The sequence below is a fragment of the Sceloporus occidentalis genome, unplaced genomic scaffold (genome assembly GCF_023333645.1).
Source record: "Sceloporus occidentalis isolate IW3139 unplaced genomic scaffold, rSceOcc1.0.p SCAF_3, whole genome shotgun sequence".
Taxonomy (NCBI): domain Eukaryota; kingdom Metazoa; phylum Chordata; class Lepidosauria; order Squamata; family Phrynosomatidae; genus Sceloporus; species Sceloporus occidentalis.
The window spans coordinates 175573560-175630100 of NW_028316983.1; the positions used below are offsets into that span (position 1 = coordinate 175573560).

General features: G+C 38.8%; 1 protein-coding gene and 1 pseudogene across 2 annotated transcripts; one reads left to right on the top strand and one right to left on the bottom strand.

The window, feature by feature from the left end:
- Window positions 1-12995: 12995 nt before the first annotated feature.
- CUNH18orf63 (chromosome unknown C18orf63 homolog) lies at window positions 12996-55014 on the bottom strand. Of its 2 annotated transcripts, XM_089516939.1 has the most exons (16): window positions 54929-55014; window positions 50593-50699; window positions 41825-41986; window positions 40285-40363; window positions 37814-37870; window positions 33223-33334; window positions 29090-29131; window positions 27794-27870; window positions 24750-24859; window positions 24255-24351; window positions 24081-24157; window positions 23391-23571; window positions 18936-19970; window positions 16834-16947; window positions 15938-16003; window positions 12996-13230 (listed from the first exon to the last, which is right to left on the bottom strand). In XM_089516939.1, the coding sequence occupies exons 3-16, from the start codon at window positions 41956-41958 to the stop codon at window positions 13222-13224; spliced, it is 2190 nt and encodes a 729-aa protein (XP_089373065.1). In that variant the 5' UTR covers window positions 41959-41986; window positions 50593-50699; window positions 54929-55014; the 3' UTR covers window positions 12996-13221. The 2 variants fall into 2 exon arrangements, with proteins under 2 accessions (XP_089373065.1, XP_089373066.1); XM_089516940.1 differs by lacking the exon at window positions 15938-16003.
- On the top strand, window positions 36406-36504 carry LOC149317149 (U6 spliceosomal RNA; annotated as a pseudogene).
- Window positions 55015-56541: the final 1527 nt, after the last annotated feature.

Consider the following 56541-nt stretch of genomic DNA (forward strand, 5'->3'; position numbering starts at 1 on the left):
GCCATTTAGACACTGTGCAGCGTGTACATCATCATGGCAGCCCCATGTGAATGGAGGCATGACATGATGGTGCCTAGACAGTGTGGTAGGCTTGGGAGCATGCAGACGCCCTGCTCTCCCTAGCCCTAAAATCAACCCCAGTCCAGCACATAGCGCCAGTCTGTACTGGGCCTAAGTAAGTATGTAAGTTGATAATTAAAATTATGCCTTTAAATTAGAATGTCATATACAAAGCCTATATGTATTTACATGTATATAGTTTCATGTGGTTAAAATGAAAATTTGGTAAGATGTGATTTTTAAAATATTTTTATTATTAAAATACACAATAGAAATTTGAAAACAGAGATAAAGAAAAGAAAACACAAAATAATAACAATACAGACATAGAAACAAACCCATATATTATTCTACTATACATGTAACTTCTAATCTTATCATTATAACTTTTATCTATTTACATGAGTCGAGAGATCCTAAGACATAGAGAGTGGTGATTGGACTATCTACCCCTACTTAACTTCATTCTCACTGTCATCTACATTCTATATCCCTGTTTTAACCTATCTTAACCCTCCCTAATCGATCTTTCTTTCTTAACCCTAACACTTGCGTCTATACCTTCTTCCTTCCACTACTTGCTCTTACCCTCTTCACTTACTTTTCCCTCTACACGTCTGTCCTATATTTCTATATTCCTAACTTTAATACTCTCTAATGACTTACTTCTCTTCTTTTCTTCATCTTGCTTGTTTCTTCACACTCACACAGTGACTTCCTTTTGCCAATCTTGACCCATTAATGTACGTATTGACTTTCTGGTCGTTTCACCCAACAATAAAACGTTCCTTTTCCCATATGTATGTCCCAACCATTTGTTTGATATTATAAAACAAATAAGAATACATATATACCTTCCCATATATAAATATATACATACAAGCAAACCTTATGTGGTTCAAATTAAAGATGTGATCGCTGTTTTACCCTGTAAGATGTGAATTTTTAAAGATAATTTTCAAATAATGTGGTTTTGTTAAAATTAAATTCTATTTTTCTTTTTAAAAACTAAGGCCTCTCTCTCCTCCTACTGAGCCTCACCCCACTTACCCAATCACTTTCACTGAGCATCACTATTTTGAATGGATGCAGGAGAATGTTATAGTCCATTTCTGACTAAAAACAGTGATATCAACCTCTCAAACTAGCGAGAAACCGGATTTAAATTAGAATTGAATTAGAGAAAACCCACAAATGCAGGAAGTTTATCACAAGATGTTTCTGCAGACCAGAAATAACGCAAAGATAAAGTGAAGGCAAAAGGTACAAAAATTGCAGCTTTTTACTTTCGGAACTACCTGAGAGAAAAAAGTTGACATTTTTGTCCCTTTCCCCTTTGCTTTATCTGTGCGTTATTTCACTTTGGCAATAATGTTGTGTGATAAATATCTCGCATTTGTGGGTTTTTCTAATTTAATTCTAATTTAAATCCTGTTTCTGTTCAGGATTCCATGTGTATGATAAGGTCCTTAGGGTGTCCCCTGGTGTGGTCCACTTCCCTTGCACCCCCCTAGTGATACCCCTGAGCATATGGTACACTCCATTCATTATCTCAACATCTGCAAGAGAGGATGGGACCATGGCACAAGTCAGCATTTGAACCATGTGCTATTCGCCTTCTCTCTCACTGAGTGAGATCACTATAACTCGGGCCCGGTACATACGGGCCCTTTGTGACGGCCTCATCATATGCTAGGGTTGCCTGGGGGTGGAGCATCCACACGCCCCGCAACCCTAGCACGTGACAAGGGCGTAACACTTATGGTGCCCAGTATACATGGTGCCACCATTGTTATGTAAGCGCCGCACGGTGTCTGAATGATGCCACATGGTGCTTACATAACCAGTGGGCCAGTAACGCACTCGTTACACCACCACCGCAGCTATAAAAGAACCCACTTTTTGTGGGTTCTTTTTCCATTGGCAGGAAGCCGTGCGGTTTGGCGGCTGCGTCTTCCCTCCGGCAGAAAAACAGGCGCCAGGAGTCCGCCCTTTTTGGGCGGTCTGTCCTGCACCTACAAAACATTTAAAATTATGGAACACTCCAAAAGGACTTCCTACTAACGAAACATTGCAGAAACTATTGAATAGGTTTTTCTTAAGTCCCCTTCAGGCTGAAACGCCTGAAGCCTCCAATTCTAGCCTTTCTCTTTTGTCTTTCATATTTCCAGGTTATCAATAAAATTTCATTATTTTTCCTAATCACATTTTCTCTCCTGTCCTCTGAGAATCTGCCAAGATCTCACTTTTTTCTTGCTACTCAAGGTAGAAATATAATACTTACCAGCTCCTGTTCCAGAAAGTCTAGTAAGATTTTGGGGGAGGGTCCCTTTCAGGGCATACTTTTTCAGTTTTCTCCATCTATTCCTTCTTTATTATGTATGTAGCTTAAGGGAAGATCTTTATTGCTTTCACTTTTAAACCTCTCTTCCTTCCTTCTCTTATCAACTCTTGAGTCTCAGCTTGCTTGGATTGAAATCCGGCTTCTTTTTGTACTCCTTACCTTGCAATCATGTATGAATTTTTTTTAAAAAGCCTTGGCACCATGTGAATTTACTTATTTGAGTTTCTATCTTTCTGTTGAAGGAACTGTGATTAATTAGTTATTTGTATTATCTAGTTGACAGCCAGCACAGTGTAGTAGTTTCAGCATTGGACTATGCCTCTGTAAACCAGAGTTGGAATCCCCACTCAGCCATGAAAACTCATTGAGTGGCTTTGGTTGAGTCACATACTCTCAGCCCCAGAAAACACTTTAGGTTCTCTGTAAGTCAGAAATCAGCTTGAAGGCACATTGCAACAATATCAATTATGAATCCGAGGAAGTAGAGTCAAGTCTACAAAAGCTCATGTCACCAACTTCTCTCTTTCAGTTAGTCTCATAGGTGCTACAGTAACAATTTGCATAACAATTATTTAGTTATTGTTTACCATTTTTGAAGCTTTATTGTAGTATGTTTTATTCAGCACATACATTTTGATTTTTACACATTCACTAGACTGCCCTTTTGAATTAGGTAGATCTATGTGGATGTTGGTTATTGAATGTAAACTGCCTGGGATGCATTACTTCCAAAGCTGAATCATGGCCTGCAAGTGAGTATACTAACAATGTATACAAGTATTTACCTGGTTTTTCATAGAGTATGTATAATTTCCTGGTGTTCTTCCTTCCTCCTGCAAATTCTGAAAAGTGGTTGCTGGTACACCTATTTCTTATAATGACTGAAGGAGGGCTGCCTTCATTTTCACGGACTTTGATGTCCCAGGAGTCTTCTCAGGATGCCGAAGTATCTGAGTTGTGATCCTACAGTAGGTCATAACTTGTGGTGATGGAGAGATGCTAGAGGGAAGATTCGGAACCTCCTACTACGCAGTGCTTTTCTGCTTCTTTTTATATTAGTGCATGCTAAAATAGCTGCAGTGGTCAGGGACAAAAACGAGGGTATAGACAAGGAGTAAACAGAAGCTTCTGTAGCTATATCTCTTCTCATTCCTACACAAGCATTAGAAAGAGAAGGCAACATTTCAAGGTTAATACCTGGCAATCCTTGGTGAATATTAAAGGGGGGGAAAACAACCCAGATTTTAACGAGTCAAAGGGAGAAAAGTAATTTGTATGCTTATTAAGGGACTGTACTTCTTTTTGAGACTCCACTTGCTTGTTGGCATGACTATCTTGGATAATAAAATTAGCTCTTTAGAGTCTATGCAAATATATGCTGACCCTACTTTCACTCCCTTTCACAGAAAGCTGGTTCCATTAATTACTTGTGATAGCAGATTTCTCCTGTGTACATGATGCAGGGGAGATTCAGAGAAGAAGGTAAAACAGATGGTGCTGTGTGAAACAAAGGGGGAAAGGAGCACTGGTTAGATTTGTGCTCATTTGTGCTTTTATGGGAACGTTACCGAACAGCATGAATAATGAGCCTTGCTCATTAACACAGTTCACAAACCAGTTGTACAGGAGAGGGGAAAGTACTGGGTTTCGGTCTAAAACAAGCCATTTCGAGACTGAAGTGTTGAGAAATTAAATAATAAGAGATCTCAAAGCGATACACAAATTTCCTTTGAAGTGATCATAGAAATCAAGTCCATGCAAGCTATCTCAAAAAGAGCATCCCATATGGCAGCACAACTTCACAGACTCAGCAAATGCCCCTGAAAAGAAAACGGCAAATGGCTGTCAGAGAATCAATACGCCTGTGAACAACATAGAAATCTAGTGGCCCTTATTCTTGACTACTATTGAAACAGGCATATGATTGTGCAGGGAATTACAGTCATATATATCTGACCCAGATTTAGAAAAAAGTTCATTTTTTTTACTGCAAATCCCACTGTCCCTCCCATAATTTCCACTGGCTATGCTGGCTGAGGAATTCTGGGAATTTCAGTCAAAATAGTAACTTTTTCCAAGCTCTGATAACACCTATTAATCTGTGTGACCCATCAAAGATGTCTTGTTGTTTTGTAAGACATCAACCACCGCAAGTGTAAACGAGACAAGGTGTGCTTCTACCATATAGGGCAGATCATTATAGCAATAGCAATAGGAATAGCATTTACATTTCTATACCACTTATCCATGAACTCAGCACTCTCTAAGCAGTTCACAATATGTAAGCCAATTGCCCCTGCAAGCTGGGTACTCATTTTACCAACCTACGAAAGGATGGAAAGCTGAGTTAACCTTGGAGCCCTGGGACCAAACTCACTGTGGCTGCAGTATCGGCATTTCACCACTGCGTTAGCTGGGCTCCTTATAAAATATGGTATGCTGCTAAAAGTTATTCCTAGACACTTTTGCTACCTGCACCTTGATAAATAGTGCCAGGGCAAGGAGAACTCCCAGACTGTGTACCTATTTGGGGGGGGGGGGGTGTTGGTGCAACCTCATCCAGAACCGACTGTAGGTTTTCATCCACCAAATGCTGTGAAATAACACAGCACCTTGCTTCACTGTTTTCACTGAGCTACCAAGCTCGCAGGACCATTTTAATTAAGAAAATAAACAACATTAATAATTTAAATGGTTATTACATAAATATTTTATTATGTATTTATTTATTTCTGCAATAGGAAATGATGGTTTGTGAGTTCTTCATCCCAGCAAATACAGCGTGGCAGTTAGTGGAGAAGGCTTGCACAAATTATTAAAAAGGAAGCTGGGTTGTTGCACAGAGAATTCACTTCTATAATATGCAGTATTAAAAATGTGCAACAGTTCCAGATGAGACAGACTTTTATCACCTTCCCTATAGAAAACATTTGGAACAGCATAGTTAAGTGAAGATTCTCAGGTCTTATAAAGAGGCTAACTTTCCAGAGACTCTGGTATACAAATTTAATGTTCTTAATGTTTTATTTTTACCTTGAAAGCTCTGTTTGGTAGTATCAAAGGTCAGCTACTTTCCTCTGGCATGACTGGTCTTAAAATTAATAGTAACTGTTTCTAATGCCAGTTTTTCCCCCCTAGCAGAATGATTAAAATGAACAGTAAGTGAACCTAGCAGAACCTTGAAAAGAAGAAGTATAGAATATAATGTTTAAGCAGGAAGGTAGAGATCACAGTCACTTCAGAGAAAGAGTAAATCTGTGTCCCAAGAGAGTCTCTCTTTTTGCATTCCATTAGAACTACAAGGATTTAGTTACTTGCTAGATCATATTTTGAATGTGTTTTACTTCATTGGTACGGTTTCCATGTCCACTGTGAAATTTCATTGCGAGATGGAAGATTGAAATTATGTTCTTTCAACAAGAATTTTAAAGAGGGTATTATACTTTGTGAAATATAAGAAGCAGGAGAAAAAGACCCTTCTTGACCCTTGAAATGTTAACCAAGTTATAGAGGCCAACTACCTTGATATTACGTTCCAGGCAGAAAACCACGTTTCCTATTCCTTTTGGCCTCTTCCATTTCATGCTCTTGATCTACATGGGATGGTGGCTCCCCTCCAATATTTCATAGACTGAATGCTCTTTAAATGGCTCACAGCCATCAAGAGACTGTGTTAACAACAACTCAGTAGCAGATGTTTGATAGCCACTTTTGCCCTGTTGAGGGACTTCATAGTGAAACTGTGGATTAGTGTACAAATGTGCTGCTTTGTCAGGACAAGATGTGGAAAAAGCATACTGTTACACACTGATATTGATGATGAAGAGGGAAAGAAGGGGAAGTAATTCTGTTTAATAATTCCTTAAGTACATTTAGTAATGTAAGCCTACAAACGTCCCCTAATATATTTATTAATCCAGTTATAATTTGCTGTCACAATAGGCACCAACTTGAGCAGATGTGTCTGTGTTGGCATATATAGCACCAGAATAGGCAGTGTGAAGGACACATAGACTCAACCATGTGGAAAGTTGTGAGGATGGAGGAACTTGCAGGAGGAACACTGCCTCTCCCCCCGCCCTGCATTTCTCTCAAAAATTGAAAGCCAAATGAGTTCTACCAGACCAAACAAGAGTGGGATCCCCCTTTCATCTCTGATGTATTCCCAAACAATGCTTCCTGCAATCTTGTTCCTGGGGACTCCAGATCTTGTCTAAGTGTTGTAAAGTCCATGAAGCATCATTGATCAAAATCAGCCCCTCTCATCTCCTTTATATCACTTTGGACACATTCTCAGGTTCCATTGAGGGGCAATCAAGTTTTTAGTCCCCATGGAACCTCTATGGATTTGGGATGGCTTGAAGGTATAAATAGCACCCCAAATTTTTGCTGCATCCCCCCCCTCACCACCACCACCACCACTACTTGTATGGTGACTGTTGCCCTCAGACTTCAGTCTATGTGACTATCCCTTTTTCTGGTCCTGTCTGTACCCCTGAACCTGCATCCTCCAGCCATATGGTTTAAACCACTCCTGCTTTCCTGCTTTCTGTGGACCATCTCTTCAGAATAGGTAGCTATACCCCCTTATCAAGCCTGCAAACTCTGCTGTCCCTTTTCACTTTTCTTTTTTTTAGCTCTGTATGCTGTGTGAGAGAATGAGTTACTCTAGTATGCGTGTTCTTTTATATTTCTTCTAATAAAAGTTCATGTAGTCTCCCATGTCTTGAGTCTCTATCAGTTATTATCAGTAGTTGGTGCTTGGTTCCTGCATATGTTACCCACTCTTGCAGAGCCATCCCCTAAACCAATTAAAGATAGATTGCAGCTGTCAGTGGAGGCTCTACAAGCTCTATTACATTTTGGGTAACGGTAAGTACCCATTATCAACATGATTGTTTTACAATTCCTTATTTAAATAGTGATCGATGTAATGTTGCTAGATCCCTAACCTAAAGAAAGTCAAATGTATTGCATTTGAAATATCTTGGAGAAGTGGACACATCATAGACCGCATATTTCCCATTATTGTTGTGCATTCACATGAAAATAAAGAAAAGAAAAGCATGTAGACTCCAAAGATTGTTGTTCCTTTTTCTTATTTTAAAACACCTTAGAGGCAGACTATCTCATTAGTCCTGCAAACCCAAAATTCAATCAGCTGACGTTTAATCAATAGGATAAACTAAGGTGTATTTCTGCCAGTAAAGGCAACAATTCCCTCAAGAAACTCTGAGGCTTAATACAAATAATATCATTAGTCTATAAGAGTTTCCCCCCACCATGAACTTGTATATTTATTAAATTACAGCTACCTTACATGTATTTTACAAAGATGAAACCAGAATTACTAGCTAAAAATGACCTGACATTAGGCAAATTGTATGACTAAATCAATAGTGATACAGATGAGCCCACAACTGCATTAAAGTTACAAAAATTGCTCTAATTTCCTTATGTAAATGTGTTTTCCACATAGAGGTCAAGGAGGCTGTCCAATATATCAGTCATTGAGGAGTGCAGTCTCTGATTATGTACAACCACAGTCAGAAGAAATGGAATATTTGCTTAATGCACCAGTTGTATCACAGTTTGTTACACACACTGAAGATCTAGAATTGGACTTCAGGATCCTGTTGCATTTCTGCAAGTAGGAACAGTAGCATCTCTGACTAATCCAGTAGCCATGACATGGATCTTTTCAGTTCTACATAGCACTGATGTGCATGGATGAGGTGCAGAGAACACTTCTTTGTGCTCTGAACTACTCAATGGATCATTTGGGTAATAAAGATGGTGGGGGTTGGCACATTTCCTTTGCTTGGGAATATTTTGCTTTTGAAATCATGCCCAATAGTATATGAAGGAATTCTATGCACATACAAAGTATATATAGAAGTCCTAGAAGGAGTCAGCTATATATCAAAAGTAAAGTATGGCATACTTCTCTATGCTTATGCCAGTTGAGACTACAGGTGATTACAAAAGAAAGATTTCAAGGATTCTGGTTTTCAGTATGATTTCTTCAGAGCCTATGTAATTAAGAAAAGAAAATCACATCTCCAGGAACTTATCCTTAGACTATAGGGATGCATGAACAAGTTTGACATATGTCATTTACTAAATGAAGAAAGTCTCCCCGCCCCCCTTGAAGATTTAGCTTTTTTTTAAAAGGCAAAAACAGCTGGAGATCTAATCTAATTTCATCGTGTTGCAACATGGAGGTTAGCAGTTGTTACCAATGAGAGATTAATTCCATCTATATGCAAAGAACATTTAAAATGCTGGTGTCTAGCAATACTGCTTTGGGTCTAAGAACAGACTATCTCATTACTAATTTGATGTATTAAAGAGGTGTAATGGAAAAGGGAAGATTTTAAGAGATGACCAAAAGCAGTGGTTGCAGAAGTCAAACAACTGCCCATATTTATTCCAACACAGGTGGGAGTATTCTAATCAATATGATGGGGACCAGAGAGCCAGTATACTATAGTGGTTTACATGTTGGACTATGACTCTGGGGACCAGGGTTTGATTGCCATGAAACCCACTGGGTGCCCTTGGGCAAGTCCCACTCTCTCAGCCTCAGGGGAAGGCAATGGCAAACCTCTTTTGAACAAATCTTGTCAAGAAAGCCCCATGGCCTTAGCAGAACATTAATTAGAAACTACTTGAAGGCCCACAACAACAGGAACAACATAAGAGGAAGGGGACAACACAATCTGGCAAACATCTCAAAAGCCACCAGTTTGATATTGTGAAAAAGAGGGAAAGGGATTAGGAATCCATATATTTGACCATAATTTTAGATTCAAATTCATCACAATTTATTTGCCCATATTTCTTAGATCAGTGGTGGGGAACCTATGGCACGCATGCCAGAGGTGGCACTCAGAGCCTTCTCTGTGGGCACGCATGCTGTCGTCTTAGCACAGAGTTTGCCAGAGTTCATTACTAGAAAGCCAGAGGGACGTGGCACTTTGTAATAAATAAGTGGGGTTTGGGTTGCACTTTGGGCATTCGGTCTGCAAACGGTTCACCAACACTGTCTTAGATCAACATTCCAATATCACAAACATCTTCTTTAAACATTGCAGCCTTAAAGTATTGGGAAACAAAATAAGCTAGCAGCATATCTGATGACCTGATTATAAACATGAAGAATAAAGAAGATGGAAGTTGCCGGGGTTATTTTCTTTCTCACAGAAGAGGGCCTTTGGCACCCCATCATAATCTACCCTAGACAGCTGTCTGAAAGGGTTAGGGCTATCCATATCTTATCTCGCATTAATACTGTCATTTAATTCAGTGGAGCTATTTACACAAAAGTTTTAAAACAGAGCGTAAAGTTTCATTAAAACTGTTGAAGTGCTTTCCTGTTACATTTACAACATTTTGCTTTTCTCTTCAGACTTCATAATGCTAATTGCAGTGAAAACTTGCAAGACAGGGTTGCTATCCTTTTAAAACAAAAGGCAATTGTTTAATTAGTAGAATAGTCAGTTCTTAATTGCTGAAGCACAATTAAAGCCAATTAGACTTTGGCAGCCTTTTCTAATGAATGGAAATGCATTTTTGTGTGTGATATATTATGACATGGGGACTGAAGATACAAAATGGAAATTATAGATCATACATCAGCAAGTTGCAATTTGGCAACAAAGACTGACTCAAAAGTTTCTAGCCAGTATGAACCCTCTCTTTCACCCTTTGTACATGCTCTGCATATTTCAGAAACCATCTTTAATTTAAATATTCAGTATGTGCTGTCATCTCTCTGTGTGTGGCAGCGTGTGTATCCTTTGAATGCAATGTGGATGGAATAAAAATAAAATTGTTCAAGGTTAATGCTCAGACTAGAATAAGAAATCTTATTGAGTCAAGTAAAGGCTATATAACATTTGTTCTGAAGTAACAAAGCTTTGTCTTAATAAAAATAATGAAATACATGAAATGTTAGTACGTAACCTTTTATTCGGTTAAGAAGACAATGAAATATAAGGCAGCTCTCTAAGCTGTTGAAAATAATTGATTGCATTGCTACAAAGGAACGAAATCATTTCAGACAATGGTTTATTTGTAAGCAGAGATAAGTCTACTGGCACTGGGCCAGTACTGGAGAGGCACTATTGTACCATCCCTTGTGCTTAAAAATACTTGTGAGTGACTTTGCATGATAAAGAAATGAGGATCCCAAGAACCAACACCACTTTGCATTTCCTCTGATCTCTCAATTTTCCCATGTCAGTACTATGTTTACAGTATTGCTGCCAATTTAGCATTACACTTCATAAACACCCACACAGACGTTTTATGACTGGCACTTCTATTTTATTAAAAAAAAAAGGGGGGGGAATCTCATAGAATTTATAATATACACTACAAGAAAAGACAATACAGAACATCCAATGAAATGGATTTTGGTCCACAGTATCTTATGACACAGTAAATTCAATAGATTTTAAAGTGTTGCAAGATCCTGTGTTCCATTTACTGCACACTATCCAACATGACCAACCTGGCCCTGCCTTTGGAAGTGCTGGGTTTGAGAACTTGGTCAGATTTAAAGATTTTCTAAAAGGCAAATGTGATCAGAAAAGAAAATGCACCATGGTAAGAAATTACATCCAAAACGATTTTGACATCTGTACCAATTGTTTTGAGGAAACTTCCATGCACAGTCTAATTTTCTTTTAAATAATAGTACAGAAAGGAAGAAATCAAGCGAGACCTGACAGTCTCAGGAGAAACTGTTTGTAGTTGGCACGTATTACTTCCAGCATGGTGGATTTGTCTCTTTTGTGTGTGTCTGTGTTCACACGCACATCTCAGAATAACCTTCCCAGAATTTACAAATAACTAGTTGATTAACATGCTAAGTTATCGACTTGTTGGATTTTTTTTATCACAATAGGGCCAACTCACTAGGTTTCCTATAACTATATGTAACTACATGTTATATATAACTATAACATGACAAAAAGAGCACTCTTGAATAAGTCCCAATAATAAAATGTGCCCCTAGGGTCAATAATAACAACTTTGTAAATCCCTTGGTCTGCCCTGAAAGCCAAGGGTCTTAATAATGATAATCAAATCAGTTCAATGATTGTACTCATTAGTGTTGGTCTCACAAAACTACAGTTCCCAGAATTCCCTAACCAGGGCAGTTAAAGTTGTCTCAAACTGGATTATTTCTGCAACATGTTTTGGACCCCAGTTTCCAGAGCTGTAGTCCACTACACCATACTGGCTCTCTGGTGATAAATGACTTTCTCATTTTCAAGCATTCAACATTATCAAATTAATTTTTACATCAAATGTTCCAAGCTCTGAACCCTCCAGGTAGGGGAGATGATGTCACATATTAAAACTCATGTTACATCCTACCTTTAGGAGAAAGCTAATGTTATAAGGTAAAACTAACAAGGAGGAAAACCCTAATTCAGATTTCTGCTAGATGCACTGATTTTATGTGCAGTTGTAGAGCTGCAATCTTGTACCTACTTCCCTGAAACAGAGTCCCTTTTAACTTTCTTTGCAGCAAGCTTTCATAAGGTTGTTCTGCAAATCTTTGACAGATGTTTTTCCTTACTTAATACATACAGTAACTTTCATATGAGATTGTTATATGAATTTTGATTTGTTCAATTATTGCTTTAAAATATTACAATCAATCACATTTTCATTAGGTCATCTGTCAAAAGGACAACTTGTTGAACCAATTAGCATAAGTTAGACTTTACATTAGTAAGATTAATACATCAGAGTGTTTGGCATATCTCAAATATCAGTCTGTACTAGACATACTATTCAGTGTCACAGTAAGCAAAAGAATGACCACACTATACACATAACATATGAGATTATCGCACACATTTTCCTCCTGAGCTGGCGTAAACTGCTTAAAAATGGATGTTATTGCACACCTCCATGCCCAGCTCAGAGGCATCGTGTACCCGATCGAGACTTTGCAAAAAGTGGGACTTCCCCATTTTTTGAGAAGTCTGAGAGAAGTCCAGATTGGGTTTGCAATGCCTCCTACCTGGGCATGGTGGTTTGCGATAACATCCATTTTGTCCAGCTCAGGAAAAAAATCTCCACAGTGATACAGTATTACCTATTTCTGAACCTGCTCTTTACTTCTGTTCTGTGAATTAATCAGCAATTGCCTCCATCTAGAAAACAGATACTGTGAGTTAGTATGCTAAATTGGCTGATTGTGGACACTGTCTATGGGGATTATTACTCAGAGGATATGGATGGGAGTAAAGTGTATTGCTCCCTTCCTTACCCCATTTCATTTGCGCGATCGGGGAAAGATTATCACACCCCACACTTATTCCGTTCTTCTCCCATCCATGAGCTGTAATGGACCCACCATTTGGTATTAACAGGAGTTTCTATTAATACCAAATGACAGGTCCATTACACTTCACAAACGGGAGAACGGAAAATGCACTTTTCATTTATCACTTCATGTATTGATAAAAATTAGTCACACGCAAAAAGAAAGGCATTTGCTGGAGCAAACAAACTTTATTAAATGAAAGGTTAAACAAAATAGATAAATTATTCAAAATCTTCTAAGTAAAATAACATTTTGATTTATACCACAGAAATGTGTATTTGCTCTCAATGGTGGAAAAGAAGCCTAATACATGTTTTGTCCTAGTCTTTTGCAATTTTGCAATGGCATAAAGGTACAATGACAATGTTTATCATTTATAGAAAAGTGTATCTTTAGAAGCAGATTAAAACAAGCAAAATAACAACTACTGCTCTGGGGCAGATGCCAAAATGTTCTTCTGTGTTTTCTACAGCTCCTACAATAACAAAAGATTATTTCAAAACAAATTCTCACATAAGCAGAAAATACTTTACAATATATAATACAAATACAAAAAGTACAGCTTTCAAATACAAAAGAAAGAGAGATTCTGTCATAGAAGAGAGACAAACCGATGATAACAGTACTCATTAGACTGAAGGTTATGAGTCAGAAAAAAAGTAGAGCTGTCTTATTCTTGTGTGTCTTGTCTGAGACAGACAATTTTTAAAGGACTGAAAAGTATTTGAGACAAGCTTTGTTTCTTATAAGTATACAAATACTTCCTTTGTCCTATTGCCACCTTATGTCAAACATGATTTACTGCTCTATGAAATCTATATAAACATACATATTAGAAGTATTTGTTGTTGCAACTCTTAACTTTTAGATTGTACGCCATTGGCAGGCTTTTATATCCTTGATTTTACTTGGTTTTGTACAACGCCGTGTAGATTTACGGCGCTTTATAAATAAAGTTAATAATAATAATAATAATAATAATAATAATAATAATAATAATCTCACTTTTAAATCAGTATGCTAATGAGTACCAACATTTCCCTTTTTTCTCAATCTAAAAAAAGCTGTTCTAGTCTAAAAGTCAAGGTGTTAGTACTGGACTGGATGAGGGAGAACACAATGAAACTTAATTCATCTTCAAAAGATATGCACTCAGATAGTCTAGAGACAGATCACAGATTTGAGACTCAAACTATGATGTATAAGATTACTCTGCTCATGAAAACTCAGTTTGGGTGTACTCGTGGATTCAGCCCTGAACCTGAATGCCTAGGTTTTGATGATTTCTAGGAGTGCCTCTGCACATCTCATTTACAGCTAATGCAGAATTACATTCATTGCTGCAAGTATCTGATCTGACCATAGCAATGCATGTCTTATTTAGTCCTGTTTGGATTATTATACTGTGCTTTATATGCAGCTGCCTTTGAGAAGTGTTTTGGATACTTCAACTGGTCCTGAATACTGAAGCCAGACTGTTGATTAGGACCAGTTACTGGTAGCATGCAATCCCCTTGTTACAATGGTTTTACTAGCTACCTGACTTATTCCAAGTTCATTCAAAGTGCTGGTAACTTTGGTCCATGACATCTGAAGGGCCATATTTTCCTATATGAGCCTACCTGAATCTTGAGATCTCAGAGAACCCCTCCTCTTGGACTCACGGCTCTCTGAGCCATTTTTGGTGGGAACAAGAGAGAAGGCTTTTTAATGGCTATTCTTAGGCTCTGGAACTCTCTAGCCCTACCCTGCTGTCCTATTGCTAGCAAGCAAAGACCTTTTTATTCTGGAAGTGTTTTGCTGACTGACTGGTTGGTGAGGAAGGAATGTTTAATGCATAGATCCTTTTTTGTCTTTATTTGTGTGTTTTAAAATGTTAAAAGTTGCTTTAATCTTTGTGTTTTGATAAATGAATTTGAATTATTGTTGTTCCCAATCTTGTTGTGAGCCATTTTCAGTCTTATTTTGTGGAGAAAGGCAAGAGTTTTGCATCTAGATTAAGTTTGTTGAACAGATCCTGAATCCAGAGCATAGCAGCTCTAGAAATGAAGGAGACTGTGGAAGAAGCATGGACAGACATGGCCACTGAAGTCGTTATAATCACAGAAGTGCTTAGTCATTGATTTGGAACTACAAAAGAGGATACTGACTTTTCCCAATGTCCCAGAAACCTTCCCCATATCTTACAAGCAACAAAAGGAGGGGTAAAGAAAAACACAATTTAAGGGATCGCAATTTAATGCAAGCTAAGAGAATGAAACACACATTTTAAGAGAAAGGGAGAAAGAACTGATGGTTTCTTTTTTCTAAGGTAGAAACCAAAGTAAGGCAGAAAGAAAGAAAACATGAAAGAGAATATAAAATTTAAGACTCCAAGAAACAGCAGAGGAGCCTAGGTGTGATCTGGGTGAAGGGGTGGCTAAAGAACTGGGGGTGGGGGGCAGACCTGGAGGTTCAATTAAAAAAAAACTTTAATTTAGATCACTTAATAATAATAATAATAATAATAATAATAAAGTATTTATTTATATCCCGCCTCTTCCCTTTGGGGGATTGAGGCAGGTAACAACAGATCTCTTGCCTTGCCTGACTGGCACTAGAGGATAACCCATTCTTGTAAGGTTCCTTTTTTATTGACAGAGAATAACCAAGGACCAGTTTTCATGGAAAAACAAACAATGGTTTATAGTTTTGAATACTTGTCAACTTGTCAAGTCTAAAACTGGCATGTTTCCTTATAAGCCACAAGACAGTATCAAACCATGGTCTGAACATTGGGAATGAAAATTTTAAATTTCATCTTTTTCCAAGTTAAGGTGCTTTGTAGCTTTATAACAAAGAAATAGAAGTCTTGGCTTTCAAAATGGACATACAGTCGACCCTCAGTATCTATGGATTTTTAATGCATGCATTCAAGCATCCATCCATAGCTTGAAAATATATATAAAAATGTAAATTCCCAAAGCAAACTTTATTTTTGCCATTTCATATAAGGGACATCATTTCACTATGCCATTGCATTTAATGGGACTTGAGCATCCACAGATACTGGTATCCACTGGGGTGCCTGGAACCAAACCACAGCAGATATCAAGGGCCTACTGTAGATGAGATACAATGTCTGAATTTAAATTATTCTCATACTAACTGGGAGGGAAAAACACTTTCTAGTGTTCACATACCTTTTTTGAGTTTGGTGGTTTACTGCTTCTTAGTTTCTTGGACTTTGAATAACTTATGCTGTCTTCCTGCCAGCATGTTAAAGCATTAAAGCAAATTGCATTTACATTTAAGAAAATCAAACCACTTTGTGCTGTGTAGCACTGAGCCAACAGCTATGTTACCAAATGTTATACAAATCTATTACATATTTTTATGTTATAATGTTGAGGCACTATGTTATATAAAGTATCAAAAATTCATCATCCAAATATTTGAAATGTCCTTCTAAATATAGTAGTGATAGTACTAGTAGTACTAAAGGGTAAAGATAAAAGTTTCCCCTTTGACAAGTTTGTCAAGTCATGTCCGACTGTAGCAGGCAGTGCTCACCTTTGTTACTAAGCCAAAGAGCCAGAGTTGTCAAAGTAGACTCTGTGATCATTTGGCCAGCATGACTGCACAGAACACTGTTACCTTCCCACTAAAGAGGTACCTGTTTATCTATTTGCACTTTTACATGCTTTCAAATTGCTAGGTTGGCAGAAGCTGGGACTAGTGACAGGAGCTCACTTTGTCACGTGGCATTTGGGCCTCAAACTGCTGACCTGCTTATCTTGCAGTTGTCAGAGTCAGCATCTTAACAGCTGAACCACCATGTCCTACTACTACTACTACTACTACTACTATTAATATTTGAGACCACAAAACTGAAGGACTTGAGCCAACCAAATATTTCAGTCAAAATTAAAATTTCAAAGGGAAAAGAATATGGGGAAAAGAATGGAAGTATAATATTCAATGAATAAATACTCAATTTTTAGATTAACTTCTGTTCTTAATGAGTTTTATTTTATTTTCTACTATGCAGAATTTTACTGTCACATACTCATTCAAATGTCTTATATACAACCTTTACCTGGTGTCTTTTGCCACTTTTATTTGGTAGAGATATCAAGCACCTTTCTGACTTTGAGTAAATCTGGCATGAATTCATATCTTCACAATGGAGAGACTCATTTGACATTAGTATCTTAAAATAAAAATTTAAAAGGTTATTCTGACATTCATTTATAATAAATAGCATGATAATTGAACTATAGAATTTTAACTTTCTTGTACTTGGAGAGGAACGATTTACACTTGCCTCTATAAGTTACCTATTTGCATTATAAACATTAGAAAAGCTGTTGTAAGTCTATCCCTAAATAATAAAGCACTACACCTCAATAAAGAATCTGGATGTATACAGAACAGGAGAGATTGAATCCAAAATAGTTAAGGTGATATCTCCTCCTATTGGACCACTTTTAATAAAAGTTTCTCTAGGACTAGTCCTCTGATTTAACAGATAGCTCAGTTGCTAAAGGTACTGGTTTTGGTATGATACGGAATATTCTGGACCATCAGAAAAAGCCAAAACACATGGGAGCTATTTGAGATGCCATCCTTCAACTGCTCACATCATTCAATTCTCATACTTCTAAGCTAGCAGAAGTTGGTTATAATAATACTTTTTCATTTGTCATTAATCAGAAGATATTCCTATCTTACCTTTGCTTGGCTCCTGGAACCAACTGGGGGACAATGAAAAAAATGCAGTACAACAGTATAGGTTTTAGATAAGGAGTGGGAATGCTACAGTTCACTGGAAACTCTGGGCAGTCTTTGGGAATGCCAGGGTCTGCCAATCCCACTTCCATAAACTTTTTTTGGCTGAAGAAAAAAGCCTCTGAAATATAACCGTAATCTAGTTTTATGCTCTAGCTACAGAGGCAGAAGAAGAAATAGAAAGATTCTGTGCTGGAGTAAATTGATCAAACACCAAAAAAGGACTTATTGTTAATCACAGGCAACTGCAATGCAAAAGTAGGAAACAGAGCAGAATCAACTGTTGTATGAAAATTTCCAGATATGAAGCAGAAGAGCAATTGAATTTTGTCAAGCCAACAGTTTATCACAAACACATTTTTAATCAGTCAAAGAGGTGATTATATACATGGATATCACTGATGGCCAATATAGAAGTCAAATAGACTAAATAAATGGAAGAAGAATATGGAAAATTCCATTCTGTCTGCAAAAACAGGACCAGGAACATATTGTGGCACACACCATGAAATGCTGCTATCAAAAATTTGAGTAAAGCTAAAGAAGAACCTTAAACCAACCATTGTGCCAAAATAAAAACTGAAGAACAGACCTGTAGAATTTAAAGATAATGTAAAAAAAAAAAGATAATGTTAAAGATAATGTAAAAAAAATAGATTTGCACTTTTAAGCGTAATTGACTGGGAACTAGAAGAATTTAGGGTCGTCTATGTCATTGTATTTCCAATTTCTATGTATGGTTGTGAAAGATAGGCAGTGAAAAAACTGATTAATAGAAAATCAACTAATTTGAAATGTGGTACCAGAAAAGAGTTCTACAGATATTCTGGACTGCTAAAAACACAAATAAATGGGTCTCAGAACAAGACAAGCCTGAGTTCTCCCTAGAAGCCAAGACAACTAAACTGACTGCCATACTTTGGTCACAAGACAAGACTCACGTGAAAAAACAATAATGTTTAGTACATTTGAAGTCAGTAGGAAAAGAGGAAGACTGTGTTATGGATAAATAGACGCAAGGAAGTTACAGCCAGAGTCTGCAAGACTTGAGTAGGGCTGTTGATGATAGGGTGATTTTAAAGTGTCTCATTCATAGTCAAAATTGACTTGATGACAGTTAACAGCAAATATCAGCATGTGTATTCAGACCATTCTCTGGGGGATGGGGCTCAGCTGCATTAGTTAAACACATTTGATTCCTATAGACCACAAAGCAGCCAGCCACAGTCTAAACTAATCCCCAGTGGCAGTTGGGGGTGGCACAATTGGAATGGCACAATTAGTACTTATGAAATAGGCTTGGAAACTCACACAACAAAATGCTTTCTCATGATTTCTAACCTTTTGCCTGAATCAACATGAGAAACTTTTGTAAAGATCTGTCCTAAATACCTCTATTGTTTATTATACCTGTTTATAGTTGAATTGCAAATGATGACTGGATGTCTTGGTGGTATCTTGATTTAATGGTCTTACTGATTCTTTTTGTTCTCCACCTTTTTGTGCCCTCTTGCGCACTGAACTGCTTAATCTGTACACATTCATTTTTGCTTCTTCAGCTGAACTTTGTATTTGATTCTGAAATATTGTGGAATTATTTTCATCCACATCTGAGTGAGATATGCAGAGACGGAGTTTTTTGGAGCCAGTGATCAGGGCAGTATGGTTTATGCTGAGATTTGCAGGTTTATTCAAATGCTGATGGGAAGCTGATGCATGGTGTGTTGACTGATCACTAGCAGATGTCAAAGATAAATTTAATCTTCTGGGTTTGATTTTACTTGAATTACTACCCAAAATGTCTGTATTAGTTAAAGCACCATTTGACAGGTATCCTCCATTCTGATTTTTCTCTTTTGAGGTCAGTTTAGTAGGTTTTACATTATTTTTTCCAATCTGGATCTGAACAATACTTCTGTTTGTAATATTACTTAATGAAGCATCATGTAGTGATTTGTCAAGCTGGACTGGACTCGGCTGGAATACAGGTAATTTAGCAGCCATGTTCGCTTTCATTACTTTTGGTGAATATTGTGAAATATTCTGCTTTTTCTTTCCATTGGTGCCTTTTGTAGTATGCCTATCCATCTGCAACAGCTTTGCTTTGAAAATAGGTATGATTCTGGTGGAATTTTTTCTTGTAGAATTGTTTGAGAGTTTAAAAGATTCTTTTGAGTTCAGCATCAGTGCAGATCCTTTTGAAGTTTTCAATTGTTCCTTGCTATAAACTTCCCTTTCCATTGCCCCAGGGTTTGCATCTTTTTTTAGTAAATTAAGATTAGAGAAAATACCTGCATTTGGCTGCTTGGCTTCAAGCTCCATCTTGTGGCTGCTTTTTATAGTACAGGCTGATGGACTGAACAAACCTTTTTGGGGAATGTCTTGAGTCAAAGTAACCTTGCAATTTCTGTTTCCAGTCAGATTAGCTGGTTTAGAGCTTGCTTTCTAAAATACAAGATACCAAGCAATAATTTCAGTTACACTATATAATTGGTTGGGTACACAATTCATTTTTAAAATTATTTTAAAATATATTCCGTAACTATAAAAAAGTAATTTATTATCACAGAAAATGTGACCTTATCATGAAAGTCAGACAAAACCATGGCATAATGAAGTAGAATGCAGAGATGAAACTAAAACTAGAAAGCACACCATCCCAAATTGACAATGGAAGACTAAATTCTTACAATAGTGGATTATCACTATTCCTAAACCAACCATCATTCCAAAATACAATGATGAACATGAACATCCCCAGAGAATGGAAAGATAATGTAAAAAAATAGATTTGTACTATTAAGCCCAACAGGTACCCAGAAGAACCCTGGAATGGAGCCAGGGGCAAGGTCATGGGAAAACAAAACAAAGATAAGCCTCAATTAATGATAGAAAAAACTCTTCAAGAACTTAAGGATAGACTAGAAGCAAAAGTAAAAGGTGACAGAAATAGAGTCAGAACTCTGTGTGCAACTGTTCAGAGATTTGTGTGCAGGGACAAGGAGAACTATTATAATAGTCAATGCAGAGAAATACAAAATACCAACAAAAAAAGAAGAACAAGAGATTTCCAATGTGAAGTCGAAGGCTTTCATGGCCAGCATCCATGGTTTTTTGTGGGTTTTTCGGGCTATGTGGCCATGTTCTAGAAAATTTTCTTCCTGACGCTTCGCCAGCATCTATGGCTGGCATCTTCAGAGGAGAGAAGATGCCAACCACAGATGCTGGCGAAACGTCAGGAAGAAACTCTTCTAGAACATGGCCACATAGCCCGAATAACCCACAAAAAACTATGAAGAACAAGAGACCTCTTTCACCAAGAAATCACAGGAAAATTTAAAGCAAGATTGGTGATGCTCTATGACCAGTAGGGGAACACATATCTATGGCAGATATGATACAATAAATGTTAAGGCTACTGAGCACCCTACACTCCAACAGAAAGTACCAGAGAATAGTTGTGCAGGATGTTGCTATTGGTCATTACTAGTAAAAATTTACTGAGCTCAAGGTTGTAGCTGGTTGATCTCATTTCTGCAAGTACATTCTCAGCATCAGTGAACATTACTGATTCAAACCCACGTGAACAGAACAATGAAGTGTCTTGACTCTTCAGTCAAAGATGTCATTCTTATGCCTTGCTATATTACAAGCATTGTTTTCCAAAGACAACTAAACATCAAACTAGTTGTTGTGATCAGATCTCCTAATTAGCTAGACCATCTGGAATCATTTTCAACAGGCATTTGCAGATATCAGGGCAGCAGTGAGAAAAACCATCACACACAGCAAAAAATTATGTGGACTACATGTCATGTGTTTACTTCCACATGAAGTCAATAGTAATTTATCTGGTGTCATATATACTACATTCGTCCTATAAGAACCTTCCTAGCAGGGAATACTTAAAATCTGGAAAAAATATAAGAATTTCCTTTATACTAAATTCCCAAAATGGTCCTCGCCACAAGAGGCCTTTCATAAAGGAGAATACCATGGGAATCATAAATGGATAAAACATGAAGATTGTGTGGTAAATATAAATGGAAAGATAGAAATAAAAAATAAGGAAGATCTAGAAAGAGAAGGGAAAAAGTTTAATTGGTTAAAATATGAACAACTAAAAACAGAAATAAAGAAAGATATAAAAGAGAAGGGTATAGAAATGGAGAAAACAGAATTTGACAAAATCATAATGGGCAAGGAAAAAGGTATAATTAGAAAAATCTATAAAATGTTGCTAGAATTAGATCAGGAAGAAGAAACGATTAAGGTTTCTATGGTAAACTGGATGAAAAACATAGGGAAAACAATTCCTTTAGAAATATGGGAAAGATCTTGGAAGAATACTCAAAAATTTACAAAAGGAAATACTTTGAAAGAAAATTATTATAAAATTATATACAGATGGTACCTGACTCCCTCTAGACTGGCAAAAATGAAAAAAATATAGACGGACAATGTTGGAAGTGCAGAGAGAAGTGGGGAACAATATATCATGTATGGTGGCAGTGTGAAGAAATAAAAAACTTTTGGAAGCAAATACATAAAGAAATACAAGAAATAATGGAAATAAAAATACCATTATCTCCAGAAATATTCTTACTTAATATGATAAATATACCGCAGAAAAAACTAGATAAAACACAAACCAGTATGATATTGTATCTAATAACGGCTGCACGCATGGTTTATGCCAGATATTGGAAACAAAAAAGGACTCCAGAACTAATAGAATGGAAATTAAAAGTATTGGAATTTAAGGAGATGGACAAAATGTTGATGTATATTGCAGGGGAAACAAAGCAAGATTAATAATAATAATAATAATAATAATAATAATAATAATATTTATTTGTATACTGCCCTCTGGCAAACCAATCCGGGCGGTTAACAACAGTAAAATATAAAATATGACAATTAAAAACCCTTTATCCCTCCCCCCCTTAAGACAGTATTAAATAGTATAACATATTAAAAACACAATATCTAGCATAAAAACAGCAATTAAAACTAAAAACCCTGATATCCCTCTGTTGATCCTCAACCATCACTAAGATGGGGCCACGGGAGGAATGAGGGAATCAGGGAACCTGGGAACCTGGGCCGGGATGGTTAATCTGGAAAGGCCTGCCGGAAGAGATCCGTCTTGACCGATTATGAAAAGAAATGGGGGAAAGTGATAGAGAGGTGGTGTTAAGGACAAAGGAGACTAACAGAATTTAAATGGAAAGAACAGGGGGGGAAAAACTTCCAATTATAGCCAATTGATAATAAGGGAAAAATAAGGAAAAAGGACAAAGTTGTAGTTAAACTCAGCTGGAAAATATTGTAGATACTTTATTATTGTGGAATAATTACCTTTGTTTCTTCACTTTAATAATATCTAAAGATATTCATGGTTGTTGTTTTTTTCTTTCTTTTTCCCTTTTCTTTTTTTTTTTTGTATATATTTAAGAAATCAACTAAACATAATTAAAAAAAAAAAGAACCTTCCTAGCAAAGGGTTTTTTTCCATGCCATAACAGTAATAGTCAAGGCAAGCAACTACATCCAAGGGTATTAAAAGTACTGGCAAATGTAATCTCAGGGCCATTGGCAATAATCTTTGAGAGCTGTTCAACAGTGGAACACACTCCCTTGGAGAGTGGTGGAGGAATCTCCTTCTATGGAGGTCTTTAAACAGAGGTTGGATGGCCATCTGTCAGGGATGCTATGATTATGAGTTCTTGCATTGCAGGGGATTGGACTGGATGGTCCTTGTGGTCCCTTCCAACTCTATGATTCTATTAATTATCTTTGCCATAGTTCTGTCAATTATATGTACATAAACTGAAACAGTCAGAGGCATGTGCTTTTTTTTACCTGCACAGATGCTCGTGTAAATTCATTTGTGGCATATAGTGCTTTATTTGTCATCTTAAGAGAAAGCCCACATGTATGAATGATAGTCTTCACATCAGTAGCAAAAGCATCTAAAACACCTTCCAAATCTACTCTAGGGAAGAACTGGACTGGTTGACTCCTGATGCAGCTAATAGGATATCTGAATTGGTGTTAAGGACTGAAATAACTATTTGAAAAATTTATAAATAGAAGTAATGTTTTTATGAGCGATGTGAAAGTGAAGTAGAGGGGATGCAAACTACATCACTCCTGCCACTGGGCCCACTTTAATGGAAGTTACATAGGACTGCTCTTGTCTAGTTTCTATTTGTAGGGGGGCAACTGGGGAATGTTCATAAGGAATTTCCAAACTAACGTAAATAAAGTCCATATCTGTATCTTTTGTGCTAATGTACAATCTGCTGAATTGAGCACTCTCATTTAGTAATAATGGAGATTGCCAATGATAGTGTGGGGACTGCTATAAAGCAACCAGGCCACTAATTTCCCACATTGGCCACTTAGACTTGAGACCATTTGTGCATCTCTGAAGACTTATGCTGAAACTAACCCAGGGTACAAATGGACTGAGACAAGGCCTTAAATAAGAGCCACAAACTCATCAGTATGCAAACCATTAGTACATAGATTAAAATATATAAAAGATACGTGAAGAGTTGCTCCCCTATTAATTTGAAGTAAATGTTGCAATACATCTGGGGATCCTCTGGCAGGCTATAACCGTACTAAAGACAAAACATATACATAAATTTACACAGGTAAATAATTTCTTGCATAGTATATGATGAATAATGGAAACAAAAGGCAACTACATTCCTTTACCAGATTTTTCCAATGCAACTTCAATTCACTGTATGATTGAAAAGGAGACTCAGATGGAATGACATGACCGATGTTTATGATTTGACCCATTTTCATGCTGTACAGAGATAAGAAAGGGAGACTAGAAAAACAGTAATCCCATATTCTGTAATCTGGTTAAAAACATAGTTCTCTAGTAGAACTTTTGTGACAGATGGTACTATGCTAGTGAGCTATGTCACCACCATAACATAATTTAATTTGTAACAACTGTTTTCTTTTGGAAAGCTGCAAAAATTAAAATCATGTGTGAGGGGAATTTCAAAATGAAAAATGAACGTAAATTGGATTTGTATGCTGCTGTTGAAAATTATCTGTTTTTTATTTTTTTAAGAAAGATAAAACTAAGCATTGATATTACTTTGATCATGAAGAATTTTTCTTTGAAGTTTCAATAAATATTAATAAATTTATTTCATATCAGTAACATATCTTGTCAAAACATTAAAAAAATACCTTGGTAAAACATAACACCAGTTACTTAAAATAGAACATCTTTGAATGACTGCATTGTCGTCACTGTCAAATTTCTTTATGGTGTTTGTTGGAATATCAAAATCTTCTAGCTAAAAAAGAGGGGGGAAATCAGTGTAAAGATATTTCAAATGTATATGTATTAACATTCAAAGTAAGGAAGTATCATGCATTTAAATAAGTGACCCACCATAAGTATAGATACCCAACATATATGTAGAATTCACTGTACTTTAACATGAACTAATTTTAAAATTAACACAGTGTTTTGGGGAATGTTCTTTGACAGCATTCCAGGAACCATAGGAGAGATCAGATCCTTTTCCCCAACAAGGCTGAAGACAGAGACTTAAATCTTATTCATAGATCCAAATACAAGGGACGCATTGAATCAATTACATTTACTTAACTCTCTCAGCCTTGGAGGATGGCGATGGCAAGCCTCTCTGAAGATACCTTGTCAAGAAACCCTGGGATAAATTAGCCTTGCGGCGGAGAATCATACTCTCTCAACCAAGAACCCCCCACTGGTTTAAATGTGGGGTATAAATAAAATGTGTGTGAGAACTTTGTTTGTACCAACTTCAGAGCTGAGTCTGTTGTGGTTTTATTTCTGAGGAAAGAGGGAAAAATGACTCCCAACCCCCACCCCCACCACTAGGTTTTTTTTTTTTTTTAAAAAAAGTCAATCAAATCATGTGCACCCTTGTCATAACGATGATGCCAGTATTTAAAGGTGCTGTCTACTGTGGCCATGCAATAGCAAAGATGTGCATAAGCTGTCAAATTTTATTTGTTTATTTTAAAAAGTACACCTTCTCATGGGATCTTCCCAGGAGAACTCCCTCCCTGGCTTTGTCTGGCAGGGAGAAAACAAATGGGTGGGCATGATCCATCCCCTGCACATTAACCCCTCCCTTCCTGTGCTATGAACTGAATTGACAGCAAGTTCCCATTTGCGGTTTATTAAAAAAACGATTCTTTTGAAAAGACACACTGAAATCCCTGTTTCAAAAAGAACCAGGTTAAGGGGGATTTTCACCAGGGCCCTCTGAATTTGGTTTGGGAAAACCCGATGCAAGTATGAATGATCCGCTTTTAAACCAGTTTGCAAACTAGTTAATAATGTAGTGTGAATAGCCCCTTCAAGTCTCAATATTCAGAGGTCCTATTCTACTTGGGATTAACAATAGAATTCAGGCCAGAGTTCCAGGCTTAGAGAAGGAGACTCAGAGCTGGAACAGACCAGAAAGTTAAGCCGTCTTTTGGCCAGTTTCAGACTGCAGTGTTTATATGCTGCATGCTCCCGAGCCACCTGGAAGCTGCCTGGCCATTTACACAGGAGCGGTTTCATGACGTCCTGGCAGCATAGCATTTACACGCTACACACCACCGGAGCATCATGAAGCCAGCTTCCAGCTGCAGCACAGCCGCAAAGCCAGCTTTTTGCCGTCCGAAAAAAGACCAGTTCTTTGTCGCTCTTCAAGCAGAATTGGGGCTGCGGCATGCGGTTGCCATGGCCCCAATCTGTTTTCAGAAGGGGCAGCTTCAAGCTTCCCCTTCCGCCAGTCTATTTCAATCTTCGGTCTTGAATCCTCTTTCCCTTCTGCCTGGTCACCTCTACCATGTTGTAACTCTGTTGCTGGAGAGAAAGAAAAGGAACAGGGACATGGTGTGCAAAGAAAGGTAGTGACTTTGGGTGTCAGCCTTTGCATGCTCCCCAACAGAAGGAAACACCCTCATAAGCTGACCTAATGATTTCACTCCCATGAAATGATTTTTTTTAATGGAGGAAAGCTGAATTCCTCCCCCCCACACACACACACACTTTTGCCTTGAAAACAGGAGCCTAGTGGGACTGTTGGTATGGAGGGGCATGCTGACATGTGATCTAATCTGAGCACAGTAAAGTTTCACAACCTTTAAATAGGAGAACTTCAATAAAGTATCACAAAAGCATGCTATAAAGTCCATGTGATGATTTCAGTATTATTATTGTTGCTGTTGTTATTTCTTACCCATTTCTCCCCATGGATCGAGGCAGGGAACAACAGCAAATCAATTTCAAGGACTTCATCATTTATTTATTATTTATTATATTTACTTTATTTATATGCTGCCTTTCTCCAGGACAGGGTCCAAGGAGACTTCCAAAACAACAAATTAAACACATTTACAAAAAAAGATTTTAAAACAATCTAAAAGCACATCATTAAAACACTATAATACAGTTTAAAAATCATACAGAAGTTAAAAAGAGATAAAACATATATGTGAACTTTCCCTGCCTAGCCATTAAAGCTTGCTTAAATAAAAACGTCTTTGCTTGCCAATGGTTATATGAGCATAATTGTTTAAAATTAAACAATCATCTTAACATTTAAGACATTTGTTACATTCTACACAAGCCTTAAGCTTTTCAGACTTGAAATGGATCCGTAACCCAACCAGAAATATAGAATCTATTTCTTATTACAATAAAATAAATATACATTTTAAACATATACTGTAAAACTAAAAATTAAGCATTCATATGGCCATATCATTCACTTTTGTTTCTATGTTTTTAAAAAATATGAACAAAGAACACGTTGGTCGTACTTCTATAATTTCATGCTATGGGTCATAACCCACCATGAAAACCACTGTTTTAAAACTTCAGGCATGTCATGCAAGCTTTTAAATGATATTTACTGTATGGATCCAGAATGTTTGTACAAATGCTTTAGTATTGAAAAAGGAAAAAAAAGAAGAAGATAAACTCTTCTGACAATATTTATCCAACCCAGTTTAGATTGCACAAACAAAATTTATAAGTACATATTGTTTGGGACAAAGTAGTATTTTTCTTGGATGAATATAATGCTTTATTTTCCAATACCTGTTGATCTCCTTCATATTGTGAAAAGAATCTTAGGTTTGGTACATGCAGAGGGCCATACTTCTAGAATTAATCAATACCAGCTGTATGAACCAGCCTTTAATTGCAACAAAGCCTAGAGAAAAACATTGAATTGCTACTATACCTTAGGTGGAGGCAGCCGGATTGTGCAAACTGCAACACTAATGCAAAGTTGAGTGTCAAATACATTGATGTCCATAACTGAAATAAAATCCACAATATCCAATAAATCTGTCTCTTTTCACTACATGTACAATATACCGAAACAAACTCATTAAAATTCATTTCAAATGAAACATCCAACAAACACTATTTGCTATGGCAATTTATCAAATCTAAGAGTGTAATATAATCCCTATTGCAAATAATTCTTTTCCTGTGTGGCCCTAGCATTTTCACTAACTAAAGAGTTACATGGAGCTATTTTGAGCAATTAGGAAATTGAATCCATGTGTAAGGAATGCCCCATTGCTTGCAGCTGTAGACCTCAGTTGTTGACCTGCTAACTATTATATCAGAGAGGTTCAAGTGATACAGTATACTCTTCCTCTGACTTTTGAATCAGAGAAAGTATCTAAGGGTCACATCAAAATAGTGCTGTTGACATCGCTGCCTTTAATGTACAGTTACCCTTCCACATTTGTAGATTTGACTTTTGTGGATTTTTGTAGATTTGCTTATTTGCAGATTTGATTAATATGTTCTCTCTAGGAATCTCTAGGTCCTCCAGCACAATTCTGCCAGAAGTTGATCATAGAGTTATGCTGGAGAACCAAGAAGTTCCTAGAGAAAACACTTACATTTGTAGGTCCTCCAGCATGATTCCAGCAAATGTTGACCATAGAATTGCGCTGGAGGAGATTCCTAAACAGTTGTTCTCTCAGGTGTTTTTTTATTTGTCATTTCCCCATTTTTATGGGAGTTCTGCACCCTTACCCCAGTGAATGTAGAGGGCCCATTGTGTAAACATAGTTGTCTTTATCACACCCATCCTGTAAATATAAACTTTCTGAAAGTCAGTGAGGCATATTGCTATATACATTGTTACAGATGGGAGTCTGCTTGTTTGGTCTCATTTAAGAGGCTGGCTAGACCATTAGATATCTCTGTACAGGCTGAAATGAGAAAAACATGGGTCTGCTGTCTTCTTCATTAGATCTCTGCTATTTGGCAGTGATGTATGTGTGCATGTGTTATCTACTTAAATAGTGACTGAGGAGCCAGGGCTTAAAGATAAAGGATCTTCATCAGATTTCAGTACGGCAAGCCTAGATGTTCAGCTTGTGATGTCCTCTGTACTAGAGTTGGTGCATACATAATTTCACTATTTATCAACCACTGATGCATGCATGCACATCAACACGATAATTTGAAATTGAAAAGAACCACAGAAATTTTCATTAATTAATATTATACTCACCAACAGCATTTTGCTTTCCATGTTGTGACAGAAAATCTTTCCCTTAGCAAAAGAAATTGGTACACATTATAAAATTTCCTTTTACTATGGCCTTTACAAAGCCTTTACAAAACATTTTTGAAAAGGATGATCTTTTGAAAGATGTGCATCAAAAATATTTCTTATGTAGTATAGGGGAAAGGAGAGCATGTGATACTTAGAAGTCCACTAAAAATCAAAATGTATACAAACATAATCCTATTGTTTCATAATTTTAGAAAGATCTCGCACAAAATATCACTCCGCAAAAGTGTACTTATATTTCTGAATGCCTAAAAGTTTGAAATTCAGAATTTGTAACTGCTGCCATGTAGCAGGGCAAAGGGAGTGATCTCTGGTTAAGGGTATTTCATGTCTGCCATACATTCTAGCAATGAAAAGGAAAACAGTGCACATGAGACATTATCACAGTGATGGCAAAGCCAAGTTTATATGACACTCATGACTCTACAATATATACAGTACACTCATAAAATGAGTATGTCAGAGAGAAATTTGGACAAGAGACCTTTCCACTTGGCATGCTAATTTTTCCTGTGTGAGAAATGTTTATAAATATGCCGAAGATATATCTATAGAGGGTTATAAATTCATGGGTTTAAATGCCATTCCTGGCAAAGGTAGTGGGAGATTATGTGGTGGCTTAGGGGTGCTGATATCTTTGGCACTTAAGGTTCAAATAACTAAGGTTTCTGTACTGGAGCAGTATGCTCTAGCTGTTCTTTTGAAGTTTAAAAACAACTTACTATATTTGATTAATATCTATATTCCCCCACTTCAAGGCCGTGCTAAGATAGAAAGTGTATGGAACAAGCTTAATTCTTTTGTTAAAGATTTGATGTTTGAAGCTCCAACAGCTAACCTCATTGTTGCAGGGGATTTCAATGCTAGAATTGGTGCTGATGATGTGTCTCTGTACGCAAAATACAATTGCCAACCACCTTCCCCTACAGTTATTCCCCCGACAATGTGTCGTAAATCTAAAGATATGTTTTGTGATTTCAAGGGTCTTCTTTCACAATAGCAGATGCTAACTTGGGCCTGTTACAGACTGCCAAAATAAAGCTGCTTCGGGTCTCTTTGGAGGTATGCTGTTTAAATGATGCATGCATCAGAAGAATCCGGAAGCTGCACCAAAGCTGTACTCCAGTACTTAGGAATGTAGTGTGGCTTTGGCGCGACTTCCGGACTCTTAGGACCCATGCATCATTTAAAATAGCATACCTCCAACGAGGCCCGAAGCAGCTTTATTTTGGCAGTCTGTAATAGGCCTATGATTCTGTTGAAAATACTCCAAACTCATTAGCAGCTGATCTTATGATAGAAGTTTCTTCTCTTCCCCTTTGGCCTCCAGTTTCGCACTCAGAGATAAAGAGTCTTATCACTCAACTCAAACCAGCTCGCGCCCCAGGTGCAGACTTTATAACTGGTGAAGTACTTAAAAATAATCTTGATTGGTGGGTTCCGGTCCTCTCTAAATTATTTACAGCCATTGATAGATCTGCTTCCATTCCAAAAGACTGGGGCTTGGCCATCATAATCCCGATATATAAAAAAGGCAATAGATCCGATCCCTCTAATTTTCGACCGATTAGTCTCTTGAGTTTGGTGAGTAAATTGTACACAAAACACCTTTTAAATAAGTTTATAGATTGGCTCGAGTCCAAAGATATTTTGTTGGCTGAACAGGCAGGCTTTAGGCCTGGACGATCCACTATTGACCATGCAATGATATTGCAATATCTTGTTGAAAAATACCTCCATTATGGTCAACCATTATATGCGGCATTTATAGATTTTAAGTCCGCCTTTGATTCAGTTAATAGATCTAGATTGTGGGAGAAACTATTGTGCACTAATATAGATAAACGACTCCTCTTGCTTCTTATTAAGATCCATGAGAATTCTAACATTAAGGTCAGATGCAGTCTCCAAGGTCATGTTTCTAAGGCTATTCCTGTCAAGATGGGTGTAAGGCAAGGATGCGTCCTAGCCCCCACTTTATTTAATTTTTATATTAATTCCCTTGTTTCTGCCTTGAACAATCTTTCTTTTCATCCTCCAAAACTGGCTAATAAGCATTTAAACTCATTGCTCTATGCGGATGATGTCGTTATCCTTTCATTATCTCCCATCGGACTTAAAAGAGCCCTAAATTCTCTTGCTTTGTTTTGTAAAGAGGAGAAATTAACAATTAACTCCTCCAAGACTAAGATTCTTACCTTTGCTCACCGCCCCAAATTGAGACAATGGAGACTTGATAGACAACATATAGAGCAGGTTAAGACTTTCAAATATCTCGGGATTGTATTTCATACCTCTGGTAGGAGAACAGCCCATTCAGAACTTGTCGTTAGTAATGCCCAAAGAACTATAACGGCTATTTTAAGATTTTTTTTCACTAAAGGTGCTCAGTTCATTCCAGCCGCAATTAAACTGTTTAATGCCAAGGTTCGCCCTCAATTGCTATACGGAGCCCAATTGGGACCATATAGTAACATAAATGTAATTGAACGTGTGCAAACTAAGTTCCTTAGGAGAATCTTTCAGGTTGTCCATTGTGTTCCGAACGCTGTTCTCAGAAGGGAGGCTGGGACTATTAAAATAGAATCTAGTCTGTGGATTAGTATACTCACCTATTGGCAAAAATTGCATAAAACTTCTGGAGGTCTGACAAATTTAATTTTCCTGGATTCCTTTAAATCCTCTTGGGAAATTTCCCTCCTTAAGAAATTAAATGAGCTTGGTCTCAATAAAAATGAAATTTTAAAGCTTGACACTGATAGAGCCAAATCTACTATTAAAAAAAAAATCCTAGAAGCAGAAAGATATATGGACTCAACTTCCCTTTCAAAATATGTCATGTTCAGTGCTCAAGTTTTGGTCCCCTCCCCAGCTCCATATCTGTTCCATGTTACTCTCCCGAAGTTCAGAAGGGCTCTAACTCTGGCACGTTTCAATGTGTTGCCCACAGCCATGTTGGAAGGTAGATTTAAAAAAACACCTTTTGAAATTCGTTTTTGCCCATGTGGCTCGGGCACTGTTGAAACCAATGAGCATGTTTTCCTTTATTGTCAATTCTATAGAGACATTCGTCACCAACTGATTAGCCCACTACTGTGTAAATTCCCAGGCAAACCTGACTCCTTTTATTTACGCCTCCTATTGGACAACAATGATTCTACAGTATCCCTTAAGGTGGCTAAATTCTGTTATATTGTTTGTAAACTGCGCCCTCAGCTGTCAAATGGCCATTTTATCACCGTGTAGAAAGAACTGTTTGATACCGTACATGTACAGTCTACTATCAGTTTATATTTTAATTTGTTATTGTTATATTGATATGTTGCTTGTGTGATTTGTTTTTATACTAGTCAATGACCGAATAAATTTTTATTACTATTACTATTACTATTATAAATATGTTTTACAGTGACATGAGCCCTTTCTATAGTCTGGATTACAACAGCCCAGACATAGTTTTATACATCTCACCCACTGTTTATGATGTGTGTACATTCCTTAAACTAAATGGAACTGAAATGCACATTTAAGTATTTTTGCATCACTTAAATTTCTCCAAATTGTCCCATAAGTCTGCTTTTATTACTTATAAACATACTATACCAATACCAAACACCATTTTAACAGAAATTACAATATCCAGTGGTAAGTAAGCAATGGTGTGTGTGTGGTACTGATGAAATGTAAGAAATTATTCCTGTTCTAGACAATGCTGCACTGTTCTTCATGGAGAAAAGAAATGCTGCTATGTAGCCTAGCTTAACAATATGCAGTTAGCTGTCAGCATATATATTCCTTTTCACTGTTCTTTCTTAACCTACTTACAGGAATAGAGACAATCTAACTGCAATCCAAGTTCAGGAAGAATATGAAAAATCACAAAGATTCTAGACATTTCTCAATAATTTTGTGTGCTTCGAACACCTTCAGAATCACTGAACAAAATAATAATAATGATAATATGAAAATATATGCAATATATGGGAAATATTTTACACTATAAATATAAATACACGATAGTCACTGTAACATGATTGGGATTGTTATTGTCAAAGATTTCAGAAATATACCTTGTATCAAGAGGTGACCAGCTTGGTTCCATTTAGGAGCCAGTTTGGCTATAAGTGTATAAGAAAGACAGGTTTGAAAGGTAGCTGGAATAACTCTCTCTGGCATTGCCATCTATGAAGAGAAATAAACAATGATTTTTAAAATTATGCCTTTTTATTTATTGAACATTTTTCTTTAAAAGCCCATTTTAAAATTTTAATTTTTTAAAAAAGTAAAAACAAATTAATTCTTTTTAAAATTTGCTCTATAACATCACATTTTACCAAAATTTTACTTTAACTACATGAAACTATATATAAATACATTTAGGATGTGCTTATGATATTGTAATTTAAAGGTATAATTTAAATTTTTTAAGTTGTTTATGCCACAGGTATTACCATTACATTCCGTGATACATTATAATTATGATTTATGAGTAATATTAATGCAAAAATTATTTTACTAAGGATTCTGTATGGTTTGGTATGGGAGGAAGTCAGTAGGGTGTGTGAGAGACACTACATAGGGTGACACCAACCCCAATGACGCCACTGTCTAAACTGGGACCATAAGGTAGCAAAGGGTTAAATCTTCTCTCCTGCCACACTAACTTCAGTCCAAATCTTCCTCCTCTAGTCAATGGCAATTGTATAATTATTGTCCTATATTGCCTGGCCCTCAAACAGAGGTCTTCCTAGTCCTGCAGCATAATAAATTCATGCCAAGAGATATGGTTTGTTAAATCAAAGTCCATGCATATAGCTACCCGTTCAGAAATAAAACATGGAGCACATTCCTTTGCTTTCTCCAGGATGACCTAGTACAGTAGATTTGTCTGCTAATAATACAGTTTAGCAGTGCTAAACAACACTAGTGAAATGAATTCCATGCCAGTTTAATAGATATTGGAAATATTACCTTTTGGGGTGACAGTTAAAAGATAAAGATTATTAAGCAGCGGGTAAGGATCAAGAAAATGCCAGACTAATAAAGCTTAACAATATTTCAAGTTATAGGATAAAAATGAAAACATGAACTGAATTTCAAAGTTGTAATTCCTATCAAATAACTACAGAATTGAAATTTGGTTCATATTTTGTCTAATTTCCATGGCATAACCTAGAGGTAAATACCAACAGGCACAGGATAATCCAAACATTACCAAAGTACAAATCAATAAAAATAAGATAAAAATCTTTTGGGCGAACTCCAAAACTATCTAGTGAGGACTAAGCATCCTCTATGGTCAATGGACCCAGATAACTTTTGCTAGAGAGGAGACAGAAAACCTGGGAAAGGGAAATGTAATGGGAATGTCTTTGAGGAAAGTGTGTCTACCTGTCCTGAATCCTTAAGAGAAGCAGTTCACACTGCAACATTTTATTGTAGGCTCCAGTTCTGACTAATCCCAGGCTGTAAACTGATTCCAATCAAAACTGTATCTTCCTATCTCATCCTAGATATTATGCAAGTCATATATGAAGACTACAGCCATCAATGAGTTTTTCTTAGCAAATTCCTGATCATCATCTAAAATGTTTAGGGACAGAGCTAGTGATAGACCCATTTACAACAATCAAAACCACCTAAACTTTTAAGAAGGTTATGTTTTACTAGATTAATACTGCATATAAGAATCGTTGACTGGATTTAATTAGGCAATAATATACAAAGATTAAGCTTATTGTCATTAAAAAGATAAAAAGATAATCTCCAATCTGCTCATTGAGCAACTGAATGTTATTCTGCCTAAGTCTCACAAAATGCACTAGTCCAAATGCACCCAAACCAGTCCAACCACTTACATGATGATGACATTTAAAACCAGAAAATCAACGAGAAAACTGTATTGCATAATATTTGACTTTTCACCTTCAGTTATTTCACATGCATTTGTAAATGGATGTGCAGAAGCATAGTGGTTTGAGTGCTGGACTGCAACTCTAGAAACCAGGGTTTGATTCCCTGCTAGGCCATGGAAACCCACTGAGTGATCCTGATAAAGTCACATTTTCTCAGCCTCAGAAGGAAGTAAAGGCAAACCCCTTCTGACAAAATCTTGCCAAGAAAATCCCATGATTTGCCTTAGGGTGCCAAAAGACAGAAAACACTTTGAAGGCACATAACAAAAACAACAAAATACATTTTATAAGATACACAAATCAATTTTGGACACCATTACTAAGTAAGTTAAAATGTAATCATATAAACAGCAGCACAGTTATACCGCTACAGTTGCAAAGTGAAAGAGGGCAATACAGAGTTATAATTAATTGTTCATAACCTAATGTTTCATATTTCAAGGGATAAAATGATTTTCTCAAGATTATCCATGTGATGCTTGACTACATGTCTGAACAGCATTTATTATAGTACAATTATAGTGAGTTGTATTATAAGTTGGTATTTTAGACTAAATAAGGTAAAATATTTGGGCAAGGAAGGAGGAATTAATGAATGAGTAAGTGAAGTAAAAAGTAGGAGTGTGTTGGATTGTTTGGAGAAAATGTGATGGCTGAAAAGGGAGAATGAACCATTGTAGCGTGACAGTTAGGATCTGTCAGTCATTCTGGGGACTACAGGGGTAGAGAGTAGATTAGGTATGGACTACAGTATGTATCTATGTATAAATCTAGAGCCAGCATGGTGTAATGGTTTGAGCATTGGACAATGACTCTGGAACTTGGGGTTTGGTTCCATGAAAACCCACTGAGTGACCTTGGCCAAACCTCACACACTCAGCCCCAGAAAACACTTGATAGTTTTGCCTTAGGGTTGCCAAAAGTCAGAAATTACTTGAAGGCACACAACAACAATTAAGTCTAGACATTTTAGTAAAAAAATCAACCTCCAAAACCTGGGCTGACATCCACAGGTCAGTGTAAGTACTGTACCTGAACTTTAATAAAAATAGGAACTATCTTCTTCTCTGAGTAGAGTAATGAAAAGTGAGAATTTAGAAGAACCTAAAAGAAATATCAGCTCCTTGTACTCTTTCCACTGCAGCATTGCCTCTGGACTTTTTGAATGCTTGAGCAGGAAAACAGCGGTGGAAACGACTCTTTGGTGCTTCTCCTCAAAGGAGTGCCAAGAGAGGAGAGGAGGGCAGTGCTTCTTTCCAGTTCTCCCAGGACAGACTAAGCTCTCGCTCTATTCAGAGAAGGGAATGGTTCCTTTTTTTTGATAACAGTTAATACTGTATGCTTGCTTCAGTAGCACATATACTGAAATTAGAATGATACAGAGAAGATTTGCATGGCCCCTGCGCAAAAAATAAAAATAAAAAATACTATACTTTAATTCTTGCCTTTACATGTACACATTTTCTTAGCCCTGCCCACACCTGGTTGCCTTCCCCACACATTGCACAGCCACCTTTTACCAGAATTCCCTCCTTGTTCATCAGGCCATTAAGAAGAGAAATAATAGTTATATCTGCTGGAATGTTCTATGTTCTTTGGCAATGATTTCCTTTGTTTCATCTTTTGCATCCTTTGTTACATGCCCCTAAATTCTACCCTCGACTTATCCACAGGTTATATCAAAATCCATAATTTGGGTCCCTAAACCTGCCCTCAATTTATACGTGAGTTGACCTTTACACACGTATATATGGTAGATTAGGAATATATTTGAGGTAATGTGTTGAAACATGAAGTAAAAAGAATATGAAATGGTAACACAGGCTTATGCAAACATAAGCTCATTTTGTTCATTTTACATACTGTTTAACAGAAGTTGTTTGTTCAACCACACCTGTTTATTTTGCCTGGCTGTCAAGGGTTTTAACAAAGCAGCAAAGGAAAAAAATATTTCAGGATGCCATAGCAATGGATTGTCAATAAGAAGTAGAAAAGTAAATTGTGATTAAAAGTGTTCTCTTGTTCCCGAAGAGTGAGTGCAGATGAGTGACAGCCCACACAACCACCTAGCTAGGAAGCATCACCATTGTCCTTTTGCACTCAAAAAAGCCAATGCCATAAGATAGTGGGTTGTTTGTCTAAACAGAGAATTCATGTTTAGGCAGGAATCAAAAATAAATTCAAGATGCATGACATGGAATTACATTAGCTTGCCATTTTTTGCCGCTCTCTTTGCAGATCTTACACAAACACAAACAGATGGTTGGGCACCTTCACAAAAGGAGTATCTTGCACAAAACTTGCACTAAAGAATAACAACAAAGTAGGAAGAAGGACATGTTGCTGAAGTTTGTATTCTCAGAACCAGGATAAATACTGTGTCATCATTTCAAGCTGAACTCCAGGTCTACAAATGGAGTGCAAGACCTAGGTAAGCAAGTATATATAAAGAAAAGGATTCCATAGTCTCAAAATATGAGTCCCAAATCCATACGCAGACTTCAAAGAAAGAGAGAAATGTGGAGAACACTGCTGCAGTATGGGGAAACTGGGCCCAAAACTAAATTAGTTTGAAGAAGCAATAGTCCACATGGAGGACAAACAGTCAGCATGCATTCTGCAGAATGGGCTAGGAAGGACCCCTAAATTCACAAACCTACCAGGTACTGTAATAGTAATTAAAAAGAACCATTAGGTTGTTAATGCTGTATTTTGAACAAATGAACAATAATTTCCCATCACTTACTGTAGCTCTGTGTTTCTCTATGTAAGCTTGAAATTTTCCAGATTTGTAAAAAGGTATCTAAAACAAGCAAAACAAAAAAAACAAGAACACTTAAATTAGAATAATTTTATGTTTTGGAAATCCAAAATCATCACTGAACTCCTCTTTAGTTTGGAAACTAAACTGCTATTTGGTTTGTCAGCCAGTAGATTCACTGCTACAAGGGAGGCAAATCCAGCCTTCATTTTACTATCTCTTCTCCCTCATTTCTCTGAGCTGCATAAGAGCTCTGATGGTAATTAACCTCTATCATTCCAACACCTTGAGGATTCTTATACAGCTCAAAATAATAATAATAATAATAATAATAATAATAATAATAAATTATTTATTTATAGCCCGCCCAATCACAAGGAATCCGGGCAGGTTACAGTAATAAAAACACATACAGAATACAGTACAATAAAAATTCAAAATTGGCCCCTTCCCGCCCCCTCACTCCCTCCAGGCTGGAGGATGGCAGTTGCCATGGAGGGAGGGCTCCCTCTCTTGTAAAGCAGATGTAAGAAGGTTCAAGAGTGGATTCACTACCCCTCTGGAATGGATCCATTGGCTTCCCTTGTTTCATGACCAATGCCCATTCCTGGAAACAGAACAAACTGTTTCTAGTTTACAATGCTCCTAAACACGAGAAGCTGGGAGGAACTATGTTTATTATGGCATGGCAGTGAAGTCCCTTGTGGGCTTGGGACAAGAACTTTCCATAGATGGATGGTACATTTAGTGCTGACAAAGGCCTTAGCTGCTTTACATGAAGCTTCAGAAATAAAGGCATTCAAAGGCAGCTAATATGTTCTTCCCTGAGTTACATGAGACATCAGGGTCCACATGGAAGGTGAGACATGCCACCCATATCATCAGGCTACCAAGTTGCCATGCTCTCCCTCATGAAATGCCTCACTAGCACAGTGCTACCTGGGGCTCATCTACACTGGCCAGAATACTCCAGGCTGCTCCTGGAGTATTGGGCTCTAGAGCTATCCTGGAATACCCATTACCTCCACACTGTAGCGACACCAGGTGGCTGTCCACACAAGTATCCTGATGTGTCATCAGCTGCTGCCACCACTGGCATAAGTTACTCCCTCTGAGATCAGAAAGAAGGTTCCCAATACTAGCATGTGCTGGACTAGCACCAGTGGCAGTGGCACTTGGTGAAACAACAGTATGCACGTGAAGACATTGGCCCAGAACCACTATGGAGTGCTCCAGGTTTTCATGCAAGATCCAGAGTAAAAGGTCAATTATTTTAAACTGATTTATGGCTGGTATAACATGGATTCAGTGTGGGACTGAACGCCATTGCGAAGACAGTTCACACTCAAATCAGGGATTTCGTCCTCTGTCATGCAGACAGGTCACTGTGAGGATGGGGAGAAATTGCTTCATTTGGCCCATGTTGATATGCCCTTGTTTCTTTTATCCATATTTGAAGAGGGTCCTCATTTGAGCTAAATTCCCACAAGCATTCATGTTTTAGAACAAGCATAGCAGCAATGTTTGTCCAAATTACCTTTGTAAAGAATTCCAACCTCTTATTCAAGAAATTTTGGACAAACAATGTTGCTATGCTTGTTTTAGAACATGAATGTTTGTGGGAATTTAGCTCAAATGAGGATCCTCTTCTAATATGACATTGGTCCTACTCAACAGGAGGATATTTTGGTGTAGGTCTAAAGGAGTTAGTCTAGTACTAGCATACTAATCAATATACACTGATATCAATCAAGCACTGATATAATTAAAATAATTTAGTCTATGAGGGGGACTGCTTTCAAAAGATACCCAAATAGCAATGGAGACAATTAAGTTCTCAGGAAAAATATAATAGGGTAGAAATTCCAGAAAGAGATGATGAACAGCATGACCAAGCAGTGTCTTTTGCCTTCTGAAGACATCAAGAGAAAAATAAAATTATAGTAGGACTCATAAGGAAGAGGAAAAGGGAAAGGGAAAGATGAGGAGGACTGCCTATACTTGCTGTATCTGTTGTCTGCAAAGTGGTGATAATTCAAGAATATGCATTGGGGCACCAACTGGAACTTCCAAAACTTAGAAAGATGGCAGCAGAATACTGTAAGAGCTGGGAGAGAAGACCTGGGTGGCTGGCTTTCAAACAGTAGAAAAAGTACTCTCTGATCAGCAAATTCAGTAGTAAGTGTACTGCAACAGTGAGGCTGGATTAAAGTGGACTAGGAGGAGTTGGTTGCACTGTCCAGGCGTATACTGAATAGCAAGTGGGGGACTGCTCCCTTGTCCATGTCAATAGAGACAATTCTGGTCAAAACCTTACAACTAAATTTAAATATGCAGCCATGTCCTGACTTAGTTTTCTTTTATAAGGAAAAAATATATATTTTGAGTCAAGGTGAAGGTGTTCTGTGAGGCCACATATTAAATGGAAACAGAACTTGTTCCCTTGTCATACTGACCGGCATAATTGCTGAAATTTGATTCAATGTACCAGGAACAGGTGAAGCGAAGACTTCTTGATACAGAAATACAAGTCGCCTAGATAAAATATTAAAATATTGTCACTGATTTTCACGATTTTATACTAAGACTACAGTCCTAAATATACTTACTCAGAAGTAAGGGGTGAGACAGACAGACATCCAGGAGCAGCCAAAAGCCACTCCCAGCCCAATTGCTCCAGGGCCACACCAAACAAATGCCATGGCCCCGAAGGTGCCTCCTGCCTAGGTCCAAAATGGACCATGGCAAGGAGCAGAAAAAAGCTGCTCCTATTAGGGCCAGTTTCAGGCTGCCTTAGACAACCCCAGCATGGCTCCAGGGCAGCTTCTGGGCACTCCAGGGAGTGCATCATGTAAATGCCATGTCCGGGTCTAAGTTGCATTGAACTTTGGAGTAACCATACTTATTTCTGAGCAAACATACTCAGAACGTTTTATGCTTTATGGCTGGATATTTCTTACCAGATTTAAGGAATCAGACTGTTCCCACAGCTATATTTGTATCTATTTATTTATAACATTTATACATATCTTGCCATTAAAAAAAATCTCAAGGTGCAAATGGTTATTAAATGCCAAATACAAAACAACAAAAATATATATTTTTTAAAAACTGGCTGGTTTTCAGCAGGCCTGGAGCGTTCACAACACAAGTGATTTTCAATCTTGTACATTTTACTGCAGCTATTAGTGAAAAACATTCAATAAACCGATACATACAAAATCCCAGCAATGCCGGTTTCTTATTAAAAAATGGTAATACCTCATTCTGCATTCAAATTCTACCATCCCACAATAGAATTTTTTTTAAAGCTGAGATGTTTAACTTAGACTTTTCAATTATTTTTTTAATTTAAATTGAAACTAAAAGTCAATGTTGAGATTCCCTATTAGGAAGCCCCCCCCCCCAAGGATCCTTGTTGACATTTTAATCTTCACTTTACATTGTCTCAGGATAGGCTATAAGTTTCATATACAGTTGACTTGTTGATAACACCCATTCAAAATGATGTTTATTGTGATGTTGCAACTGTAATATCACGTTTTGTAATGCTGAAACAGACCTCAAGTTTTATATTGGGTGTTAAAACTCTAGTCAGGTCCATTCATTTTTAACTAGGTTGGCTTCAGTGACAAATGTACAGAGTGCTACCTGCACTCAACTCTCTTGTTAAAATTTGGGTTGTTATTGGCACATAAAGGCTCTGTATTGGGAGCAAGGGGTATTAGACCTTGAGCCATAACAACTCCCTCACAGTCATGACATACCTTTAAGTCTAGAATAAAAGCAGTCAGTTCTGGTGTCTCAACAAGCACCACTAGTGCAGGATGTGTCCTATCCAGTGATGATTATTTTGATGCATGTGAGTTAACAATAAGACAGAACTTATAATACATAATGTTGTTCACAAATATCTTTTTTTAAAAACTTGCATCTACTAAGGACTACATTGAGGGTAGTCTAATATCAAATATATAATAAGCATATTTTCATTACCTGCACATCTTCCTTTGTGCTGTTCTAATCTCAGTTGCTGCCAGTTGAGAACTCACTATAACCTTCACAGCACAGAGTTTTTGCAGCTCAGGGAGACTGATGAAAAACAAAGACTGGCACCTAACATCACCCATGTTGTTTTGTTAAGTGCAACAGAACAACCTGATATAAGGGATAAAAGTTATTAGCAACAATATAAAGTTACTGTATATGGCAAATACATATCAGAATTACAAGTGCTCCCTTCTAATCATTTTCTCTCATCGTTTTGATGTGGATAGATGCTTGTCAATTTATTTGAAGAAAAAAAAGCCTTGCAAAAATAAGATCATACACGAGTGACTCCCTAAGCATGCAGAAATAAATATCTGTAAATTAACATTAAAATAATAAAAAGTAGTTTGAGAACGATCTATTATACAATGTTCTCAAATGAGGTGTCAGATGATGACAGATCAAATATGCAGGAAGCTGTATATGGGAGGGAAGATGAAGTAAGTTACTATTCAAATCCTTGGAGGATATCACACGACTGAAATTGGAAGTATAATCCGGTGTCATCGTGAATGCAATCATGCGTATTCACATTATTGTGTGAAAGGTTACCACACGTGATCACTGGCAGTCCAAACGCAATCACGCATCAATCCACAGTTAAGTAAATTCGGTGAACTAGCAAAGTCACAAACCCTATTCCTAGGCAACTTCACACTCAATGCGCTGTTGTTTGGTGTGATGTGCATGTCTCCTTTGTTCCTGGTTTCCCCCCCCCAATCCAGAAAGGGGGTTTCCCATGAAGCCACGCTGCAATTCCGCTTCAATTTTGCTTCCGTTTGTCCTTCAGCATTGCTGAGGGGGGGCTGCTGCCTGCTAATTAAGAGGCATGGACCCGGAGCTATTGAATAACCATTATATTCACAAATATATATGCTCATTTTAACGTGAATAGAGTATGTTCTTTCAACCATTCTTCCCGCCCCCCAACCTCTTTTGTAAATTGTGGGGTTCCTTGGTTCCTCTCTCTCACTCACCTAAATATGCTAAATATGCTCCAGTCATCTGGAGTCTCACTGAACATGTGCAAGTGTGCCAATTCGCAATTAAGAACCCACCATTGTGATGGTTTACTTCACACAGAATCTGGGTCGCATACAAGGAGGCCATTACAGCGAATATAAGGTGTGATAAGTAATAATGTAATTTTGCGAATTTTTTAATTGACCTCGCTATCTTCTCTTTTGAAATTGAGAGCCTCCCGTCCCATGTGATATCCTCCTTTGTATCCTAAAAGACAGACTGGAATTTGGGCAGAGGTGAGCAGAGCATATCAATGGTGTTATGAATCCATTCTGTATTTTACTCAAGACATTAAAGTTGTTCTCCATGATCCTGACCACTGTATCTTTTTGGGGTGTCTCTCTGCTGGGCAAAATGAATGGGAAGGATGCCACTGGACAACCCAGTGGCATCTGCCCACCAATTTGGTCTATTCCTTACCCCAATACTCACCATGGTTATCACAGCTATGAGTGGGTTTTCAGATGCATGTACATTGCCATGTCATGGAGTCACTGTCACTGCTGCTACCTTGCCCATTGCTGCTGCCGTTATCTGTGAAGGCCTCCACTACAGCCCATAAAGGTGAAAGCAGGCTACCTGACTTCACCCACGTGGCTAGGCATCCCCTTCAGATGTGAAAGGCCACAGCAGGGAGCTTCAAAAAGAATGGCAGCAGCAGGACGTAAGGGGGCATGTAGTCCAGGCTACTAGCTGTGTGGTGCAGTTTCTGGAAAAAACTGCTGCAAACAGCAGGTCTTTTAAGACTGGCATAAGGGCTGGTTTGGCTGGAATCAGCTTGGATCCACCAGATCAGCATTGCCCCTGAAATCTCAGATCCATAGCTTGCGTGTGCTCATGGTCTCAGATCTAAACCTGGATAACCAGTTTTAGCTGTGGTCAGGAGTGCACACTAACTGCTCTCATTCCTGGAGAATTTGGATCTGGCCATGGTGATACATGCCTTGATTACATCCCATTTGGACTACTGTACTATGTGGGGATGCCTTTGGAAACTGTTTGGAAACTACAGAAGGTCCAAAATGCTGTGGCTAGGCTATTGACTGAGGCTGAGGCTGGATACAGGAATCACGTGGGCGCTCTGTTGAAACAGCAACATTGGGTACCAGTTTGTTCCAGGCAGAATTCAAAGGGATGGTTTTGACATATAAATCCCTACAGAGCTTGGGTCCAGACTATTTGAAAGACTATAATCTCCTTATATAAACCAGCAAATGCCTTAAGATCTGGATGGGAGGGCTTTCTTTCAGCCCCACCACCTTCGCAGGACTCAAGAGAGGGCCTTCTCCATGGCTGTTCCCATGCTATGCCATTCCCTTCTATGACAGGTCCAGCTTGTCCCCTCCCTGCTCTTTTTTTGTCAACAGGTGAAGATATTTTTTGGTGACAATAGATAGAACTTTTAATCAGGCTAGGGTATAGTATTTTTTATTTCATCATGTTTTAAATGCCATTCGGCGGCGTTTGAGGGAGGGGAGGAGTGAGCCGGTGGGAGCGGCTTCCTCTTCAAAAGCCGGCCCGCCGGCCCCCCAACCGAGGACGCCAGCCCAGGACCAGCTGTGCGCGCTCACGCGCCCAAGAGACTCTTGCCATTCGGCGGCGTTTGAGGGAGGGGAGGAGTGAGCCGGTGGGAGCGGCTCCCTCTTCAAAAGCCGGCCCGCCGGCCCCCCAACCGAGGACGCCAGCCCAGGACCAGCTGTGCGCGGCAATGCACTCACTCGCCTTTTTTTGGGGGGGGGGGCGAAGTACTGGCGTTCCTTCTATAGGAGGAACAGGTTCCATCAATTCGCCGAATTTGTTATTTGGCTTGAGTAGTGGTTTTGTATTTGGGGTAATTGGATAAGTTTGATATTTTTTAGGGTATGATACCTTCTCAGATTCTTTTTTCTTGTGGGGTTTTCTGGTTATTATTGGGTTTGGGGGTGGATATGGGATGTGGGAGGCCAGCTATGGCGGTGGATGCTTGTGAAATGGGAGCCCCAATTGAGGTGGTGTGGGGCAGGGGGAGGTATGGCCGTAGGAAAGTGGAATTGTGTCAAAATGGAAGGCGAGATAGATGCGTGATACCTATCTCCCCTTCCTTCCACTTTCCTAACCAAAAAGGCCTGAGAGTCAGCCCAGTCGTACCACAAACCCTGTCTCTGCTCCTGTGCAACGCCAGGTCCATAAAACACAAGACCCACATCATATACGATCTTATTCAGGACAACAACTGTGACCTGGCGTGCATTACTGAGACCTGGCTTGGGCCTGAGAGTGATGCAGTGTGGGCCCAGGCCCTCCCAGCCGGGTTCTCAGTTAAGGACCAGATCAGGTTAGGTGGGCGGGGGGGGCGGTGTCGCCTTGGTCCATAAAAACACCCTTTCCTTAACCAGGATCCCTGTCCGGAAAACAGATTACATAGAGTGTATTTACCTGTCCCTGAGGGCCAAAGACAGTCTGGGGATTCTGGTGGTCTACCGGCCACCCCGTGCGCTAACAGACTCCCTGGCCGAGCTCACACAGCTGGTCTCGGAACTGGTGTTGGAGTCCCCTAGGCTTCTTGTCCTGGGGGACCTCAACATCCCTTTCGAGGCCAGTGATGTTCTAACAGGTGCAGCTCGGGAGTTCATGACTACCATGACAGCCATGGGCCTGTCTCAATTGGTCTCAGGGCCTACACATTGTGCAGGTAATACCCTTGATGTGATCTTCAGTACGGACATGGAGGCTCCGTGGGTAGAGATTTCTAATGTCTCTCCCTTGTCATGGACGGATCATTTCTTGGTTGAGGCTCGAATCAAGGCTTCTACCTTAAGCCCCCCCGGGGGTGGCGGACCAATTAGGATAGTCCACCCTCGAAGGCTGATGGAACCCAAAAGGTTCCAAGAAGCCCTAGAGGGGTATACGACTGGCACTGACGGCGATTCTGTTGATGCCCTGACCGACATCTGGGATACTAACCTTTCCAGGGCTGTACACAGTATTGCTCCCAAGCGTCCTTTCCGGCCTGCTTCCAATAAACAACTCTGGTATACGGAAGATCTCAGGGGAAGGAAGCTGGCTGTGCAACGACTAGAGCGTAACTGGCGAAGACATCAGCGCTTATCTGACAGGACACTCCTTCGCTCTCATTTGAAAGCTTACGGAGTGACAATAGGTGCAGCGAAGAATTCGTTCTGTGCTGCACGTATTGCGTCCGCAGAGTCGCGTCCAGCAGAGCTGTTCAGGGTTGTGAGGGAGCTAACTCAGCTCCCTCCCTCCCTGAGCCCTGTCTTGGAACCATCTAAAGCCTGCTGCGACGATTTTAACAACTTCTTTGCGGATAAAATCTCTCGGATAAGGGCTGATCTTGACGCCAGTATTTGTGCAGATCCTGCAGGAGAGGTGTCCGAAGCGTCCGTGGCCCCTGTTATACTGGATCACTTTGAGTTTGTTAGTACTGAGGAAGTGGACAAGATCCTTCGAAGTGTTAGGAGGACGACTTGCTCCCTTGATCCCTGTCCCTCATGGCTGACAGCTCAGGGGGGAGATGTGGTGCGACTTATGTTGCATCGCATAATTAACACATCTCTAAGTGAGGGTCAGTTTCCATCTAAATTAAAATTAGCCGTGGTCAAACCCCTGCTAAAGAAGCCCTCCTTAGACCCCTTGATTCATAATAACTATCGGCCCATCTCGCTGCTGCCTTTTTTGGGGAAGGTGATCGAGAGAGCAGTCGCTTTCCAGCTTCAATCGATCTTGGATGACACCGATTTTCTGGACCCATTTCAAACCGGCTTCCGGGCGGGCTATGGAGTTGAGACTGCCATGGTCGCCTTAGTTGATGACCTCCGTCTGGGCATGGACAGGGGGAGCGTGTCCCTGTTAGTGCTCTTGGACATCTCAGCGGCCTTCGATACCATCGATCATGGTATCCTTCTGGGACGCCTGAGGGAGTTGGGAATTGGGGGCACTGCTCTACAGTGGTTCCGTTCCTACCTCTCGGGCAGATCCCAGATGGTGGAGCTGGGGGACTGTCGCTCCGATAGCAGGGCCCTGACATCTGGTGTCCCTCAGGGAGCGATTTTGTCCCCTATACTATTTAACATTTACATGAAGCCGCTGGGAGAGATCATCCGGAGACATGGGGCGCGGTGTTATCAGTACGCTGATGACACCCAGATAATTTTCTCTATGTCTCCGACTGATGGGCTGGATGAGGGAGAACAAACTCAGTGTGAATCCAGGGAAAACGGAAGTACTGGTGATAGGTTCCCCGGCTTCGGGTGGTGAGATCTGTCACCTGGTCCTGAATGGGGTCACACTCCCCCTGAAGGACTCGGTGCGCAGCTTGGGAGTGCTCCTTGATTCGTCGCTCCAGCTGATTTCTCAGGTGGATGCGACGGTCAGGAGTGCTTGTTATCAGCTTCGGCTGATACGCCAGCTGCATCCCTACCTGGACCGTAAGGACCTTGAATCTGTCGTACATGCTTTGGTAACCTCTCGATTGGATTTCTGCAATGCGCTCTACATGGGGCAACCCTTGTATCAAACCTGGAAGCTGCAATTGGTGCAGAACATGGCAGCTAGATTGGTTGCTGGTAGCTCCAGGTCGGACCATATAACACCTATTTTAAAAGACCTTCACTGGCTGCCTATCCGCTTCCGAGTTCAATACAAGGTGTTGGTTTTGACCTATAAAGCCCTAAATGGCTTGGGCCCAGGGTACTTGGAGGACCGCCTCTCCGCATATAATCCGCCCCGCACACTCAGAACTTCTGGGACTAAATTGTTGGAGGTCCCTAGGTCTAACCTTGTACGGACTTCACAGAGGGCTTTCGCCATCGCTGCCCCTTCATTCTGGAACAAGCTCCCTGTAGAGCTTCGCTCCGCCGCCTCACTAGTTACTTTCAAGAAAAACTTGAAAACGTATCTATTTCGGCTGGCCTTCCCACCTTAGTTAGATTGTTTGTTTATTTCCCTGCCCTCTTTTTTTCCCTTTCGACCTCGGATCGATGTCAATTATTCTCTCCTTCTCTTTGCCCTTGACATGTGTATTTTATTGATTTCCTGTTCCTGTTTTTGTTTTTTGCAGTAGTGTTCTTAACTTTTTATATTGAATTTTTATCCTGTTTGTAATGTTTTTAAATTTTGTAAGCCGCCTTGATCATATTTTGGAAAGGCGGGGTAAAAATAAAATTTATTATTATTATTATTATTATTTTAAAAATTGTACTGTTTTTTTAAAGGTGCTTGGGTCTTGTACCAGGAGAAAGGCGGAATATAAATAAAACAAAATAAACAAAATAAGTAAAAATAAACTTATTGTTGAATAGGATTCAGTACCTTGGATAGTCTGGAATAAAACCTCAATAGCAATCATTGCATGATTAATATGGAAGTTTCTGGCCATTTCCGGATTTAGGGGATAGGTCCTGAAGCTCTAGATGGCTGAATAGGTGGGAAAATGAGGACTTTCCCATTCTTGCTCTCAAGAACTGGCCCCTTGATATTTAGCTATATAGTGCAGCTGGGTGCAAATATGAGTTTTGGAGTAGAGTGAGCATTTTGGAATTGCCTCCCACACAAAGGGATAGAATAAGACCATGAAAAGCTGCAACAGATAAGTATTTTATCCCATCAGATTGTGCCTAAAAGAATGGAATGAATTTCCTTGGTGGTAAGTGATGCTGCTTTCAGTATAACATTTAAGTAGCCACAAAAAATGCAGATAATCATTTTTAAAACTCAGGCATGTAGATGAAGCTCCAGATTAAACTAAAATGTGAGTATTAAGTAGAGCCAGCATGGAGCTGTGGTTTGGATGTTGGACTATGACTCTGGAGACCAAGGGTTCAATTTTCAGCTCAGCTATGAAACCCACTGGGTGATCTTGGTCAAGTTACATGGCCTGAGCCTCAGAGGAAGGCAATGACAAACTTCCTGTAAACAAATATACAAGATAGGTTCGTTTTAGGTTCTCCATAAATTGGAAATGACTTGAAGACACACAACACACATACACACACACATGGAGATTAAGGACAGTTTTTTCCAGACGTTCCTCAAGGAACTAGTCATGAAGCTTATCAAGATCAAACTAATCGGGGAAAGGAGAGAAAATGGTTCTGCAGCTGGAAAAACAGGAAAGAGAAAGGAGCATTCTTAACATACTATTCACCTTTCAAGGGAAAACTCCTGCCACCTTGCCTTAATTTTCCTATTCACAACAGCAAAAAGTCAGCTGCAATTTCACTTTCCACCTATTCAACAGATTTTTGATGGTAAGAATAAAGATGGAAGTAGCTCTACAAAAACACACAAGCATTACATTTGGATGAACATTTTCTCTGGACACATAAACTCTATTTTTTTAAAAATAATAATTAAAAAATAGAACCAGTAAGATTGTGCTGCAAAAGCCACATCGGGGAGCATTTTTAAAGTGTGAGAATACACAACATTTTGTTGCAGATCCCATTTGGGCAGCACTTATTCATAAAAATAAAATTATGAACAGCAGATTTTAAACATGATTTTAATTTAATTGTCAAACAATTTCAGAGAAATGTCCATATTCTATGTCCAAAAAAAGAGATAGGAAAATTGAATTAGGACATTTTGTTTGGCTTATTCTGTGCCTAAACATGGATTGCCTTAAATAAATGCATTAGTAAAAGTAAAGTAAATAAGTTATTGCACATGTTTCTCTGAACTGTTTGGGCAGAAGCCCAGTTTTATTCATTTATTTTTAGAAGTCTTATTTTATTCAAATTAAACATATGTTTGGGTAAATGTGTGTAAGATTTTAACATTTGCACTAGATTTATACGTTCAGATATAGAATCATAGAATCGTAGAGTTGGAAGGGGCCACAAGGGCCATCCAGTCCAACCCCATTCTGCCATGCAGGAACTTTCAATCAAAGCATCCCCGACAGATAGCCATCAAGCCTCTGTTTAAAGACCTCCAAGAAAGGAGACTCCACTACACTCCAAGGGATATAAATATTACAGGATTACAGCCATGGCCTTATATTATGTCTGAGTCAAATGCATTGCATTCTGCCATTTTAACCAGAAATTAGAAAGGGGGCAGGGAGAGATGTCTTCCGTTGATCAGAAAACAATTCTGTTGATAGTGTGGAAGAGGTAGCTTTCATGGTAGTCTGGTTCAAGCATGAGACTCAAAGGGTAAAACATTGCTTATTTCTACAGGTTTAAAATTTAAGAAGTGACCTCTAACAGTATTCTTTGAATTGGGTTAATTATTGGCTAACTGATCACTCCATCTGTAACATGTATGTCTCTCAAGAAAACGGTTTCCTTTGTCAGTGGGAAGGTCTAGATTACACTTTTCCTTCATGATAGTGTAATATGTTTGTGGCTTTTTAAAAAACATGTTTTATCGTGTTATCTCTCTGGGAGTATGTTCATTAAGAATTTCTGGAGTAGCTAAGAGGGAAAGGACAGTATGGGAATAAATGTGGCTAAGCTCATGGGCATGAATTTACAGGACCTAAGCGAACAGTGGAAGATAGAAAGTCTTGGAGATGTTTCATCCACAGGGGTGCCATGAATCAAGATCAACTTGAGAGTGATTAACAACAAACAACAAATTAGCAAGTAGAGATGAAATCAGGATGACTGATGAATCTATGCCTACAGGACAGTCAATCCACTTTTCCCACAGCTGCTTGGAGCAGTTTGTGAGCTTTCCTTGTGTTTTACCTTATCCCAACAGAGATTCAGCGGTGGAGGAGCTCTTGTAAAACTTAGAGGAGCTTCAGGGGGGAATAGTCATAAAACCACTAGTCACACAGCAACAACGGTCACCCCTGTATGAGAAAATGCAGGAAAGAAAAGGGTTGTATCAATTATTAGGGTGAGCATTTGGGGAGAGAGGAAGAAAAAGTGATAAGAAGTCTTGGGGCAGAGCAGATATTGAATTAAAATTTAAATTTATTTTATTTTAAACACATAGCTTATATTTTGCAGTTGTTTTTATATTGGATTTTTCCTATATTTTTCATTTACTCTATTTTGACCCATGGATAAGTCGACTCAGGGTTTTTTGGGGGTCAATTTTTAACCTAAATTTCTTGACTTATACATGAGTATATACAGTAAATGTGTTCTGTTGTATTTGAGGAGAATTAAAAAGTTTCCACAAAAGAGAAGCAATTTCTAGATGACAGGAAGAAGAAGAACTTCAGTGTTTAGTTGCAATCTATCCTATAGGCATGTTCTCAGTAATAGACCTAAATGCTTGAACCCTTCAGTTCTACTATTCAGCTGTCATGGCTTTCCTCTTGCTGAACCTCTCCCTTGAGGGGAGTTGTAATTTATACTCTGAGGTAATTTTCCCTGAGGTTTACAATAACCTGTCTGAAAGCTAAGAGCTCTAGCATATTGGTGCTTAACTTCAAGAAAGCTGAATGGTGGAACTACTTGCTATATGATAAAATCACAGTGGCAGAGAATCTAGCAACTTCCAACGGCAGACTAAATATAAATACAACATTATACAACAAACACCAGTGGATAATGACAAACTCTCTCTTCAGGTGCTGCCATTTTATGTCTCACTTTGCCCTTGCACTACAATTTTGTGAGTGGTGGGTCTCTGTCATGAAACCCATTGGCAGACCTTGGGCAAGTCACACTCTCTCAACCTCAGAGGATGGCAATGGCAAGCCCCCTCTGATGAAACCTGCCAAGAAAACCCTGTGATAGCTTTACCCTGAAAAGACTTGAAGGCAAACAACACACAACACACTGGACTCTGTCAAGGCTGCACTGAAGATAAAGCCTGACTACTACTGGTTTAAAGTTTCATGCTAATAACACAAAGGCCATTGGTTTGATCCTGCTCTAGGCCATGTTTTTTAAACATTTGTTTTTCCTCTGCTCTCCACCCAGTCCCTATTGACCATTACTTCATATTTTATACACTCGTATGTGCTTGTTTTGATGCACGTCAGCTGTCTTTCCTTTACAATTGCTTGTAAAAGAGTGTTCCTAAGCAGGAGCAAAGTTCCTTTTCACTCTATATTCAGCTAGAGTCCTGAAAAACCCTGAGCAGCTTCACTTCTTATATTACACCAGATTCTTTGTCTGGAAGGATGTTTGTAATGTGGAATGGTAATTTCGGGTGCAAAACGGCTTCAGTTACATAGGTCCAAAACACACTGAAGAAATAACCTAGTTTGAGATCGATTTAAAGTTACCTGGCTGAGTGCTAGGGAATTGTGGTTTGTTGTGGCACCAGAGCCCTCTAGTAGAGAAGGCTGAATGTCCCACAGAACTACATTTCCCAGAATTCCCCAGCATCAAGCTAGGATAGTTAATGTGGTCTCAAACTGGATTGTTTTTGAAGTGTATTTTGTACCTTAGACTCCATATCTATACTACACACTTGTGTCAATCTGATTCCACTTAAAATGCCACGGCTGTGTGATAAGGAATCCTGCATATTATAGTGGGATTTGTAGTTTTGTGAGATTGAATTTTTTCCTCGCTAGAGAGGTCTAGTGCACCCCTGAACTGTAGTTTTCAAGGTATACACTTTTCAGTTCCTATCCTGGGTCCCTAAGAAACTGACCTCCAGAGGAGTACATTACATCTGTCTTACTTGGTTTCCAAACTACAGAAATAAAGCAGTTCAACACCACTTTCCTGTCATGACTACAGAATCGTGGGATTTGGAGAGTGGTGAGGTACTGAGCCTGGTTTTTCAGAGACGTCTGGTGCCTCACCAAACTACACATCCCCTGATTCTGTAGGGTAGCCATGGCAATTAAAGTGGTGTCAAACCTCTTTATTTCTGCAGTGTGTATACACCCTAAGTCCCTCACCATGCTACAAAACCGAGATTGCAATGCAAAGAAAGTGTTAACAGGGCACCGGGGGAAGGTGCAGAGTAATAAAAAAAGGGCACGGAGAAAAAGATAATGGAGAGAAAGGTGGCAACAAAGACAAGGACTTTGCCCCATCAACCTGTCACTCTCTCTTTTGCCTAGAGAAAGTCGCTTTCACCATTGCTTTGCACCCTCCTCTCTTTGTTGTGTTGTGCTACTGCTTGTTTGCACCCTGTTTTCCTATCTTTTGGGAAGTTCTGCAAAAGCAGACATCTAGTGAGGAAAAGATGGTCGGGGCACAGGACCCCCATGAATGTGGAAAAACCACAGATTAGAAAAACACTGTGTTTTTAATTGAGAGAACACTGCTCCAGGAATCTCTAGGTCCTCCAGTGCATCTCTGTAGTCAACATCTGCCAGACATTGACCATAGAATTGCACTGTAGGAGCTACAAATGCCTAGTGAAATGAATTAAGTTCTGTTGTTACCCGCCTCAATCCCCAAAAGGGAAGAGGCGGGATATAAATATTTATTATTATTATTATTATTATTATTATTATTATTATTATTCTCTAGGAATCTTTAGGTCCTTCGGTGTGACTTTTGGTTAAAGTTGACCATAGACTTGCGCTGGAGGACCTAGGTATGCCTAGACAGAACATATTAATAAAATCTATGAATAAACAAATCCACAAAAGTCAAAGCCGCAAATGTGGAGAGTGAGTGCACACTTAGGCAGCTGAGGAGAGAATGAATTAAATGAACAAAACAAAGAGGAATGTAGATATTGTAGGCCAGGCCTTGGTTTCCTTCCTTCCTGCTTCTTGAACTTTGGATTTGGTCATATATTACTGTTGAAAGAGTAAGGCGCCTGCCTGCTATTCTTTCCAGCAGCTCCAAAGTAAACCTGCATGAGGAACACAATTGCACAGCAGTGGCGCAGCTTCTTTCTCCAGCAATGAGAAGCACTTCGACTTTGTCCAGCAAATTTCAATGAGATCTTTGTTAATTATTGTCAACACTTTCTGATTGGCATGAAAAACAAACTAAACAAAAAACAGCCTCTGCTTTTGAGGGCTAAACCTCCCTGGGTTTTACTTGGTTCTAAATCACATACAATTCTGAAGTTCCATAAAGGTTTCCTGTTATAAATATTTGTCAGAGAACTACCCTCCAATATGGGATACTGGAATAAAACCTCAAAATTGTTTATTTCTCTTATATTCATTGCATGGGCTGCATCCGCACTGCAGAAATAGTCCAGTTTGACACCACTTTTAACTGCCTTGGCTTAATGTTATGGAATTCTGGGAAATGTAGTTTTTGTTGGCACCAGACATCTCTGACAGAGAAGGCTAAATGTCTCACAAAATAATTCCCAGAATTCCATAGCATTGAGCCATGGCAGTTAAAAGTGATGTCAAACCACAGTGTAGATGCAGCCATGATTTCCTAAATTACCAGAACCACAGAAAAAGAAGGAGGTCTCCATGACTGAAATTCTCTTTATTTTCTGCGTATTAAATTGTCTGCTTTTTCATACCAATCATATCAGATATGACAATACCTCAGAATTTATAGGTAGAAGCACATAAGATATGGAATGTTAATACATACCTTTTGTATGATATATATAATATTATGACTTTTTAATATGGCTAATTCAACAGCTTTGAATCTTAGGGAGGGAATCTTTTCCCACCTTGACATATTTTCTGTGGAAACAAATATACATTCTCAGAAGATGACTGTGACAGGATCGTTAATTAAAAATCTATAAATGTAGGATTGTAAATGTGTCGCGGCAAGGAGACGCAGAGACGAGAGTGGGGTTCACAAGCCTCCTCACCAGCTTCCCTCCCTAGCCAGGATTCTGACTGGGCCTTTTATTGTCATTTTGCTTACATTAGTCCGTTGTTTGCCTTACAATCATTTGCGAGGTTACATGCCCTTTTCTGCAGTGGAAGCAGGATGTGAAGACCGGCTAAGTCAGCATGGACTTATCTATCTGATTATGGATAAAGCATTGTCATCTCAAGAGAGAGTCACAGTTCTATGGTTTGCCAGCAGAATTGCCACATCTCAATCTCGATGAGCATTGCTATCCTGAGAGAGGGTCGCGACCCCACGGTTTTGCCCATGGTGTTGCCACATAAATGCCACTGAATTAGTTTATAATGATTAACTTAACATAATATTGACTTACTCCAAATAAATTTTGCACCGCTGTCTCTGTTTCTTCACTTCAGTGTATCATACCTGATGACTGAAAATTGAGATTTTGTGTTTGTGGTGCTATCTGGTCAAAATTTCCTGGGATATTTGTTCAGTGACTGATATGTGTGAAGGAATTGTCATCCACACTGCAGAAACAATCCAGTTTGACATTACTTTAAATGCCTTGGCTCCATGGTAAGGAATTCTGGGAACTGTAGTTTTGTGAGGCAATTAGCCTTCTCTGTCAGAGAGCTCTGGTGCTACAACAGACTACAATTCCCAGAATTCCATAGCACGGAGCTATGGCAGTTAAAGTGGTGTCAAACTGGACTATTTCTGCAGTGCGGGTGCTGCAGCCATAGGCTAGACATCCTAAAATCATTCACCATTTAATATTTCAGTAAACAAATTAGGAAAATCCATGTGTGAGGCTGACACAGTTCCCGAGTCTTACATAGTATGTTATCTTTGGAAAGACTGGACATAATATGACATTCCCCAGACAACTCTGTTGTTGAACAGCATAATTCAGAGGCAAATGCATTTCTAAAACTAGCCTATACACCCTGTTTGAAGATTCCTTTCTGATTCAAGAGTAGAAGTTAGTACTGTAGTATGCAAGAAAATGAGAGTAAACAGGGACAACTCCTTGGCACTTTCTTGTTTATCATGGTCCTCTTGGAAAGTTTGTTGTTGTGTACCTTCAACTCGGTTCTGACTTATGGTGACCCTAAAGCAGACCTTTCACAGGGCTTTCTTGGCAAGATTTGTCTTTGCATTCCTTTCAGGCTGAGAGAGTGCGACTTGCCCACGGTCACCCAATGGGTTTCCATGGCTGAGTGGGGATTCGAACCCTAGCTTCCAGTCATCATCTAGCACACAAACCACTACACCATGCTGGGTCTCTCATGGAAAACTAGGGATAAATGCATAGAGAAGTGTTTTCTCTAGGAATCTCTAGGTCATCCAGCATGACTATATGGTCAACTTCTGGCAGAGTTGCGCTGGAGGACCTAGAGGTTCCTAGAGAGAACATATTAATCAAATCTGTAAATAATCAAAACAGTCTTATGTGGCCATGTTCTAGAGGAGTTTATTCCTGATGTTTCACCAGAATTTGTGGCTGGCATCTTCAGAGAATGCTTGCTTGGAAAGGAGTTGTGTGTGTGTGTGTGTGTACTGTGTGAACCTGGGAAGGCAGGAATGATTTGCATGTGGATTGTTCTATTGCTAATGGCTAATTTGTTGAGTCATTGTCTTGCTAATTATTATTATTATTATTATTATTATTATTATTTTGCTATTGCAACAAATGCAAATGAGAAATCTCCCAGGGTCAGGGCTTTCCCAGCAGATAATGAGCACTAATCAAGCAGACACTAATCCTTTTTTGCAGACCCTCCTACCCTGAGGCCTACCATTAGCAACAGAACAATACACATGCAAATCACTCCTGCCTTCCCAGGTTCACAGAGTATACATATACCCAACTCCTTTCCAGGCAAGCATTCTCTGAAGATGCCAGCCACAGATGCTGGTGAAATGTCAGGAATAAACTCTTCTAGAACATGGCCACATAGCAGCCTGAAAAACCCACAAAAA

Bases quoted from the DNA above. Each gene is read 5' to 3' on its own strand.
- CUNH18orf63 (XM_089516939.1), bottom strand. From the start codon at position 41,958: ATGGGTGATGTTAGGTGCCAGTCTTTGTTTTTCATCAGTCTCCCTGAG. The intron at 23,572-24,080 runs GTATCTTTTATA...ACACCAATTCAG, and splicing joins ATAGGGGAGCAACTCTTCAC to ATATCCTATTAGCTGCATCA. The intron at 19,971-23,390 runs GTAAAAAAAAGC...CTTGTATTTTAG, and splicing joins TTACACGAGCATCTGTGCAG to AAAGCAAGCTCTAAACCAGC.